Here is a 53,323-nt window from a genome sequence, read left to right as displayed (position 1 = left end):
TGAAAAACCGATGTTAACGTGACTACGTTAGCATTAGTTTTTAAAAATATCGATGTTAATGAACTCGCGTTATTTACAATTATGTCACTGCATTTTTTTTACCTCAATTTTATCGAAAATCGATGTTAATCTAACGATGTTAAATCTACATTTTATAGTAGTGGGAGGAGTGTTTATGTTCTGAAATTTTTCATGCACATGCTGAATTTTCTGATGTGTATTTATTTTGTGCATATTGCAGTAGTTAATGTATTTTCATATTAAAGTACAAGTATTAGATTTGATATTTAAGAGATGTAGATGAGCGCTTAAGCTGTCAGGTAGAAGTAACTTCAGTTATGGCTTATGTAAGCTTTCTATATTTGTATAAAAATAGTTGCATCCTCTGTATGTATGAATGAATATCAGATTTCAGTTATTTTTTCTTCAGAGAACTTTGTGGATTTTCTGATTTAGTGAGTAGCTTGTGCCAACAATTTCTATAAAGTTCACAAAATTTATTTTTTGTTTCATTCTCTAATTGAATATTGCAGATTTATCTGTTTAAACCAATTCCAATTCCTTCTTAGGTTTCATGGTACTATTGAATGTTTAATTGCTTTATTCGGGATTCCAGATAAGTCAAAGACAAAAGAAAGCATTGAAAGACAACTAGAAGATGTGGATGTGCCTTTGTTCAATCTGCTAACCATCACCATTGCCACTAACAATTTCTTATTGAAAAATAAGATTGGACAAGGTGGCTTTGGACCTGTATATAAGGTAATTCAATATTTTAGCACTAAGTAAAAGAAATAAGCAACTAGAATCTAGGTATGAATTATTGTTATAGAAAGCCACTCCCTAAATGAATGCAATTATGCAGGGAAAATTAGAAGGTGGGCAAGAAATTGCTGTGAAGAGGCTTTCAAGTAGGTCTGGACAAGGATTAACAGAGTTCATAACAGAAGTAAAACTGATTGCAAAGCTTCAACACCGGAATCTTGTAAAGCTCCTTGGCTGTTGCATTAAAGGAAAAGAAAAATTACTAGTATATGAATACATGGTTAATGGAAGCCTGGACTCCTTCATATTTGGTAGGTAATATATGAATAATGCCTAAATTAGGTTCACTTGTGTTCTATTCTTTAAGCTAATACTCAGCAGCTTATTAATCTTGAATATCTAATATTGAACAATAATTTTTAACTCTTTCAGATAAAATAAAAAGTAAATTACTGGATTGGCCTCAACGCTTCCACATAATACTTGGAATTGTTAGGGGGCTTTTGTATCTTCATCAAGATTCTCGATTAAGGATTATTCATAGAGATCTCAAAGCAAGTAACATTTTACTCGATGAAAAGTTAAATCCAAAAATATCAGATTTTGGCTTGGCAAGAGCTTTCGGAGGAGACCAAACTGAAGGAAACACAGATAGAGTAGTTGGGACTTAGTGAGTGTTTGTCTAATTATAATGCGTCACATTTATTTAGATACCTATTCATATTTTATATTTTTGTTAATGCGAATTGTTTGCACTAATTTTTCTTGTAGTGGATACATGGCCCCGGAGTATGCTGTTGATGGGCAATTTTCAATCAAATCTGATGTTTTCAGCTTTGGAATTTTGTTGTTGGAGATTGTATGTGGAAACAAAAATAAAGCTCTTTGTCACGAAAACCAAACTCTTAATCTTGTTGGTCATGTAAGAGCTCAAATAACTTTCTTTTTATCTATGCCAAAGTTTAATTAAACGTCAATAATAGTGAAGTTTTTCCTTCTATGTTTCAGGCATGGACACTTTGGAAAGAGCAAAATGCTTTACAACTTATTGACTCGAGCATAAAGGACTCGTGTGTTATCTCAGAAGTACTGCGATGCATCCATGTTAGTCTCTTGTGTGTGCAACAATACCCGGAGGATAGGCCAACCATGACTTCAGTAATTCAAATGTTAGGGAGTGAGATGGATATGGTTGAGCCAAAAGAACCTGGTTTCTTTCCAAGGAGAATTTTGAAAGAAGGAAATCTATGCACAAATCTAAACCAAGTGACTTCAAACGATGAATTATCCATTACGTCATTAAGTGGTCGATGAAAATGCAGTAAATGATTATGTTTGGCAAGTCGCTTAGATTGTCTTGTATCTGTTTTTACTAGTTTTAAAGTAATGTTTTAAAAATACTAACTTCTAATTTTTATGTTTTTATATTTTATTCCCCTAAATTCTTTAAGAGGTCGATGAAAATGTAGTAAATGATTATGTTTGGCAAGTCACTTAGATTGTCTTGTAACTTTTTTTACTAGTTTATTTGACTGTTAGCTAAATAAACTCGTTAGCTAAATAAACTCTTCTAAGTAACTTCTATTTTTGAAACATTATTTCAACTATTTATTAAATTTATTTATTACACTTTTAAATAAAACAATGTAATATTATATATTAAATTATTTAATTCAATCATTACACTATTCATTTTATTATTTTAGCATTATATATCAAGATAAGTTATAATGATAGATAATATGGGTTTATTTTATTTTATATTTATCTTTAAATTTTATATTTTTATGTTAAATTATTTATTTTTACCATCATACTATTTATAATATTTAATTTATTATTTCAACATTATAATTCATAAAATTTGCAAAGATACATGTTAGATTTATTTTATTTTTATATTTGTTTTTAAATAATTTTATATTAGAAGATTTTATTTTAATTATTATGCTAATTAACATAATAAAAATATAATGTGTATTTAAGTGTATATTTTTATAATTTTTTTGTAAATTAATTAAAAATATTTTAAGATATAATATAAGATATATAATAGAATACACAATATGAAAATTATAATAATTGAAACTAAAAACGTAATTGAAATAATTTATCTATGAATAAAAAATAAGAAGAGATTAAAATTAATTAAAAAATTAAATTATAACAACTAAAAAATATTTTTATTCATGAAATAAAATTGGAATTTATATATCATACAAATGTCTATTTTTTTTTTCATTTTACATTTCTTAACTGCTTTAATATATGATTTTATCAAATATTTATACTAACTAACTACTTTTTAACTTCTAGTTAGTTTCGCCTAATATAGTTAATATCTTTAATAATTTTAGGAGGATAGATAAATATATTGTTGTTCCTTTCTTATTTTTCTACTTTTGTTTTCATGTTAGTTTTCATATTTAGCTTATAAAAGAGGATATGACTTTGTATTACAAGCACATTGAAAAATATTGATATTTAGTTCCCTGCATTTTGAGTTACGTTAAATTATATTTTTGTCCTTTTATTTATTTACAAAATTTAATTTGATTTTTTTTTATTTTTAAAATATTCAATTTCATCCTCTATTTTTTTTTTAAATTAATGTTACGATTTCATCTAAATTGATCTAAGGACGTACATACGGATATGTGCAATGTAAGATTTAAAATTTTTGAAGATAACATTAGCCCAATTAAAAATATAACTAATCACCTTCCACAATTTTGATTTAATTATATTTAATATATGGTGCTAAATATTCTAAAAGATGATAATATATATATATATATATATATATATATATATATATATATATATATATATATATATATTAAAAATTATAAATATAAAAATATATAATTTAAATGAATCCATACATCACATCAATTAAAAATATATAAGTTGAAATGTAAGTATGGTACTTGGAGAGACAATCAAATGATAAATAAGTGATAAAAAAGATTAGTTTAATTGATTAATCATAGTTCATGAATGTTGAAAATCTTTAATATATTATGTTGAATTTTTACAAATAAATAATAATAAATAAATGTGTAACAGTACTTGCCTGTCAGGAATAAATGTAGGCATAATTGGCATGACAATGTCACCGTCTCCAGATTTTTTTTTAACAAAGGAAGATTCTCATGCATCTATCCTTATCTCTTACTATTAGGTTGATCCCAGTGCCTTCACACCTAAATTTTATTGATTTTTAATATATATCCACTACCTATGACCACCCAAACTTTGTTAAATAGTACTACCTCGGGGAACCCAAACTTCAAATGTTTCTAACATTGTCTTTCTTTCTCAATTGTGTCAAGAGTCCACTCCGTAAGCTACACGGACATGCCACCAGAAAGTCAGAAGAAGCTGTTGAGAAGTTTACATGATTTTGCACTTGCAAGATATATTAAAATTTATGATAAAATATATTTATAAATTTTAATAAATATTTAAATTTTATATTTATTTTTTAATATTTATTTTTTCGTTTTTGTTCCTTAACAAAACCAAAATTTTCGTTTTTTGTCTGGTATTTTTTTAAATCCTTGGTAAATTAGAAATTGTGTTTTGATAATTTTTTTTATTTATTATTAGTATTTCTCAAAGGAACTAATAATTAATGAAAAAACAAACACAAAATTATTAATTTATTAGAAATTAAAAATAATATAAAAAACCAAAAATAAAATTATTTTTTTTATCAAATATTAAATATAAATAATTTTTTATTAGAAAACAAATAACAAATAAGAATATTTATTGAGCATTGAAAAGATATTTTAGCCTAAAATTTACTATTCCAATCAAACATTACTCTCCGAGAAGTCTTAGAGCTTATACGTTTTGCATTTGTAAGAGAAGTTAAGGTTTACCACTCCAATCATACATTACTCTCTGCCTTCTTCATCCAGTAGTTGTGACTATTCTCAAGCTTTGTACTCAATGAAGTTTATTCTTACTGTGACGAGTTTCATACTTTATATACTGTTTGTCTCTTCCCTTGTAGTTTCCATAGCAGCAGACACATCATCCATTTCACAATCCCAATCCCTCAGTTTTGGAAGAACCATAGTTTCTCCAAATGGAGTCTTTGAACTTGGATTCTTCAATCTTGGAAATCCAAACAAAAGTTACCTCGGGATTTGGTTCAAGAATATTCCGTCTCAAAACATTGTTTGGGTTGCAAACGGTGGCAACCCAATAAATGATTCCTTTGCCCTCTTGAGCCTAAACAGTTCTGGCCATTTGGTCCTTACACACAACAACACTGTTGTTTGGTCCACAAGTTCTCTAAGAGAAACACAGAATCCAGTGGCAAAGCTCTTGGATTCTGGGAATCTTGTGATAAGGGATGAAAATGAAGTGATTCAAGAGGCATATCTGTGGCAAAGTTTTGATTATCCTTCTAATACAGGGTTATCAGGAATGAAGATTGGATGGTACCTCAAAAGAAATCTCAGTATTCACCTTACAGCTTGGAAGAGTGATGATGATCCAACCCCAGGAGACTTCACTTGGGGTATTATTCTGCACCCTTATCCTGAAATCTATTTGATGAAGGGAACCAAAAAGTACTACAGAGTCGGACCATGGAATGGCAGTCCAGGACTTATCAATTCCATTTACTATCACGAGTTTGTCTCTGACGAGGAAGAACTTTCTTTCACGTGGAACCTGAAGAATGCAAGCTTTTTATCAAAAGTGGTAGTTAACCAAACCACACAAGAACGTCCTCGTTATGTATGGTCAGAGACTGAGTCATGGATGCTTTATTCAACAAGGCCTGAAGACTATTGTGACCATTATGGGGTTTGTGGAGCCAATGCATATTGCAGCAGTACTGCATCACCAATCTGTGAGTGTTTAAAAGGGTACACGCCTAAGTCTCCTGAAAAATGGAAATCAATGGACAGGACCCAAGGATGTGTCCTCAAACATCCATTGAGTTGCAAGTATGATGGTTTTGCCCAGGTTGATGGCTTGAAAGTGCCTGATACTAAAAGAACACATGTGGATCAGACTCTTGATATAGAGAAATGCAGAACCAAGTGCTTGAATGATTGTTCCTGCATGGCATATACCAATTATAATATAAGTGGAGCAGGAAGTGGATGTGTCATGTGGTTTGGTGATTTATTAGACATCAAATTGTATTCTGTTGCAGAAAGTGGGCGGCGTCTACATATAAGGTTGCCTCCTTCTGAATTAGGTAAATACTTAATTGACTTTTTCCAATTAATGCTTTTATTATTCTTCTCGCATAGTTCCAATCTTTGAGAATTTAATCTTGATCCTTCAATGTGGAATTTAACCATTTCTGTTTTCTTTGATCAAATTCAACCGTGAAGAATCTATCAAGAGCAAGAAGAACTCCAAAATAATTATTGGAACCTCAGTTGCTGCAGCTTTAGGAGTAGTACTTGCTATTTGTTTCATTCACAGAAGAAACATTGCCGGTAAAATTATTCTTTTCTTCTCTAACATTTCACTAAACATATGGCAGTATAGCATTGCTCTGTTATGTACTTGCTCTCTGTATTTTTTAAATAAAAATTCTGTTATTTGTTAATTTCTTTAACAAGTGCTGTTATTGGTTTTTTAGAGCATCCATTGAAATATTGGTTATGTGGCCGTATAGCATGGTTCTGTTCTGTGTCCCTTTAACAGAAATTCATATTTATACTGTTTAATAACGTGTAGGCATAAAAAGAAATTTACATTAAACTTATGTTTTCTTTTCCCTGGGAAGTCAATAAAATTAAAGTGTAAACCCACTATAGAATTGAAGTGTAAACCCACTAGGATCAAATTAGTAGTAAGAGATTAGGATAGATGCATGAGAATCATCGTTGTTACTATCGTAAAACAAAATGTCTGCGGATGGTGGCTTTTTAACAAGGCCATGAATCTCATATGGCCGGTTTAGTGACCGGAGTTTCAACTTGCCAATCAGGGCCCATAATTCACTATAAGAAGTAGTGAGAGAAAGGGGGAGTTAGTTATGCTGAGAGAAAAAGTTTTTTGTCTGTTATATAAGGAAGAGGGTAGTGTCAGGGGCATTTGAAGCTATGGAGGACAAGGTTAGGAAGAGGCACAATATAGTGGTAGATGCATATGTATTGTATTTGGGAGGAGTGAATATCATTCTAGAGGTTGAGTTGTTAGAGACCTTATGCAAGACTACAAAAATTGGAGAAAGAAGAGGACAAGTTTTCAGGATAACGGTCACAGTACTTTTACACTTAAGGGGTATTAAGTTCTAGATATCAACCAAACTGCAGCTTCGCAACGAATAATATGAGACATGGAATAGTTGGTGAGAACACCTTGTCCTTGTCAATGATAATGCAACCAGGGTTCTTCCTATAGAGGAGAAGAACTAGAGCATATCCTTCATATGCATCACTCTTTTTTTCTATAATAGCAAGGGCCAAGGGACTACCACCTTGTAGATCCAACTATCATACCATCATCGTGCAACATAATAGTAAAACAATAAGTATTAGACCGTATTGTCGTGCTTACCACCAAAAGGATGAGATTAAGAAGCAAGTAGGAAAGTTGCTGGGGCTTAGGGAGAAATCAAACACAATACAAACTCGTTTTCTATTCTAGTGATACCAGCTAAGGTGTTGAATAAGGTCACTCTATTAGATAGATGACCTATTCCTACCATAAACGAGTTGTTGGATTAGTTGCACGGGTCACATCTTTTCTCTAAGATCAATTTAAAATATGGTTTCCATCAAATAAGCGTGAGGGATGAGGATACTCACAAAACTGCTTTTTGCACACATGGGGGGCATTATAAGTACCTTGCCATAGAAGAAATCTAGGCCTAACTCAACCCTAAAAGTTAGCTCAAAGGGTGAGGGTTGTCCTCACCTTATACCAAGAAGAAATTTGGGTCTAACTCAACCCTAAAACCTAGCTCAAAGGGTGAGGGTTATCCTAACCTTATATACTATATCTTGACACTATCTCTAGTCAATGTGGGACTTGGGGACTTGGGTTTTTTTTTTTTCCAATTGCCATGCCATTTGTACCTCCAGCTTCCAATCCACCATGAATTCAATATTTAAGTCATTTTACAGAAGCATTGGTTAGTTTTCTTTGACAATATATAGGTCTATTGTCCAACTTGACTGTGCCATGTTCATCATTGATATGAAGTTTTATGCTTTTGACACAACAACAATTTGTAGCATATAAGGTACAATATTCCTTTACATATCCAACAATAGAATATGTTGGTCATATTATCTCAACACATAAGGGGTGGAAATGGTATCAAGGCCTTAATGGAAATTGATCATTCTAGAGTTCAAGCTGTCCTAGAATGTTAAAGGAGTAAGAAGCTTAGTTTGCCTTAATGGATAAAGACTATGAAAAATTGGCTCGAAGCACCTGCTCCACCAAAGAATTACCACAACTGATCGACAATATTGGTTGTCCAAGCTTTTGAGGCACTAGTTTGAAGTTGTGTATAAACCTGATCCTGAAAAACAAGATCTCAGGAGACCTTTCAAGAATGGATGATAAATGATAACTCTGAATTGGGAAACATATGTAAGAGTTTGAGTTGGAGAGAATGGTCGCTTTTCTCTGAGGGAAGGTTGTTACTCTCGAAAAATTCATCCTAGATCCCTATCTTACTACAAGAGTTTCAGTGGTCTACTCCCACAAGGAGACATTCTGAATTCACAAAAACATGCAAGAGGCTAGTTGGAAGTTTCTTTAGGAAAGGGGTGCAGAAGAGAATTATGGATTTCATTTGGGGTTGTGATGTGTCAGTGATATAAATACCAAAAATTGTCCTCTGCTTGTTTGTTACAACCAAATCCTCACTACAACAAATATAATCTTTAACAATAGTTTTTTACCTAACGCTTATTAAAAATGTTACTAAAAGATTTTAACAACATTTAAAAAATATTGTCAAATATTAATAAATGGTACTAATATCTTTAAGTGATTTTTTTTATCAAATGTTATGTATATCCCATGTTGCTAAAGGTTCACAAGGATTTTAGTGACATGGACTACACACTATATTTGATAAAATGTCGTGAAAATATATTAGTAACATTTATTTATATTTAATAATATTTTTTAAATGCTGCCAAAATTTTTTAACATGTGTTGTAGTGCCTATTCTGGAACAAATATGAATTTTCATGGATTTTATATATATATATATATATATATATATATATATATATATATATATATATGATTTTAATCATAAATTTTAACCGTTGTTATCGTAAAAAATTTAGGGATTAGACGCTTCATACATCTTTGGTTCCAAAACAAAACCTTAGGGGTTTTGGCTATCTTTGTTGGGTTTTGGTATAATACATTATACCACTCAACAACAGTATATGCAGAAAAAAGTAGACTCCCATTGAAGGCATGTAGCTTATGCAGTTGGAGATTGGGTTTACATTAGATTAAGGCCACATAGACAACATTGTTGTTCAAAAGATCAATCCAAAGTTGTCACTTTGCAATTTTTGTCATTCCAAATTATGGTGCGCATAGGAGATGTGGAAAATAAGGTGGACTATCATATAGTTCTAGAATCTTCCGATATTCCATGCTTCTCAACTCAAGCATGCTCTCAAAGATAAATCTGCTGAAACAACCATGCCTCCTAAGATGGAAGTTAAAGGTACTAAACCAGTTGTTCTACACGAAGTTTTGGCTTGTAAAGAAGGCAAACATAATGATAAGATTGTAATTGAATAGCTATTCTTTGGAAGACTCAAACAAAGGTAAATGCTACTTGGGAGAAAGCAACTATGATGTCATGTTATCACTTAACTGACAATAAAGACTTTTTGTTTTGATATATCATGGACTCCAAACAACGAAAAAATTATTAGGAACCCAAAACAAAAATCGATAATTTATCAGGACCTTAAACATATTTAAGTCAATTTCTATGAAGTTCACTCGATTTGTTTGTTTCCTTCTCTAATTGAATATTGCAGATTTATCTATTTAAACCAATTCTGATCCCCCCTTATGTTTCATGATACTATTGAATGTTTCATTCCTTTATTCTGATTCCAGATAAGTCAAAGACAAAAAAAAGCAATGACAGACAACTACAGGACGTGGATGTGCCATTGTTTGATCTGCTAACAATCACTGCTGCCACTGACAATTTTTTATTGAACAATAAGATTGGAGAAGGTGGCTTTGGACCTGTTTATAAGGTAATTCATGTTTTAGAACTAAATAAAAAAAGAACAACTTGAATCCAGAGATGCATCATTGTCATAGAAAGCCACTCCTTAAATGAATGCAATTATGCAGGGAAAATTAGAAGGTGGGCAAGAAATTGCTGTGAAGAGGCTTTCAAGTAGGTCTGGACAAGGAATAACCGAATTCATAACAGAAGTAAAACTGATTGCAAAGCTTCAACACAGAAATCTTGTAAAGCTTCTTGGCTGTTGCATTAAAGGACAAGAAGAATTACTAGTATATGAATACGTGGTTAATGGCAGCCTTAACTCCTTCATATTTGGTATGCAATAAATGAAGAATGCTTAAATTAGGTTCACTTGTGTTCTTTCTTTTCTTTGAGTTATACTTAGCAGCTTATTAATCTTGAATATCTAATATTGAACAATACTTTTTAACTCCTTCAGATCAAATAAAAAGTAAATTATTGGATTGGCCACGACGCTTCAACATAATACTTGGAATTGCAAGGGGACTATTGTATCTTCATCAAGATTCTCGATTAAGGATTATTCATAGAGATCTCAAAGCAAGTAATGTTCTACTAGATGAAAAGTTAAATCCAAAAATATCAGATTTTGGAATGGCAAGAGCTTTTGGAGGAGACCAAACCGAGGGAAACACAAATAGAGTAGTTGGGACTTAGTGAGTGTCTGTCTAATTATAATATACACCACATTTACTTATTTATCTATTCATTTATATTTGTGTTAATGTGAATTGTTTGCTCTAATGTTTCTTGTAGTGGATACATGGCCCCGGAGTATGCATTTGATGGAAATTTTTCAATCAAGTCTGATGTTTTCAGCTTTGGTATATTGTTGTTGGAGATTGTATGTGGAATAAAAAATAAATCTCTTTGTCACGAAAACCAAACTCTTAACCTTGTTGGTTACGTAAGTACTCAAATAACTTTTTGTCTATCTATGAGAAAGTTTAAACATCAATATAACTAACTTTTTGCTTATTTTATGTTTCAGGCATGGGCACTTTGGAAAGAGCAAAATGCTTTACAGCTGATTGACTCAGGCATAAAGGACTCATGTGTTATCCCAGAAGTACTGCGATGCATCCATGTTAGTCTCTTGTGTGTGCAACAATATCCGGAGGATAGGCCAACCATGACTTCAGTAATTCAAATGTTAGGGAGTGAAATGGATATGGTTGAGCCAAAAGAGCCTGGTTTCTTCCCAAGAAGGATTTTGAAAGAAGGAAATCTAAAGGAAATGACTTCCAATGATGAATTAACCATTAGCTTATTTAGTGGTCGGTGAAAATGTAGAAAATATCTTTAATAGCATTATATATATATATATATATATATATATATATATATATATATATATATATATATATATATATATATATATAAATGAGTTTTTCCCAATGGATGTTCTGTTTAACCCACTCTTTTTGGCAAGGAGGATCGGGGTTTTCAACCCACCAACCTATTTTGGCTAACCAAAAAAAGAGCTCATGATAGGTTGAGGCAAGCCAACAATTTTTTATTTTTTAATTATATTAAAAAATTAGTGTTATGTTTTAGATTTTTTTGTATTATTTTGATATGAAAGTATTGTTTTATTTAAGATATAATATTTAAAGTTTAGAGATATAAATAAAAGTATATGTATCTCGAGCCAATAATATTGTTGTTATTGCTAGTATTGAAGACAAACAAATTAGCAGAATAAGATGAAATAATATATTAAGAAATTAGCTATGAGAGTGAAAACGATAATAATTATTAATAAATTAAATCTATTTTCTTTAGAAATATTTTTAGTTTTACAAATTTTCACTTGTTCTCGGTCCTGCCAACCAGCATATAAATGGGATCAGTAATAATGCTAGGTGTACCTACCAACACTTGCTACATTTTAACTCTTTGTGTTGAGCAGACCAGCTCACTATGACCTGTATTTTACAGGTGGAAAGTGGAGTGCACCTAAATTGGTTCAAAAACCCATTTTTTTGATTCCTACATTTCACACACTATCATGCAACAAGCGAAAATGTCACTAACTCAACGACCTCTTTCTACCTTAATTTTTTTACATACTTTACTTTTCTCTATCTCTGTTTATTTGTTATATTACATCATTAATTTTATCAATCACTTATTGTTTTTCCTTCTCTTTTTATTTCTTTCCTGGTGTCCACACCTCTTGTGTCAATAAATGTACAACTAGAAAAATTTAATTTAGTGATAACCTTTAGTGACAGAATATAATTCATCCCGAGTAGAGACCCATATTGTCAAGGTCGCAAATCATGTGACGAACAATAACTTACATTGTCTAGTTACGGGTTTTGTTATGGAATAATTCCTTCTCAAAACATATTGCCACAAAATGTGTCAGAAAACAAAAGATTATACCTTAGCCAGGGAATTAGTGATAAATTATTATCCTCTTTAATTACTCTTGTCACAAAACCCATCAAAGAGTAAACATAATTACTTTTGTGACAGATATAGTGACAATAGTTATCCCTCTTTATAATATCAATCACAAATTCCATAGCCATGTGAAAAATAAATTTTGTAAAGAATGATTCCCTCTCTAAATTTTTCCATGACATAATCCAATGAAATTGCAATAAATTATTAGAGATGAATATATCACTAATAAATTTTGGGGAAAATATTCTTCCAAATATATTTCTAAAAAAAGGTAAATATTTTTAGACATTTAAACTATATAAGAATTATTACTTTCATTATTAATTAGAGTATATAAAATTGAGATATATTTATATATCGTTTAGAAAAATAATATTAATTATTAGCAATAAATTATTATAAGAAAATACACAGTATTGATTTCAAAATTGAAGATGAAAAAAGATAAAGGAAAATTAAGGACCTATATATTCGGTTTGAAGAAAAAACCTTATTAAGAATATATCTATAATGAAATAATAACGAGTAAATAAATTTATTATATATGGATTGTATTTGCCTAACTTAGTGGAGATTGCATACAAGGTCGATGAAACAAATTATGGCGTGAAAACATTAGTTTAAAGTTATTATCAAAATAGTTACAGGAAATCTTTCGACTAAAATTAATCATTAGTAAAGCTGGTAATACTCTACGTCAATATTAAGATAGTGTTAATTTTTAAGAGCATATTGAGATGTTTTAAATTTTGGGACTCAAAGTTAATTTCGGTAAAAGTAGTTTTGGGGCCTTAATTAGCTAGGTGTGGAGGGTGATGTGAGTTTAAGGTATGCCCGACTCTTAATCGTAGACGGCTTTCTTTGTCATTCACATATCTTGGTATGAAGACTTAGAAGCCAATGATCGATAAATTCAAGAGGAAGTTGTCATGTTGGAAGCACAAAGTGTTATCTTTTGCGCAGGAAATTGTGCTTGATTAACTTAATTTCGTCCTCTATGCCTTTGTTCTTCCTTTCTTTTTTCAAAACTCCTCAAATGGTGATTGATAAATTGATTTTCTTACAAAGAAACTTTTTATGGGGTAGTGGGGAGGGGAGAAAGTCTATAAAGTGGTGAGTTGAGATAAAGTGTGTAGTCCTAAAATTCAAGAAGGCTTAGGGGTGTAGAATATAGGAATGTTCAATGTGGCTTTGTTGGGTAAATAGAGATGAGAATTGTTTCATAATAAAAATTATTTGTGCAGAAAGGTGTTAGAGTCAAAATATGGGTTGTGGAGGGGATTGTTGAGTGAACATGTTTACGAGAGGTTCGTGTGTGATATGGGGAAGTGGGAGGATGGTGGTCTTGGGATCTTAGATGGGGTCGTGAGAAGTTTTTTTGGGAAGAAACCATGGCAAGAGATCTTCTGCAACTAGTATCACGAGTGAAAAATCAAAGGGAATCCCTTGATGGCTGGGTCTGGAAAGAAAAATAATGATGGTTCCTACATGGTTCAAGTGGCATACAAAGAGCTTCTCTTGGAGGCTTTGGGTAGACAAGATATCCAACTTTTTAATACCTTGTGGAAGTAGGATATTCCTCCAAAAGTACGTAGCTTTTATATATATATATATGTTATGGAAATTGTTCATGGAAAGATCAGTTTAGCATTAATATTTGTAAAAGGCAAATTACTAGGGATTTGTATTTCTAAAATTCTAAATTGTGAGAAACATATGTATTCTAAAAACAAAATCTATTCGATGCGTCAAGTCCTTTCCTTTGCTACATACTCTAATGCAACAATGAATTTTCCTGCTCTGGTTGCTCAAAATATTGTTTAATGGCTTCCAAACTAACCTTAACGGAAGAAAATGTAGGGTAGAGATGGATCAATTCGATATTTCTAGGTCGATTGCTCGGAATTTTAGGACAAAATATGATGGCGACGAGTTCCTGTTAGTTTTATACCGCAATCCATGATTAACATCAGAAGCTATTGTTTCCCCTGGTGGCAGAGTAAAATTGACAGGAGTGATGGAATTAACAGTATCTTTCAGTCAATACTTGCTGAATGTCCCTCCAGTATTCCTGATTATTGAGAAATGGAAAAAGAGAAAGAAGAATACCAGTTTGAAAACTCAATCAGCAGAAGCATTATACAACAATGCTTTTGTGGGTAACAGGAAGAGCTAATAAGTCTTTTTTCAGAGCAGGCCTGCGTTTGCGTTCCTTTGTCTTCAGTTGATTACAAAGAAATCAAATTAATGTTTCAAAGGAATGCATTAAAATAACTATTTGGTTTAAGAAAAAAAAATAAAATAAAAGAGTAATGAATACTATTAAGTATAACCGTTGAAATTGAGCCATGAATTACAATAAAAAATAGTGATGAATATTAAACTGAAGATTTAATTTGAAATTGAATAGTAAACATTAATGATTATGGAAAGAAAACAATGAGTAAAAAAAGCAGTAGAAGAATTGGCATGTAAGCAATTGTGCATGTGACAAGATTAACAAAGTGACATAACAGCCTATGGTTGTGTGCCTCAAAATTTATAAATAGATAGATAGGTTGTGATGGTTCAATTATTATGGACACAATCACTGCCGGCGAACGTCGTTTCCACGATATCAGTACAACGTTGGTGCTTTGGTGAATGTCATTGAATCTATAGCGGTGACATTTTTGTAAATACCACAACATTAACGATGACGTTTTTGGCCAAACCCGAGGTCGTATTTGAGCGCCTCACAAAACAACGATGTTTCAGTGAAAAAGTCTTCGTATTTGACTACAGCCAATGAATACAACGATGTTTTTTAAGAAATCACCGTCGTTGTTGCAATTTTGCAAATTAAATTTCATTTTTAGAAAAATTGTACCACCATTACCTTTTAATTTGTTGTGCCCTTCCTGCCTGTCATGCGCACACCCTAGCAACCTCCTTCGTAGCCTCGTAACCATTTGCCCTTCATCTCCTACGTTGTGCCCTCCCTTGTGGGCTTCCGCGTTTCGTCGGTGCCGGTAACTTGTCCGGGGTAGGTTGTGTCCAACTTTTGTGAGGTAAGTATACTTTGTTAATTACTTGTCAGTTTTGCTCATTTACCAGTTCCTTATACTCTGGCATTAGGCTTGGTATTTAGAGTTGAGCTCGAACTCTAGGGTCTGTTGGACTAAGTTGTGCATAAGCAACACGAAAATATAAAAACAGTACAGTTAACCAAGCTTGTCCTTAATTTATTGGGTGCTATGGTAAGTACTGTGTTCAAAAGTGAAAATAGTTTTTTTAATTGGTATTGTACACTTTGAGGTAACAACGTATGTATGATAAAACTATATAGGTGAGTCATGGTTTTGAGGGACAAAGAGAACACTTCTTGAGGCGGGAATGGTAAATAATGATGATGATGGTTTGTGGGGTTTGCTTAAAATTAATATGAATATGAGGGTATACAAAGAGAGACAATGAAAGAAATATATTTTGGGATTGTGTTTTTTTGGATGAGTACATAGCTGTTTAACAAATTGCACTACTCCTTTTTTGTTTTATTTTTGGTTTAAGATAGATAGACCAAAATTAAGGAAATTATTAGACAGTTTGAGTTATTAAAAATTATATATTTGACCCTTGATTTATTGCTACCTATACAGTGATTTTAATGCTTTGGCATAATTGTTCCATGCTTGTGAAAAAATGTTTCTTAATTTTCAAATTGTTTTTTATAGTGTGTAACTTACAGTGTTTGCATGAGCTCCATTAGGGGGCCTAACCACTTATAGTGTGTAACTTACATTTTTTGCATGAGTTCCATTAGGGGGCCTAACCTGAAAATTTAATTGAACACTACAACCCAGGAACAAACAAATAAAAACACTTTACCTCTCCCTGCATTGATACACAGATGGTAGATGCTAATTGAATCCCAACTCCAATTCCAATAACATCAAAGAGAGTTGAAAATGCCTCTCCTTTAGCAAATAGGTCACTGAAATTTCCTTCTTTGGCAAATGAAGAATATATAGGCAACCTTGTTGCTCTTGCTACAACAACTGCCATCCCCTGATAACTCCATAATAACAAAAAGAGATGTTGATAGTCTAAAATAAATGTTACTTTTATTGGAAATGTACTATATATAGGATGCTAAGAAAGATGACAAACAAATGGTTGAATGAACTATGAGCACTGAATCAAAATGTGTAATTATTAAAAAAAATAATAAACATATAAACCTTTGAAAAATTTCCTAAGCCTGCCATTTCAAGAAAAAAATGTGGGCATAATGGAGAAAGCACTTCCAAGCCAGTGCCTATATCATAGAGCGCATCAGCTGCAACAAATGTAAAGCTAATCATAGTTCCACAACTTGAGAACTTAGCAACTAAGACCTAAAATAACAAGAAGAGAAGGCAGTGAAGAAAAGCACCAGCCCAAATGCAAACCTAATAGTCTCCATCGTTTAGGTTCAGAATCCATTGTACCTCCCAAATTGCTACATATTAGCTTCCCTACATCGCGAGAAGCGCTAAGCGAGAGAGGAAGCACAGGCGCTAAGCGAGGCGTTAAGCACAAAGATGCAGGATTCGTTACGCGCGTTAAGCGCGAGGCACACGCCAAGCGCGCGATCCAACAGAAGCATACGCTATGCCTGCAGCACGTGCTAAGCGCACGATCTGAACACGCTAAGCGCGGGGTGTCGCGCTAAGCACGCCTATGAAGGCCCAAAGCCCATTTCTACACCTATAAATAGAGATCCAAGCCAAGGGAGAATGTACACCTCGCCTCAGAGCACTTCCCTAAGCATTCCAAGCCTGAGCTCTCCCTTTTCTCTCTATATTCTTTATTTTCCTATCCATTCTTTCTTTCACCCCAGTTGTAAAGCCCCTCAATGGCCATGAGTGGCTAATCCCCTAGCTAGGGCCTGGCAGACCTAAAAAGCCAACGATGTATGGTGTACTTCAAGAGTTATCAATGCAAAGAGAATTTCTTCCAGGTTTTATGTTCTAATTCTTTTCTTTTCTATCTTGCATTTATGTCTTAAATTTATTTTGGGTTTTATTCGCTCGGGAGAGTGTATTTCCTAACAAGGGTTTAAGAAGCAATGCATGCATCAGTTTTAGGGGTTATACGCTTGGGAAAGGGTAACACCTAATAGAACAAATAAAGAAAAAGGATCGTCGGGCTAGCATTGCTAGGCATAGAATGATGGCCCAATGCCCATGCGTTTAGCAACATCTAGAATTTAACTTAATGCATTTTAATTATTGAATCTTCACAAAGACATTTGGGAGATAGGTAGTTAAAATACGCTTGTCATCATGAGGCATCAGGGACAAGTAAAATTAATAGATGTGGGTAGAACTAATTCAACTACATTGGTAATGAACATCATAACTTCATGCATCGTAGGCCAATTAGGTTTGTCCGGTCTTGGCATTTTCATTAATTATCTTTCTAAACTATTTGATATAGCAGTAGTAATTTACTCTTACACTTATTCTTGTTTTTACTATTTATTTCTTACTTACAAATTGAAGAGTATTCAATAAAGTGCAATAAAATCCCTGTGGAAATGATACTCGGACTTCCGAGAATTACTACTTAGAGCGATTTGGTACACTTGCTAAACACCTCAACAAGTTTTTGGCGCCGTTGCCGGGGATTTTGTTCTCGCACTTAATTGCCATACTATATCAGTTTGTAAGCTTAATTCTTCTAGTATTCTTTACTTTCTCTTCTATTCTTTCTTTCTTCTCCCATAAATTGCACGGGTAGTGCCTTTTTGTTTTTATGTGAGGTAGAACTGCATCTGGAGACGTTGTTCCTATTAACTTAGAAATTGAAGCTACTTTTCGGCGTAACAACTCTGCAAGAAGAAGAAGGGAGCAGGACACAGAAGGAAGCAGTTACACCTCACCTCCTCTTTCTCCAAATCACACTCAGATATATGGACGGGGAACCGGCACGAAGAGTCACACTAGAGGATTTCTCTAATATCGCCACTCCTCAGTTCTTCACAAGTATTGCAAGACCGGAGGTCCAAGTAGCCAACATCTCCTACCCGCACTCTCTTATTCAGTTAATTTAGGGGAACCTCTTCCATGGTCTCCCAAATGAAGATCCATATGCGCATCTAGCCTCATACATAGAGATATGCAACACCGTTAAAATCGTCGGAGTTCCAGAAGATGCGATACGCCTTAACCTCTTCTCCTTTTCCCTAGCAGGAGAGGCAAAAAGATGGTTGCACTCCTTTAAAGGCAACAACTTAAGAACATGGAAAGAAGTAGTGGAAAAGTTCTTAAAGAAGTACTTCCCAGAGTCAAAGACCGCCGAAGGAAAGATGTAGATTTCTTCTTTGCATCAATTTCCGGATGAATCTCTCAGCGAAGCACTAGACCGTTTCCACGAATTGTTAAGAAAAACACCGACACACGGATACATCGAGCCAGTATAGCTAAACATATTCATAGATGGCTTGCGACCTCAATCGAAACAGTTGCTAGATGCATCCGCAGGAGGGAAGATCAAGCGATGGAGCTCATCGAGAACATGACGGCTAGCGATCAAGCAATCCTTCACGATCGCACTTATGTTCCCATAAAAAGAAGCCTCTTAGAGCTCAGCACGCAGGACGCGACTTTGGCACAAAACAAGCTGTTGACTAGGCAAATAGAAGCCCTTACTGAAACCCTCAGCAAGCTGCCTCAACAATTACAAGCGGTAAGTTCTTCCTACTCTTCTGTTTAGTAGGTAGAAGGATGCCCCACATGAGGAGGGACACATGAGCCTGGACAATGTACAAGCCAACAAGACCCCTCTCGAGAAGTAAATTATATTGGCATACCAAATCGCCATGGATTCCAGGGCTACAACCCGGGAAATCCATCCGGATTCAATTAAGGGGCAACAGGATTTAATCACGGGCCACCGAGATTCAATCAAGGAAGAAACTTCATGCAAGGCTCAGGTTGGAGAAATCAAGGAAATCAATATAAGGAGCAAGGGAACCAGCCACCATACCAGCACCCTAGCCAAGGTTCGAATCAACAAGAGAAGCCCACCAACATAGAGGAACTGCTGCTGCAATTCATCCAGAAGACAAGATCACATCAAAAGAGCAAAGATGCAGCTATTCAGAATCTGGAAGTTCAAATGGGCCAACTGGCGCATGACAAAGCCGAATGACCCACTAGAACTTTCAAGGCTAACACAGAGAAGAACTCGAAGGAAGAATGCAAAGTAGTGCTGACTCGAGGGCAGAAGAGAGCGCAGGAGGAGGGTAAGATTAAAGGAGAAGACCGGACATAAGAAGAAAGGACAGAAGAAGAAGAGAAGGTGGAATCACCACCTAAGACCAAGAGCCAGAGAGCACGAGAAGCCAAGAAGGAAGAACCACTAGGCCTTCCACAGGATCTCCTATATCCTATGGCACCCACCAAGAAGAACAAGGAGTGTTACTTCAAACGTTTCTTGGAAATCTTCATAGGGCTAGAAATCACCATGCCATTCGGGGAAGCCTTACTTCCAAATTTATGAAGGAAATCCTCACCAAGAAGGGGAAGTATATTGACAATGAGAATATTGTGGTAGGGGGCAACTACAGTGCAATAATACAGAGGAAGCTACCCAAGAAGTTTAAGGACCCCGAAAGTGTTACCATCCCGTGCACCATAGGGAAGGAAGCGGTAAACAAGGCCCTCATTGATCTAGGAGCAAGTATCAATCTGATGCCCTTATTAATGTGCAGAAGAATTGGGAATTTGAAGATAGATCCCACCAAGATGATGCTTTAATTGGCAGACAGCTCAATCACAAGACCATACGGGGTGGTAGAAGATGTCCTAGTCAAGGTACGCCACTTCACCTTTCTGGTGGACATTGTTATCATGGATATTGAAGAAGACGCGGATATTCCCCTTATCTTAGGCATACTCTTCATGCTGACTGCCAATTGTGTGGTGGATATAGGGAATGGGAACTTAGAGTTGAGTATTGACAATCAGAAGATCACCTTTGACCTTTTCAAGGCAATGAAGTACCCACATGAGGGTTAGAAGTGCTTTAGAATGGAGGAGATTGATAAGGAAGACATCAGTATTCTCGAGACACCACAGACTTCGTTGGAAAAAGCTATGGTAAATGTGCTAGATTGCCTAACCAGTGAAGAGGAAAAAGATCTGAAGGCTTGCTTAGAAGACTAGGATCGACAAGACAGTATTCCTGAGGGAGAAGCCAATTTCGAGATGCTAGAGAAGGAAGTTCCGTCCGAGAAGAAGAAGATAGAGTTGAAGATATTGCCCAATCATCTGAAGTATGTGTTCTTGGAGGAAGGTAAGCCTGTAGTGATCAGTAATGCACTCACAATAGAAGAAGAAAATAGGTTGGTAGACGTCCTGAAGAAACACAGGGAAGCAATTGGATGACACATATCCGATCTCAAAGGAATCAGCCCTGCTTACTACATGCACAGGATAATGATGGAAGAGGACTACAAGCCAGTCCGACAACCCCTGAGGCGGCTAAATCCAACAATGAAGGAAGAGGTAAGAAAGGAAGTGCTCAAGCTTTTGGAGGCTGGGCTCATATACCCCATCTCTGATAGTGCTTGGGTAAGCCCAGTACAGGTAGTTCCTAAGAAAGGAAGAATGACAGTCTTACGAAATGAGAGGAATGACTTGATACCTACACGAACTGTCACGGGCTGGCGGATGTGTATCGACTACCGCAAGTTGAATGAAGCCACACAGAAGGACCATTTCCCATTACCTTTCATGGATTAGATGCTGGGGAGGCTTGCAGGGCAGGCATATTACTGTTTCTTGGATGGATACTCAAGATACAACCAGATCACGGTGGACCCCAGGGATCAAGAGAAGACAGCCTTTACATGCCCCTTTGGCGTCTTTGCTTATAGAAGAATGTCATTCAGGTTATGTAACGCACCAGCCACATTTCAGAGGTACATGCTGGCCATTTTTTCAGACATGGTGGAGAAGAGCATCGAGGTATTTATGGACAACTTCTCGGTTTTTGGACCCTCATTTGACAGTTGCTAAAGGAACCTAGAGATGGTACTATAGAGGTGCATAGAGACTAACTTGGTACTAAACTGGGAAAAGTGTCATTTCACGGTTCGAGAGGGCATAGTCCTGGGCCACAAGATCTCAGCTAGAGGGATTGAGGTTGATCGGGCAAAGACAGACGTCATTGAGAAGTTGCCGCCACCACTGAATGTTAAAGGCGTCAGAAGTTTTTTTAGGGCATGCAGGTTTCTACAGGAGGTTCATCAAGGACTTCTCGAAGATTGTCAAGCCCCTAAGCAATCTGCTGAATAAGGACGTGGTTTTTAAGTTTGATGAAGAATGTTTAGCAACATTTCAAACACTGAAGAATAAGTTCACCACTGCACCAGTAATGATTGCACCAGATTGGAGCAAAGATTTTGAATTAATGTGTGATGCTAGCGATTATGTAATAGGAGTAGTTCTGGGACAGAGGCACGACAAGGTATTCCATGCTATCTATTATGCTAGCAAGGTCCTTAACAAAGCACAGTTGAACTATGCTACCATAGAGAAGGAGATGTTGGCCATTGTCTTTGCCTTGGAGAAATTCAGGTCTTACTTGATAGGGTCAAGGGTCACCATTTTCATGGATCATGCTGCCATCAAGCATCTGCTCACCAAAACAGACTCAAGGCCGAGGTTGATTAGATGGGTCCTGCTGATACAAGAATTTGACATCACCATTAAGGACAAGAAAGGATCCGAGAATGTAGTAGCTGACCACCTGCCCCGGTTAAAGAATGAAGAAATCACCAAGGAGGAACCAGAGGTAAAAGGAGAATTTCCTAATGAGTTTCTTTTGTAGGTTGCCACCAGATCTTGGTTTGCAGACATGGCCAACTACAAAGCCACAAGACTCATTCCAGAAAAGCTTAATTAGAGTCAGAGGAAGAAATTCTTGCATGATGCACGCTTCTATGTGTGGGATGATCCTCATTTGTTCAGGGCAGGAGCTGATAATCTATTAAGGAGATGCGTCACAAAGGAGGAAGCACGGATCATTCTTTGGCACTGCCACAGTTCACCCTATGGAAGACACCACAGTGGGGACAGAACAACAGCAAAAGTATTACAATCAAGTTTTTTCTGGCCCTCTATTTTTAAAGATGCTTACGAGTTTATGCGTTGTTGTGATAAATGCCAGAGAACAGGGGGGATCTCTCGAAGGAATGAGATGCCTTTGCAGAATATCATGGAAGTAGAGATCTTTGACTGTTGGGGCATAGACTTCATGGGACCTCTTCGATCTTCATACGGGAATGTCTATATCCTGGTAGCTATGGATTACATCTCCAAATGGGTGGAAGCCATAGCCACTCCAAAAGACGACGCCAGGGTGGTGATAAAATTTCTGAAGAACAACATCTTTTCCCGTTTTGGAGTTCCTCGAGCCTTGATTAGTGACGGGGGAACACATTTCTGCAACAATCAGTTGAAGAAAGTCCTGGAACAATACAATGTACAACATAAGGTGGCCACCCCTTATCATCCTCAGACAAATGGCCAAGCAGAAATTTCCAACAGAGAGCTCAAGCAAATCCTAGAGAAGACAATTGCATCATCAAGAAAGGATTAGGCCTTGAAGCTCGATGATACTCTCTGGGCATACAGGACAACATTCAAGACTCCCATCGGCTTATCACCATTTCAGCTAGTGTATGGGAAGGCATGTCCTTTACTAGTGGAGTTGGAGCACAAAGCATATTGGGCTCTCAAATTGCTCAACTTTGATAACAACGCATGCGGAGAAAAGAGGAAACTACAGTTGCTGGAATTAGAAGAGATGAGACTGAATGCCTACGAGTCATCCAAAATTTACAAGCAAAAGTTGAAGGCGTATCATGACAAGAAGCTACAAAGGAAAAAAATTCCACCTAGGGCAGCAGGTATTACTCTTTAACTTAAGGCTAAGGCTGTTCCCAGGTAAGCTGAAGTCCAAGTGGTCATGGCCGTTCATAATCAAAGAAGTCAGACGTCACAGAGCAGTAGAATTTGTGGACCCTAGAGAAGAGAATTTTGAAAAGAAATGGATCATCAATGGACAACGCTTAAAGCTTTATAATGGAGGACAATTAGAGTGATTGACGACCATCATCTACTTGAATGACCCGTGAAGAAGGCCTGGTGTCTAGCTAAAGACAATAAACTAAGTGCTGGTTGCGAGGCAACCCAACATATTTTGTAAAAATGTAGTCATTTTTCTTTATCCCTTCCAAAAAAAAGGGGCCCAACAGGTGCAAATAGAAAACAGGAGGTGCAGAAAGTAAAGGCCCAACAGGTGAATTCAGCAATAGAAGGGGTGCCAATAGCAGAAGAGAAGTGGGCTGCACGAAGCCATGCGCTTAGCGCGCATCCAGGCGCTAAGCGCCCAGGTATGTTTTCAATTTTTGAATTTTAAAAATTCTGAGGGAAAACCAAGGGACGCTTCCCTTGGTGCGCTTAGCAGCCACCTACGCGCTAAGCGCGCGAACCATAAATTGTTGGACAGTTTTCGAAACTATCCAACCCCTCAGCTGCCTCTTTTGTAGTTTAAATTTTTGCCACCTCACTTTTCCCTTCTTTTCTTCTGTGCACTCCCACTCCTTATACCCTCTTTCTCTGCATTTCTTCTGAACTTACTCGCCTCCCTGTGCCTCATCACGCAGTTTTCAGGAAATAGGTGAGATTTGGAATCTGGACTATTGCTGTAATGATTTCCAGGTACCATCACGCTAAGCCCTACACAGAGGCTTAGCGAGAATAGGCAACATGGAAAGGAAGAAAGAAGAGCGCACTAAGCCTACGCCAGGCAGGACACGAAAATGCAGCACGCGCTTAGCCGGCACCTCGTGCTAAGCGCGCTCATGCATCTCAGCGAACGCACTAAGCGCATCCCCGTGGCGCTAAGCGCGTGCCAGCACCCACTAGGAAGAAGGCGCTAAGCGCGGGGCTGGGCCTTAGGGCCCATCAGCCTTCACGCCTTACTTTTTACACCTTTTTTTCACTAACTGCACCCCTTTCTAAATTTCTTTTTGCACCCCCCTGATTGCTAACTACAACCTATTTTCTCCTGTTTTTTTTGTTTGTTTTTCAGATGACTTCCCGCAAACGCCGAGCCGTGCCCACACCCGGGGAAGCGTCCAACTGGGACTCTTCCCGTTTCACATCCGAGATCACTTGGCACAAATACTAGGACAACATTCAGCTTTGGAACATTCTTCCGGAGAGGAATATAGAGCTTGCACCTGGGATGTTTGACGAGTTCCTTCAGGAGCTCCAAAGGCGCAGATGGGACTAGGTTTTGACCCGACTTCCAGAGAAGAGGATTGATGTCGCTCTGGTGAAGGAGTTTTACTCCAACTTATATGATCCAGAGGACCATAGTCTGAAGTTTTGCAGGGTTCGAGGACAGGTCGTGCAGTTTGATGCAGAGTCGATTAACGACTTCCGTGACACCCCGGTCATCCTGGAAGATGGAGAGGAGTACCCAGCCTACTCTCAGTACCTCCGCACTCCTCCCGATCATGACGCCATCCTCTCCAGTTTGTGTACTCCAGGGGGACGGTTTGTTCTGATTGTTGATGGTGCCCCCTGGAAGCTACTGCGGAAGGACCTGACGACACTCGCTCAGACATGGAGTGTCCTTTCTTATTTTAACCTTGCTCCTACTTCTCACACTTCTAATATTAATGTTGACAGGGCGCGTCTCATATATGGCTTGGTGATGAAGATGGACCTGGACGTGGGTAGTTTCATTTCCCAGCAGATCAGTCAGATCGCCTAGTCCAGCACATCCAGGCTTGGGTTCCCAGCGTTGATCATAGCGCTGTGTGACATTCAGGGGGTTGTTTCTGATACCCTGATTTTTGAGTCACTCAATCCTGTGATTAACCTTGCGTACATTAAGAAGAATTGCTGGAACCCAACCGATCCATCTATCACATTTCCAGGGGCCCGCCGCACACGCACTAGAGCTTCAGCACCAACATTAGAAGAGCCTCTTCCTTCTCAGCCTTCTGAGGCGCCTTTTCCTCCACCAGCATCTATATCAGTATCTATTGATCTCCATGGTCAGATGCTGTGGTCCATTCATATGGGACAACAACTCATTATGGAGAACATGCACAGGCTATCCCTGCACCTGCAGATGGACCCACTGCTCATCACTCCAGAGGCTTATCGTCAGCAGGTCGCCTGGCCAGGAGACCAGCCTTCCACTGACAGGGGGGAAGAGTCTTCTGGAGCCGCTACTGAGGATCCTACAGTTGATGAAGACCTCATTGCTGACTTGGCTAGGGCTGATTGGGGCCCATGGGTAGACTTGGGTGGAGGCAGCGCATGATCTTAGTTTATGTTTGATGTTTTTATGTTTTTGACGATTTATGTCTTTATGTTTTTTTTTATGTCTTTATGTTTTTATGTCTTTATTTTTAATGTAGTCTATGTGGAACTTAAAAAGTAGTAGTAATAATATTAGAATTCAGTATGTGTTTTCTGAGTAATAATTGCATGATAACTTAAGAAGTCATAATTCTTTAGCTTGTTCTGAAAGGTCTAACACTTGAGATGCTACTGATCATTGGAGAAACACTGGTTCTGGAAGCACAAGTCAGGTCAAGAAATGGAACATGAATAGCACAGAATGGAAAAGGTTAGCTTGATGGAACAAGGTCATAACTGGTATGCCGAATACTTACTTAATCCCGGTGAGAGTGTGAACTTAATTGTGAGAGAAAACGCTTGTTCTTAAGTTCCTAATTTTGCATCATTCTTAGACTGTTAGATTAGTTTCTTGAGGTGGATATGATCAAGGCCATGTTTGTTTTATTTACCTACTTAGCCAAAAAGCCAACCTAGCATAATTTTGTCCCTTGGACCCATGTTGAGCCAACAAATTATTTTGAATTGACCCTTGAGCCAAAAAAATGATAGTCCTAACCTTTTTAGGATATTAAGAGAGCAAAAAGGGGTTATAAAGGTCTTAATTTGGGGGATTTTGGGATAGCTAAGATAATAGAACAACATACAGTAAGACACCTTTTACAAAGTGTAGGCCCAATATTAAAAAAAAAGAATTTTAAATAAAGGGCAGAAAGAAAAAAAACAAGAGACGTGTCAAAGGAAAAGTGGTGTGGAGAAATAAAAGGAGCTAAGTAAAAGGCCGAGGCAGAATTGAAATTTTGCTCTCTTATAATCTTAAGTTTGAATTTCCAAGAAAAACCATGATTTTTTTTGTATAGCCAGGCCCCAATACAAGCCAATAAAGTCCTTAGTGATCCACCAAAGGTAACTAAAGATAACTTTAACTGAGATGAAATGCAATACTCTGGAATCTTACTTGCAGGTTGTTATTAGATTGCAAACACTAAACCAGACACTTATGAGCAGAGGGAAACACCAGCCTTGTGAGGAAAGTAAGGCAAGCCAAACTTGGTTGAATTCCAGATGACTAACCAATTCAACTCTTGTGTTTTTTATGCTTTCATTTTGAGATGTTGACAAATGCAGAAGGGACCAGTCAAAGAATAGAGGAACTGAAGCCATTGATAGTGTTGGAACATTTGGAACTTGCCTGAGAATTTATTTGCTTTTATTTTTTATTTGCTTGGGGACAAGCAAAGTTTAATTTGGGGGATTTTGATAACTGCTAAAAAATTGTGAATTAATAGTAGGGAATCAGTCAAATTTTGGCTTAAAATTAATTATTTAGCAATTATTTGTGATTAAAAGTTAGAAAATTAATTAAGTTTGAATTTTTGGCCACAGATATGAAAACTGAAGGTGCAACAAGCAAAAAGGTAGCAGAAATTGAAGAAAAAGAAGAAAATCTGAAGCAGGCCCAGCCCAACACGTGCGCTTAGCGCGCGAGAAGCGCTAAGCGAGAGAGGAAGCACAGGCGCTAAGCGAGGCGTTAAGCATGAAGATGCAGGATTCGTTACGCGCGCCAAGCGCGAGGCACACGCCAAGCACGTGATCCAATAGAAGCACAGGCTAAGCGCACGATCTGAACGCGCTAAGCGTGGGGTGTCGTGCTAAGCGCGCCTACGAAGTTCCAAAGCCCATTTTTGCATCTATAAATATAGATCCAAGCCAAGGGAGAATGTACACCTCACCTCAGAGCACTTCCTTCAGCATTCCAAGCCTGAGCTCTCCCTTTTCTCTCTATATTCTTTATTTTCCTATCCATTCTTTTTTTCACCCCAGTTGTAAAGCCCCTCAATGACCATGAGTGGCTAATCCCCTAGCTAGGGCCTGACAGGCCTAAAAAGCCAACGATGTATGGTGTACTTCAAGAGTTATCAATGCAAAGAAAATTTCTTCCAGGTTTTATGTTCTAATTCTTTTCTTTTCTATCTTGCATTTATGTCTTAAATTTCTTTTGGGTTTTATTCGCTCGGGAGAGGGTATTTCCTAACAAGGGTTTAAGATGCAATGCATGTATCAGTTTTAGGGGTTATACGCTTGGGAAAGGGTAACACCTAATAGAACAAATAAAGAAAAAGGATCGTCGGGCTAGCATTGCTAGGCATAGAATGATGGCCCAATGCCCATGCGTTTAGCAACATCTAGAATTTAACTTAATGTATTTTAATTATTGAATCTTCACAAAGACATTTGGGAGATAGGTTGTTAAAATAGGCTTGTCATCGTGAGGCATCAGGGGCAAGTAAAATTAATAGATGTGGGTAGAACTAATTCAACTGCATTGGTAATGAACATCATAACTTCATGCATCGTAGGCCAATTAGGTTTGTCCGGTCTTGGCATTTTCATTAATTATCTTTCTAAACTATTTGATATAGTAGTAGCAATTTAGTCTTACACTTATTCTTGTTTTTACTATTTATTTCTTACTTACAAATTGAAGAGTATTCAATAAAGTGCAATAAAATCCCTATGGAAACGATACTCGGACTTCCAAGAATTACTACTTAGAGCGATTTGGTACACTTGCCAAACACCTCAACACTTTTCACTCCTGATTATGCTCTTTATTAACTGTTGTACCTGAACATAGGAAACAAATAATCCTAAATAATGGAATGTATACAATGAACTTTTTTTAATTAAACTAAAACCTTATATAGTATGTCTATTCAAATAGATAACCATAGGAGCAACCTACTAAGTCAAAATATAAGGCAGAGAGTATTTACTAATGTAGCATCTTACATATTTAGTGTATGATAGAATTCATTATAAAATAATAATAAATAAACAAATATAACTACAAAACGAAAAAAACCCATGGTATTTAGCATGCACTACGAAAATATCCCAACAGGGACTTGTCTGTAACAAACAATAACAGAGCCCTAAAGAAATAAATTTTATTTATCAGCATATGATTGAATGATACGGTTACAGTTTTGACCCTCTGGCCATTTTGAGGCAATTTATTAATTACACCATGGCTTCAACGAACTTATTATAGGGTTTAGCCTAAATCTCAGGTACATTGTTTTCAGCTTATGCCAACAACTATTGTGACTGAGTCCTATTATCCTAATCTTGAGACATCCTTTTACAATACTCATGAAAGATGTAAATGTCAATGAGATAGCCAGGAATATATCTGTTTTTTTTTCCTAATTTCTTTGTCAAACTTTCAAATGGCATCGACTAGATTGATTGTTGTAAACTAAACTATAATAAGCCATTAAAACTCCATACATCTCTGATGGAGCCACTATCTCCAGAACCAACAATATGAAATATAGTAAAATAAACAGGAATTACCTTTCTCTCAATCACCTGAAGTTGTTGCGCTGCCTGCTTAAGGGCTGGACTTTGTAAGAAGAATGAATTTTATGTTATACATGATGGCATATTCAAAATCGTATTTCACCATTTACCACTTTTGTAAGAGGCATGAAACGATTATGGCAATCTTTGTCTTCCTTAATTACAGCCTTCAGATCACCCTGCATGATCTCAGCACACTACAGGAGAGCCACAATGGCCCATGCCTCATAGCCACCCACCGGTATACTTCTCCGGGCATGTTGAATGGCGGTTTTGACCTACAAGAACCTTGAATCAGCAACTAGGTAGGAAAGAAAACAGAAACATGAAAACTATTTTTCATAGCACAATATCCCAGTCCCTGGTGCTATCTAATAAAGAAAACTATATGTTCCTAGTCGAAAGGACCACTTCCTCAAACACATTTGTTTAATTCATTCTGCAGCAATTTACACCTAAACTTGTTTTGTTTTTGGCAGAGATCATAGTGCATATACCCTTTAAAGGAACTCACTATGGGGTTTTCCACAGTGTTTGAACCAAAAGAATTGTAATTGAACATCCTTTACTGCCAATATGTTTGAATCAGTGAACATTTGTTTTTTGTTTGTAGGTAGTAGCTTCTGACAAAAATGTTGAAAGCAATAAATTGTCCCACCTAGTGAGGAGTTGAATCTACACTGTTGTGTTTGCTTTGCCATTACTGTGATCCCAGTCATAGCTATTATTTACCATATTTTTGAGGTATGTATATCTTTGACTCATTACAATGATAATTGAATGCTTCTTTATATATGATGTTAACTGAATTATATAACTAAATTATAAGCATTATGAGTGAACCTTAGTTTCCCGTTTGAGATTCTATACATCGATTAATACGGATAGTTTGTATTAATTGGTGTATTCAATCTTGAATTGTCTGTTTGGACAGTTTGGGAAGATTCATTTTTTATAGTAGATTATTACGTATAGGTTAATTTTCTTTTCTTATATTTGTCAACATTTCGGTATACTTCATTTCCCTTTATTCTCTGAGTGCATACTTGAATGTGGTGGATGACAATACATCACCACTTTCATCTCGTGTACTTTGGGACTTAGGCGAAATGTCGCCGAAATTTTGACTAATTTAGAAAAGACAATTAACTTGTAGTATTCAATCTACTATAAAAAAATTCTTCCTGAATGGGATAGGGCCACACCTTTACTTAGAAATGTGAGGTTTACGTGCATGTTACATAACTTCATCAAGTGGTGCAGCAAACGGAAAACATGGATCAAAGTTGGATGAGAGCATCATGCATCACTGATGAGTATGGGATTTGTAACAATTGTGCCTTTTTAGTTTTCTCATAAATAAATAAATAAATAATTTAATAAATAAATAAAATCAGTTAGGTCATAATTTCCCCACTATATATACCTAATTTTATGTGTGTGTGTGTGTGTATATATATATATATATATATATATATATATATATATATATATTAAAAATTATAAATATAAAAATATATAATTTAAATGAATCCATACATCACATGGATTTTAAATATATAAGTTGAAATGTAAGTATAGTAGTTGGAGAGACAATCAAATGATAAATAAGTGATAAAAAAGATTAGTTTAATTGATTAAGCATAGTGCATGAATATTAAAAATCTTTAATATATTATGTTAATTCTTACAAATAAGTAATAATAAATAAATGTGCAACAATTAAAATGTACTTGTGAATAAATGTAGGCATAATCGGCATGACAATGCCACCATCTCCAGATTTTTTTATAGTAAATAGGCATTTTGGTCCCTGACTTTTGACCCATTTTGCAAATTAGTTTCTATCTTTTTGAAATGTAAAAAATAGTCCCTATCTTTGCATAAATTTTGCAAAATAGTCATTGCCGTTAAATTTAAAAGTAACATCGTTAGTAAGGTGCATTGTTGGAAATTTTAGTGCTACATAGACTATCCAACATGGCAAATTGTCACAGATTGTGACATGTAAACTGGACTTTGATGTAAAATTTAAAAAGTTGTCAAATATTTTATTCTTCACTTGCTTCTTCTTCCTCAAATTAGGGTTTCTAAAGATTCTCTCCTCTCAATTCCAACATGGTGGAGTCTTAAGTGTGTGTGTTTCTCCCTGGTCTTATTTGTTTGTTCCCCTCGCTCCATCTTTTTCCTCCGCACACTCCATCTTCTTCCTTGTGGACTTTGATTTCTCCATGTCTGCAAGTGACAATTCTTATGTGTTTTTTGGTAGAACCATTCGCCAATGCCACCATGGAAGACGTGCAACTATTCGAACTGCAAGAACAAGGAAGAATATAGGAAGGTTATTCTATACTTGTGCATTGCCCCAAAGAGATTCAAATAACTGCCAATTTTTTCAATAGGTTGAAGAAGAAAACCAAGTTTCTAATCCTTCTTCTATCACAAGAGAATCAATGATAGTGACTAATTTGAACCTACAAATTGAAGCATTGTAGAAGAAAATGAGAAATTTAACAAACATTGTGTTGTTAGGTTTTTCAATTTTAATTATAATGTTAGTTTTAGGGGGAATATATTTTAGGAAAAATTTGTAGTAGCATTTTCTGATATTATAAGTGTTGCTTTGCTGAAGAAATATTGTGAATGAAGTTCCTCAAGTTTTTGTTGTTGCTGTCATTTACTTTGCAGTTCCTTAAGTATTTCATTTGAAATTTGATTTGGGTCTATCTACTGTCAATTACTTTGCAGAACAATAGAATGATGCTCAACTTGATCAAATATCATATAATTGGTTATACTTTTCTGATGTTGATTGCATTGATGTTTGCTAATTAAAGGGGGAAAATGTAGTTTAATCAATTCACCTAAACCCACTTCAATTAAATATAATTTTATTTTTATTTATTTATCACTATCTAAACATATTCATTTATGTGTTATAAGCGCAACTTCTATTGCTTCTGGCTTTCTGTCACCTCTTCACCTTGCCTCTGCTCTTATGTGTTATGGGCGTGTTAATCAGTTGTGTGCGCCTCATTGGCCGACTATGCATTGACAGAAAAATATAAAGATTAAGTTAGGATTAAGACCAGTTATATTCTATTAAACTATTAATTGTTGGTGTCTACTACTGTCAGATGTGGTACAACAGAGTAATTGGCATATTTTCTACTTATAATGCTTCTTGGCATTTTTTATTGACAGCCAGTAGAAATTTGAGTTAATTTGGCTTCATCAACATTTTTCTTGTTGCTAGTCCCTAGTCCTTTGGCTTCATGAAAAATATGATATGTCTCACTCATCTGCCTACCTTCTCCCACTGCTATGATTATGAGTACTTTATAGGCGTTTGATTTAGTATCCAATGCACAAGTACCTCTGGCTTTGTGCATCTCAATTAGAGAATTTTAGTGATACCACTACTACAAAAGCAAGAATTAACATCGTCAAATCTACATCGGTTATTAAAAAGCCGATGTAGTAAATTTTGTGGTGGCATTTTCAAAATTTATACAAACTTTTTGACATGTTAACGACGGTTATTGTGAAACCGACCTCGATATGCATATTACAAAGGTGGTTTTAGAAAAACTGCATTTGTTTGTAAGCAAACCACGACGGTTTTCTATAGCACGTCTTTGTATAGACTGACTTTTCATTTTTTTTCTCTCTTTGTATAGACACGTCTTTACACACTCGCCCTTCATTTTCTCTCTCTCTCTCTCTTATCTTATCTTCTCCGCTGACCCTTCATTTTCCCTCTCTCATTGTTGCCTTGTGTAAGTCTTTGTCGCTTTCTCTCTCTGGCAGAGAACGTCTATGTATGCCTTGCTCTGCCGCAACCTAAAATGCTTCGTTACTTTCTTTAATAGCAGCAACTGCTGGCGCATTCTGTGCTCTTTCAGCTCCGTGTCATTGCCGTCCTTGCTTCGATCCTTTCGTGGACTGCCCCCGCGAACGCCGCACCGCGAGCTCTGCGGTTTTGTTTGCTTCTCCTGTTGGCGGTGGAAATGACGGCGCTGGAACCGGCGATGATGGCGGTTCTAGCAGTGAGTCTGGAGATGCTAATCTCAAACTGGTAGGAGACAAGGCTCAAGAGCTTTTTGGACTTTCGCCTGATGTTATCATTCTCGATGTTTCAGTGTGAACTCTTCTTCACTCTGAGTAGATTTTTTTTTGTTATTATTTTTATTTTAAGTAAAATAATAATTTAGTTTTGTTTATGTGTGTGATAGGGAATGATATGTGGGGGATGTGCTACACTGACCTGAGGCCCACGGAGTGCTACACGTGCTTCATGCAAGCGGTATCTGCCTGGACGGATGCTTCACCCCACATGTGACATCAGCATTTGTCGCCAGTCGTCCCCGAGGCTTCGAAAAGATGGGGAAGGACGGGTGGCAGCGGCGGTGGTGAACGTGACGAAGGGCACGGCGGAGCGTGGCTTCACAATGGTCGGAGTAAAGGGGGTTTTTGCGGAGCGCGGGTTCTTGGTACCTTTATTTCTACATTTGAAGTTACTTTTAACTTCTTCCAATGGTTTTTTTAGAAGGGCATGGTACTGTTTGGTTGATCTTTTCATGTGTATTATTAGTGATTGTAGGGCTTTTGCTCATTGTCATGGCTGCATTTATAAGCCGGAAAAGAATAGCATCATCGCGTAGAAATAAAAGTAATGATTACTCATCTGAAGCCATATTAAAGCTTTTGGGGTGCAGCATTGATTGTTTGGAAACAATAATGAAGTGGCATGGGTGGTTTTTTACTCACGCATGCGAAACAGTTTTGTGTAATTATTATTTGTTCTCATCCCCTCTCACTAATTACTTCTCAGTCCAAGTTCGTCACTCCTTTCTCGCTACCACGCTAATTTCTTTCTTCTATTCCATTTCCATGCCTTGATTAAACTTACTAATTCTTGCTTATTATTAATGAGTTTCTTCGAGATAGTTTTCAGTTTCACCAATTGTATTAACTATTTTTGCTATTATTTTCATTGTAACTTTAGTTTTGAAGCTTGGTTGATTCAATTGATCGATTTGCAATAAGAGGAATCTGGTTTGAGACATGCTTTGGATGGTCCTGATAGCATGGGATTCGGTCCTCTTATTCCCACAGAGAATGAGAGGTCCCTCATGGAACGTGTATGACATGAAGTAAAGCACGAATTGAAACAGGTAAGGGATTAAATGTTAATTGCTTTTAAAAGTCTGCATTCGAGTCCCATCATTTTGAATCTCTTCCCCCGTGATTGACCTCAATGTCTGTTTTTTTAAAAATTATTATGTAGGGTTATAAAGAGAAAATTGTGGACATAAGAGAGAAAATTTTAAGCAAGAGATGAGTTGGGAAACTTCCTGGTGACACGACCTCTGTCCTTAAAGCTTGATGGCTTTACTATATATTTTTTTCTTTCAGTAAACCCTGTTCAAACATATTTGAACGAATTTAAATTATGATTTTGGATGTTGGTGTGTTTGGGTGGCCCTGGTCAAAAGATGTTTTATTAAGTGTTTATGTAATGCAAGGTTGGTCAGTTTGGTTTTGCACTAATGTATGATTACTTTGTGGAATATACTTAAAGTTGAAGATTTTTTAAAAATCTCTGTTTTTTTTTCTTGTATGTGTGTAATCAGAAGAGCCAGAGAGGGGTGTTGTATTGTAAGTAACTGGCCATGCTAAGTTTTTTAATAAATTGTGTTAACCACTTGTTGCAGTAATCAAGAGTTAGATCATTCATTTCAATATTCTTAGATTTTGTTTGCTGTTAACCACAATAATGAACATTGAAGATAATGGTGGCTTACGTGTACTTGCCATTAATATCCTGGGAAGATTCTTGTCAAACCGTGACAACAATATCAGGTTTATTTCTGCTCATTGCTTCTCTTTCATAAGTAACTGAAAGTTTTGATTAAGACCTACTAACACCAGCACATTGAGTGTTCACATTGCAAAGTTCCTTACTTTATATGTTTTCACTTTAAAGGCATGTTCTTGCTTCAACAATTTATAAACTCGACCTTTTTCTATTGTTATAATTATAATAATATTTTCATAGATCGTTGGGCACTCGCTTGGTGGTGGTACTGTTGTGCTGTTGACATATATGCTTAGAGAAATAAAGCAGCTCAACTTGTGTCATGTTTGGCCCAGGCATGTGGTTATACTAATTAGTATTTCTTAAATTTACATCTAAACTTTTAATTTTTTTCGAGATTATTTGGTAACTGATTTAATTGGTTTTTATTATAATTGATCATCAAATGATTTTTGCTATTAAGCAGATGTAGAATTAATAGCGCGTTATGAAGATGTAATTGTAGTCTGACAAACTCAAAATTTTGGGTAGCTAGGATGCATAAATGGTTCTGTATATATAGACGAATGAAAAATGCATGTACAAGAGTTCAGCTACATGAAACACATTTGTTTTGAAATAATTGTGTACATAAGTTCTGCATATCTTATTTAAATTTTTTATTGGGAATGAATAAGTGATAGATATAAAAATTCATATTGCTAAGTCCTTGTTTGACAATTGTAATTTTTAGCAAATATATTGATTTATGTTTATTAATTGCTTAATTTCTGAAGATTTTTTATTTTCTGTTTTGGGTTTAGGGAATGTTTCGGTAACCCGTGGCACCCAGGTAGCTTTTATATATATATATATATATATATATATATATATATATATAACATTATTTGTATGTTAATTTGAAACTTGGAAGAGGGTAAACAGCATCAAGAGGAAAGAAAAGTAAAGATAATTATATATATTTTTTTCATTGGTTGAAAAGAAAATAAAAATTCAAACTTTTTTTTGTTTACTTTCCTCATTTCAAATTTTAAATCTTTATTTTCTTCATTATTTTCTCTCCATCATTCTAAACACAACATATATATTTGGATAAAAAGAAAAATAGAAAATATATATGAAAAAGTATGCATTTCTATTATTTAATTAATTAAATAAAAAATTGAACTTAATTTTTTGTATTTTCCTTTCCCTGAAAATTTTAAAAGTCTCTACTCCCATGGAAGATATTAATAGTAGTACTCAACACTCCACAGGGATATATAGTGTCCTATTAGGTATTGACTAAACATATAGTTGGGGCATGCCTGCAGCTTAATTTATATGTTCTGTCAATGTAAAAAATTTACACTATCAATTTTGTTACCAGTTCAATTTTGAGTACTGTTACTAGTTCAATTTTGTTATCTGAGCTGGGTGCAATGTTATGGACATCATTTCAATTGGCTCTGTACTTGTTGAAAATATTGCTATACTTGTATTATGTTTGTTTGAGCTTGTATTGTTGTTCCTTTCTTCAGTGGCCTTGTATCAGGTGAATCTTAACCTTGCATACTTTATGCAGGTGGAGTTCTAAATCTGGCCATGGTTGAGAGTGTGGACAATCAGAAGGTAGACATGTAGAATCAATGTTACTTGTGAATAACTTGTTAAAATTTCCAATTGTAATTTCGTTACAGCTAATTTTCTAACGAATACCATTAGCTATTTGACAAACCTTAAAGTGTTCTTGTACCTCTGGAACTGCAGGTAGCAAATCATCTTGACCGTATGGTATCAACCCTTGGAAGAAATCCTCTCAAGGTTTTGGTGCAAGTAAATACAAGTGGAGAAGAATGTAAGTTCAGCTTAAAATTATAATGAGTTACTCTAACTCCTTGTTATACTTTTTGGATCTTATGAGGTTTCCTCACTCCCTTTGGGTGTGAGGCAAATTCTTTCTTGAGGCATTAAAAATCCTTCTTGTGTACATTGTAACTTGTAAATTTGTGTTCCTGACTTGTCTTCATGTACTGAGACTTCTTAATTTGACATCAGGGAATTGTTATTCGTATTTAGTTCTTTAATGCTTTGCATGGAATTCCATCAATTAGAATATATATTTTCCCCCTTATCCCAGCCCCCAGGGTTATTGTACTGCATTCAAACTTCTATTTATTCATTTTAGATAATGACACAGTAATGTTACTTAATTAGTCACTGATTGCAGCTATTTCACTATTGTTTGTTAACATAGTGTATCATATTCTTCTATTATGTCTTGGCATTTCAAGTACTTTGTTGGCATGCATTATTTGTCAGTATATTATAATGCTCTCATTTCATACATATTTTACATAAATGAACTTTGTTTATGGATTCTTATATTGTTGCAGCCAAATCTGGCATTGATCCTTCCAAATGTGAAGAGCATTATTTTTATATATTATAATTTTAGCTGCTTAATACTCCCATAACATATGGGAACTGGGAAGAGCAAAGGATATCTAGTTATTTGATTACACTAAATATTCAAGACTGAAATTTAGATAATTGTACTGTGAGTTACGGGTGAGTTTGTAACTGCAACTTCATTATGTGAACTTCCACACAGCTGCTAGGAAACTTGTCAACAGTGTGTATGTCTTCTAAATCTATTCTTATATTGTACTCTTCAGGTAGAGGAGGTTTACAACTTTTCCCAAGATGATTTGTTAATAGAGGATATCCTGATCCTTGACACACACAGAAGTGTTTGTATGGATTGGTCAGTGTGTGTGGACCCAAAAGAAAAGCAAAATGCTTATGAAATTTCCCAGGTAAACATGCTCAACAAATTAGAGCCTTCATTTCCCTTATTTCCTTTTACTTGATGTACAATAGAAATTTTCTCTCAGAAATACATATATTAGGCTGCATCTCTGGAGGGACTATCTCCTCATGTACCACTATACAAAGTAACAGAAGGGAATGAATGTTGCTTTTTCACAACATACTTTTCTTGGGATCATACAAAAGGTATGGTACGTGTCAAAACCTTAAGGAACTCCATTTTTTTTTCCTGTTTTCTAAATTCAAGCTTTGCATGATATACATGAAGTATAATGTAAAAAATGCTAAAAATAATACGAATTCTGTGTTACATATCAATCATGTGTCATAAAGTATAATAAAATTTAAATCATTAATTATTATTTTCCAATATAAATAACTGAAAAAAATATTTGATACTTATTATATTTAAAATAAAAGATGAGGAAAAATAAAAATAAGAATTGAAACTATTACTAACATTTCATATTTATAATATATATAGTAGCGTTAGTTTTTTCTTCTATAATTAAGTATAATAATAGGTAAGGTATGAGTAGCATAGTGTAGTACCTATTCCCAAACTTATACTTAAAAAAAATTGCATACCCAAATTCATTCATGCGTGAAAGTTAACTTTAATTTCAATCACTTTGTTAAATTATTAAAACAAAAAATAAAAAATAATTAAATTACAAATAAACTATACAAGTCAAGTTCAATTTTTTGTTTTCTTAAACAATACAAGTCCTACTTTTAATTAATATCATTTAAAGAAATGAGTTAAGCTTAACTCACTAATTTTTTTTCACGGGTTAAACTTAAATTTATAGTAGTCAATTTGATTCATTTATACCTCTAACATGTTTTCTAAGATATTAATTACCAATAACCCTCTAAAAAAAAGATATTACTCGTAGGGTCTTCGATACAAATCGCAAAAAATTACACATCAAAATATAATATTGATATTTTATTTAGTATAACATTTAATTAAAAACTAAAATATTGCTTGTAACATAAAAAAAAATTCAGATCTCCCTTCACGGATGCTTCGGATTATGGTGTCTTTGGAGGTTTAAGGAGTTCTCTGACTTGTCTTTTGATGGCTCCAAAAGGGTTCGGGTTCCTCATATAGTTAATACCAAGGTAAGCTAAAAGAAATAACAGATCATGTTTTTGAATAATTTGGTGCGATTTTGTTCTACTTAGGAAACAAAAAGTTGAAAGCATGTTGATTGGCGAGTATTCATATTGATTGTCAGCAACCTTCTAAGTTGCAGCAGTGCCATAAGTTCATGACTAATTCTTGTTGTTGATAATTGGTGGTTATAACAAGAACCCACAACTTGACCTGCAAGCTCAACATCGTGCTCATAGGATTAGTCAAAAGAAAGAAGTTCAAGTTTTCCGATTTTGCATTGAGGTTTACAATTTTGTACCTTATTATTTGTTATTCTGTTCATCGTAGTTATGTTTCTGGCTTTGCTAAATTTGGTTTGATTGATGATGTTAAAAATCTATTTTGTTGTTTAAATTTCTGTATACCCAAAAGTTTTATGTGTTGCTCTGCACCTTTGAGTCATAGTGGAGGAGCCTTGTTGGGCCATCCTTTTGATATCCTATGATGGAAGAATGAACTAGTTAATATGTCCTTATCCTTGTGTTCATCCTTGTGTACCTTCTTTGTGTCAATGATATTTAATTATAAGTTATGGAAATTTACTGTTAGACAAATCATAATTTTAATGATACGTACTTATTCATTAACATGGTTGATTGTTGAAATTTCACTAGGATTTATAAATTAAGTCGCATATGAGACATGTTTTGGTATTTTCATATTTGTTATTGGCTGAATTCCATGAAACAAAAAAAAAAAAAGACACACATTCTACATCGATTGTCAAACAACCGATGTAGATGACTCAACATACTAAGATGGTCAACCGATGTAGAATTAACCCATTATGGGTAACATTCTACATCGCTTGGGCTGAAAACTGATCTAGGTACCTCAATATACTAAGACGGTCGTCCCAAACAACCAATGTAGAATTAAGTCATTATTGGCATCATTCTACATCGGTTGATAGAAAATCGATGTAAAATTGCCACCATTATACATCGGTTTTGTCTTTAGAACCGACTTAGAATGTTCATCATTCTAAGACAGCTCTGACTCGAGGCCCGCCTTTGTATCATGTCTTTCTACATCGGTCCACCAATCGTCGTTGTAGGGTGTGGGCTTTCAACGACTCCCGCTACAACATCGGTTCATAACCGATGTAGAAAGGGCCAAATAACCGGTGTAGAAAGCCTAATTTCTAGTAGTGTACATCTAACAGTGAGAGCAGGCCTAACTAAACCCTATGTTTAAGTTTGTTATTTCTAGTAACTACCATATTGGGAGTGAACAATAAGAGCATTTTTAAATAATTTCCTATGTTAGATTAGTTGTGAATTGTGATGAGATTAAAATGAATTTGACATTATTTTTATTTCAAATTGGAAAATTTCTCTTCAGAATTTACATCATTATTTCTAATTCTGTTTTCAGTCATAGCAGATTTCGCATAAAGTCACTAGTCATATCATATTTATTTTTCTGTAAATAGTAAATACTGTTATTGAAGGCGTGGTATATGGTGTTGCATGTGATATGGGTCCTTCACCCGCATATCATAAATCACATCAATAACAATAAAGAAAGAAGGGAAAATATAATTTCATTTCACAGACCATATGCGCACATGCACCATTGCATGCTAGTTACAAGCAATCCTTTAGCAGGGCAAGCGTTCACACCATATAAAGCTTTCACATCATAAACCAAAATAGATAACTCAAGCTTTCATAGATAAGTACCATAATGTTTACATCGTTCAAGCTTTCCTATTTAAAGTACCAAAATACACAACATAAACTAGTACCTACTGAATATAAATTAGTCATATCCAACTACACATCCAAATAAAAAAATAAAACAAGGAATGGGTATTCATTTTTCTTCATTTAAAGTAAGGGTGTTGTTGGCGGGTCATCCACAACAGGTGTGTTTACTGTTGAAGTGCCTGAAATGTTCTTTTGTTTGGGTCTTCTTATGTTTAGCTTATACCTTGCTACGGGTGGAACATCAACAATAGGTGCAGGGACCTACATGCAAATGCCAAACATAAATAACACTTGTAATATATAAAAACAAATTGGTTAGTCTTAGGAGAACAAAATATTTACCATGAACTCCATGTCACTATCTTGCAACAAATTAGGCTGAGATAAATTAATCTCCACCAAAACTCCTATGTCCTATGACATTGTCTTCATTTGCATCTCTCCTTCTATTTTTCTTAGGCCTTCCTCTTTGAACCTTTTTATGTGGTAGAACAGGTTGTCCATACTGTGCATGGGCCCAATATTTTGGTCCTTGGACTAACTGAATAAAATGGTGATATGTCTTATTATAAGCCTCTATGGACAGCCAGTCATGACACAAGTCCCCAGGTTTGCCTCCTTTGTGACTTATTGCTACAATGGCATGTCTGCATGACATCCCTACATCAAAGTTGTAAAATCAGTACACATGTAGGTTACGAATGAAAAAAAGAAAAACTGTACAAAACACATTTGCATCAATGGTGACCAAGTACAAATAAATTATATTAATCAATTATAAACATTAAATTCCAAAATTATTCAAAATTATGCTAACCATGTTGGACCAAGTAGAGATCAATTAAAATTTACCTTCCTCATGGCCAGCAACAAGTACATCATCTAAATCATCCTTATTACTAGCTTATGGAATTGGATGACATTTCAAGTCCAACATCAGTGGGACTTCTTCTGGAATTGGATCTACTTCATGATGAAAATAAACATTTATCTCATTCTCATTTTCCAAAGCAGCCTTCACTAAGTATAATATATCCCTATATGTTGTATAGCTCCTTAACCCGTGATTAAAATCTAAGTCCTTATCAGTCAACCAAAAACAATCTCCTATCCTGCTATACTTCTTACATGCTTGCACCAGATCACATAGGATAAATGTGTTCATCTAATCTGTAGATATATCCTCCCAAACATCAAATTCTCCGCCTATATATTCAACATTTCCATCACTAGCACGTGGAGTGAATCTTTCTCCATGGTACAATATTAAAGTTATCTTGGCATCCATTCTACACAATTAGAAACCAAAAATGCCATATATTAGGAAATAAAAAACCTAACTCAAACATAGGCACATCACACAACAAAATGCAATGTCATGTATAAAAATAAAGCATCATAAATCAAAATAATAAAGGACCATAAAATAGAGTAACAATGGATCCATGCTATATCAAAATCCTTCAACATATAAAAGCCCAAAAATACAAGATAATATAAATCGTTCTTCATCAAACCTTAATCAACACATCACAATGATTTATATGAATGATGAGCAAAATGACAAACTGGTTCACCAAAACAGAGACGAAAACAAAAAATAAAAATGTGAAAACACAAAACAACCACGAAAAAAAACCCTTCGCACAACAGGGCGATGAACACGAAAACAAAAATGACAACATAAACGACTACAAATGAAAATGATAACGTACATTATGCGAACCTGGAGCAACAATGAAAATGAACACACAAAAATTTCAAATGATAACGTACATGACGCGAACCTGAGTGAAGAGCGAAGAGCAAAGAGTGGCAATGACCAACGAAAACTGACAAACGTTCGCTACTGGCGGAGGGAGGGGTTGATGATGATAACGAGGGAGATCACCACTGAAAAATGGAGGGAATAGAAAGAGACATTCTTGGATCACAGTGAAAAAACCCAATGCAACGTAGTCTAAGGCAGTGAAACCGTTTTGGGGAAAATGAGTTTACTTAATTTTTGAATGGTTTTTCAAAGACTTGCCACATGGGTTTGCTTACATGGAAAAAGACTTGCCACATAGACATATGACTAACAATGGAAATTAGATTTTAACGGTAGGGACTTATTTGCATAACGAATGTAAATATAGAGACTATTTTTTACATTTATAAAAGATAGGGACTAATTTACAAAAAGGACCAAAAGTTAAGGACCAAAATGCATATTTACACGATTTTTTTTAACAATATTAACAAGAAAGATTCTCATGCATCTATCCTTATCTCTTACTACTAAGTTATCTCTTACTACTGCGTTGATCCCAGTGCCTTTACACATAATACTTGGAATTGTTAGGGGGCTTGTGTATCTTCATCAAGATTCTCGATTAAGGATTATTCATAGAGATCTCAAAGCAAGTAACATTTTACTCGATGAAAAGTTAAATCCAAAAATATCAGATTTTGACTTGGCAAGAGCTTTCGGAGGAGACCAAACTAAAGGAAACATAGATAGAATAGTTGGGACTTAGTGAGTGTTTGTCTAATAATAATGCGTCACATTTATTTAGATACCTATTCATATTTTATATTTTTGTTAATGTGAATTGTTTGCACTAATTTTTCTTGTAGTGGATACATGGCTCCGGAGTATGCTGTTGATGGGCAATTTTCAATCAAATCTGATGTTTTCAGCTTTGGCATTTTGTTGTTGGAGATTGTATGTGGAAACCAAAATAAAGCTCTTAGTCACGAAAACCAAGCTCTTAATATTGTTGGTTATGTAAGAGCTCAAATAACTTTCTTTTTATCTATGCCAAAGTTTAATTAAACGTCAATAATAGTGAACTTTTTCCTTCTATGTTTCAGGCATGGACACTTTGGAAAGAGCAAAATGCTTTACAACTTATTGACTCGAGCATAAAGGACTCATGTGTTATCTCAGAAGTACTGCTATGCATCCATGTTAGTCTCTTGTGTGTGCAACAATACCCGGAGGATAGGCCAACCATGACTTCAGTAATTCAAATGTTAGGGAGTGAGATGGATATGGTTGAGCCAAAAGAACCTGGTTTCTTTCCAAGGAGAATTTTGAAAGAAGGAAATCTATGCACAAATCTAAACCAAGTGACTTCAAACGATGAATTATCCATTACCTCATTAAGTGGTCGATGAAAATGTAGTAAATGATTATGTTTGGCAAGTCACTTAGATTGTTTTATTACTTTTTTTTACTAGCTTTTAAGTTTATTTGACTGTTTGCTAAATAAAGTCTTCTAAGTAAATTTTATCATTTTTGAAACATTATTTGAAGTAAGTAATATTTTTTAAAACATTAATTTTTAATTTTTTATGTTTTTATATTTTATTCCCTTAAATTCTTTAAAAATTCATTAAATTTATTTATTACACTTTTTAAATAAAACAATGTAATATTATATATTAAATTGTTTAACTCAATCATTACAGTATTTATTTTATTATTTTAGCATTATATATCAAGATAGTTATAATGATAGATAATATGGGTTTATTTTATTTTATGTTTGTCTTTATATTTTACATTTTTATGTTAAATTATTTATTTTTTTCATCATACTATTTATAATATTTAATTTACTATTTCAACATTATACTTCACAAAATTAACAAAGATACATGTTATATTTATTTTATTTCTTAATTTTTTAAATAATTTTATATTAGATGATTTTATTTTAATTATTATGCTAATTAACATAATAAAAGTATAATGTGTATTTAAGTGTATGTTTTTATAATTTTTTTGTAAATTAATTAAAAAAATTTATGATATAATATAAGATATATAATAGAATACACTTATGAAAATGATAATAATTGAAACGTAATTGAAATAATTTATCTATGAATAAAAAATTAGAAGAGATTAAAATTAATTAAAGAATTAAATTATAACAACTAAAAAATATTTTTATTCATGAAATAAAATTGGAATTTATATATCATATACATGTCTATTTCTTTTTCATTTTACATTTCTTAACTGTTTTAATATATAATTTTATCAAATACTTATAATTTAATAAATTAGCTTAATAACTTTCAACTAAGAGATACTAGCTAACTACTTTTTAACCTCGAGCTAGTTTTATCAAATATAACTGAAATCTTTAATAATATTTGGAGGATCGATAAATATATTGTTGTTCCTTTCTTATTTTTCTACTTTTGTTTTCATGTTAGTTTTCTTATTTAGCTTATAAAAGAGGATAAGACTTTGTATTACAAGCACTTTGAACAATAGATATTCAGTTTCCTCTTTGAGTTAGGTTAAATTATATTTTTATCCTTTTATTTATTTACAAAATTTAACTTGGTTTTTCTATTTTTAAAATGTTTAATTTCATCTTCTATTTTAAAAAAAAAACAAGATTAATGTTACGATTTCATCTAAATTAGACTAAGGACGTACATACGGATATGTGCAATGTAAGGTTTAAAATTTTTGAAGATAACATTAGCCCAATTAAAAATATAACTAATCGCCTTCCACAATTTTGATTTAATTATATTTAATATATAATGCTAAATTTCTAAAAGATGATAATTTATATATATATATATATATTAAAAATTATAAATATAAAAATATATAATTTAAATGAATCCATACATCACATGAATTTAAAATATATAAGTTGAGATGTAAGTACGGTACTTGGAGAGACAATCAAATGATAAATAAGTGATAAAAAAGATTAGTTTAATTGATTAATCATAGTGCATGAATGTTGAAAATCTTTAATATATTATGTTGAGTTCTTACAAATAAATAATAATAAGTAAATGTGCAACAGTTAAATTGTACTTGCTTGTCAGAATAAATGTAGGCATAATCGGCATGACAATGTCACCGTCTCCAGATTTTTTTTTTTTTCAACAATATTAACAAGGAAGAGCATCTATCCTTATCTCTTACTATTAGGTTGATCCCAGTGCCTTTACACCACAATTTTATTGATTTTTAATATATATCCACTACCTATGACCACCCAAACTTTGTTAATAAATAGTACTACCTAGTGGGAACCCAAACTTCAAATGTTTCTAACATTGTCTTTCTTTCTCAAATGTGTCAAAAGTCCACTGCCGTAGGCTACACGGACATGCCACGAGAGAGTCAGAAGCTGTTGAGAAGTTTCACTACTTCATGATTTGCGCTTGCAAGATATATTAAAATTTATGATAAAATATATTTATAATTTTTAATAAATATTTAAATTTTATATTTATTTTTTAATATACTTTTTTCCTTAATAAAAAACCAAAATTTTCGTTTTTTGTCTTTGGTATTTTTTTAAAATCCTTGGTAAATTAGAAATTGTGTTTACTTTTTCATAAATTTTTTAATTATTTATTATTAGTCTTTCTTAAAGGAACTAATAACTAATGAAATCAATTTATAAAAAACAAACACAAAATTATTAATTTACTAGAAATTAAAAAAATATCAAAAACTAAAAATAAAATTATTATTTTTATTAAAAATTAAATATAAATAAGTTTTTATTAGAAAACAAATAACATATAAGAATATTTGCTAAGGATTGAAAAGATATTTTAGCCTAAAATTTAGTATTGCAATCAAACATTACTCTGCGAGAAGTTTTAGCTTACACGATTTGCATTTATAAGAGAAGTAAAGGTTTACCACTCCAATCATACATTGTGACTCGTCTTTATTCATTCTCAAGCATAGTACTCAATGAAGTTTATTCTTACTCTGACGAGTTTCATACTTTATATACTGTTTGTCTCTTCTCTTGTAGTTTCCATAGCAGCAGACACATCATCCATTTCACAATCCCAATCCCTCAGTTTTGGAAGAACCATAGTTTCTCCAAATGGAGTCTTTGAACTTGGATTCTTCAATCTTGGAAATCCAAACAAAAGCTACCTCGGGATTTGGTTCAAGAATATTCCGTCTCAAAACATTGTTTGGGTTGCAAACGGTGGCAACCCAATTAATGATTCCTTTGCCATCTTGAGCCTAAACAGTTCTGGCCATTTGGTCCTTACACACAACAACACTGTTGTTTGGTCCACAAGTTCTCTAAGAGAAACACAGAATCCAGTGGCAAAGCTCTTGGATTCTGGGAATCTTGTGATAAGGGATGAAAATGAAGTGATTCAAGAGGCATATCTGTGGCAAAGTTTTGATTATCCTTCTAATACAGGGTTATCAGGAATGAAGATTGGATGGTACCTCAAAAGAAATCTCAGTATTCACCTTACAGCTTGGAAGAGTGATGATGATCCAACCCCGGGAGACTTCACTTGGGGTATTGTTCTGCACCCTTATCCTGAAATCTATTTGATGAAGGGAACCAAAAAGTACTACAGAGTCGGACCATGGAATGGTTTGAGTTTCGGTAATGGCAGTCCAGAACTTAACAATTCAATTTACTATCACGAGTTTGTCTCTGACGAGGAAGAAGTTTCTTACACGTGGAACCTGAAGAATGCAAGCTTTTTATCCAAAGTGGTAGTTAACCAAACCACAGAAGAACGTCCTCGTTATGTATGGTCAGAGACAGAGTCATGGATGCTTTATTCAACTAGGCCTGAAGACTATTGTGACCATTATGGGGTTTGTGGAGCCAATGCATATTGCAGCACTACTGCATCACCAATCTGTGAGTGTTTAAAAGGGTACACGCCTAAGTCTCCTGAAAAATGGAAATCAATGGACAGGACCCAAGGATGTGTCCTCAAACATCCATTGAGTTGCAAGTATGATGGTTTTGCCCAGGTTGATGACTTGAAAGTGCCTGATACTAAAAGAACACATGTGGATCAGACTCTTGATATAGAGCAATGCAGAACCAAGTGCTTGAATGATTGTTCCTGTATGGCATATACCAATTCTAATATAAGTGGAGCTGGAAGTGGCTGTGTCATGTGGTTTGGTGATTTATTAGACATCAAATTGTATTCTGTTGCAGAAAGTGGGCGGCGTCTACATATAAGGTTGCCTCCTTCTGAATTAGGTAAATACTTAATTGACTTTTTCCAATTAATGCTTTTATTATTCTTCTCACATAGTTCCAATCTTTGAGAATTTAATCTTGATCCTTCAATGTGGACTTTAACCATTTCTGTTTTCTTTGATCAAATTCAACCGTGAAGAATCTATCAAGAGCAAGAAGAGCTCCAAAATAATTATTGGAACCTCCGTTGCTGCACCTTTAGGAGTTGTACTTGCTATTTGTTTCATCTACAGAAGGAACATTGCCGGTAAAATTATTCTTTTCTTCTATAACATTTCACTAAACATATGGCAGTATAGCATGGCTCTGTTCTGTACTTGCTCTCTGTATTTTTTAAATAAAAATTCTAGTATTTGTTAATTCCCTTAACAAGTGCTGTTATTGGTTTTTTAGAGCATCCATTGAAATCTTGGTTATGTGGCTGTATAGCATGGTTCTGTTCTGTGTCCCTTTAACAGAAATTCATATTTATACTGTTTGATAACGTGTAGGCATAAAAAGAAATTTACATTAAACTTATGTTTTCGATCTTTTCCCAGGGAAGTCACTAAAATTAAAGTGTAAATCCACTAGGATCAACTTAGTAGTAAGAGATTAGGATAGATGCATGAGAATCATCATTGTTACTATGGTAAAAAAAAAATGTCTGTGGATGGTGGCTTTTTAACAAGGCCATGAATCTCATATGGCCGGTTTAGTGACTGGAGTTTCAACTTGCTAATCAGGGCCATAATTTACTATAAGAAGTACTGAGAGAAGGGGGGGGGGGTTAGTTACTTAGTTATGCAGAGAGAATAAGGAAGAGGGTAGTGTCAGGGGTATTTGAAGCTATTGAGGACAAGGTTAGGAGAGAGGCACAATATAGTGGTAGATGCATATGTATTGTATTTGGGAGGTGTGAATATCATTCTAGAGGTTAAGTTGTTGGAGACTTTATGCAAGACTACAAAAATTGGAGAAAGAAGAGGACAAGTTTTCAGGATAATGGTTGCAGTACTGTTACACTTAAGGGGTATTAAGTTCTAGATATAAACCAAACTGCAGCTTCGCAACGAGTAATATGAGACACGGAATGGTTGGTGAGAACACCTTGTCATTGTCAATGATATTTCAACCAGGGTTCTTCCTATAGAGGAGAAGAACTAGAGCATATCCTTCATAAGCATCACTCTTTTTCTATAATAGCAAGGGCCAAGGGACTATCACCTTGTAGATCCAACTATCATGCCATCATCGTGCAACATAATAGTAAACCAATAAGTATTAGACCCTATTGTTGTGCTTACCACCAAAAGGATGGGATTAAGAAGCAAGTAGGAAAGTTGCTGGGGCTCAGGGAGAAATCAGACACAATACAAACTCGTTTTCTATTCTAGTGATACCAGCTAAGGTGTTGAATAAGGTCACTCTATTAGACAAATGACCTATTCCTACCATAAACGAGTTGTTGGATTAGTTGCACGGGTCATCTTTTCTCTAAGATCAATTTAAAATCTGGTTTCCATCAAATAAGCGCGAGAGATGAGGATACTCACAGAACTGCTTTTTGCACACATGGGGGGCATTATAAGTACATTGCCATGCCATTTGGACCTCCAGCTTCTAATCCGCCATGAATTCAATATTTAGGCCATTTTACAGATGCATTGGTTAGTTTTCTTTGACAATATATAGGTCTATTGTCCAACTTGACAGTGCCATGTTCATCATTGATATGAAGTTTTATGCTTTTGACACAACATCAATTTGTAGCATATAAGGTACAATATTCCTTTACATATCCAACAATAGAATATGTTGGTCATATTATCTCAACACATAAGGAGTGGAAATGGTACCAAGGGGATTTAACTCAGTTGATTGAGTCAGATGTGTGAGTTATTATAAATCTCCTAGTTTGTTTTTGATTCCTACGAATAAAAATAAGTGGAAATTAATCATTCTAGAGTTCAAGCTTTCCTAGAATGGTCGATTTCTTAGGATGTTAAAGGAGTAAGAAGCTTCCTTTGCTTTAATGGATAAAGACTATGGAAAATTGGCTGGAAGCACCTGCTCCACCAAAGAATTACCACAACTAAACGACAATATTGGTTGTCCAAGCTTTTGAGGCACTAGGTCGAAGTCGTGTATAAACCTGGTCCTGAAAAACAAGATCTCGGGAGTCCTTTCAAGAATGGATTATAAATGATAACTCTGAGGGAAGGTTACTCATTAAAAATTCATCCTAGATCCCTATCTTACTACAAGAGTTTCAGTGGTCTACTCCCACAAGGAGATATTCTGAATTCACAAAAACATGCAAGAGGTTAGTTGGAAGTTACTTTTGGAAGGGGATGCAGAAGAGAATTATGGATTTCATTTGGGGTTGTGATGTGTCAAGGACATAAATACCAAAAATTGTCCTCTGCTTGTTTGTTACAGCCAAATCCTCACTACAACAAATATAATCTTTAATAATATTTTTTTTGTCTAACACTGGTTAAAAATGTTATTAAAAGATTTTGACAACATTTAAAAAATATTGTCAAATATTAATAAATGTTACTATCTTTTTGTAACTTTTTTTTTATCAAATGTTGTGTATAGTCCACGTCACTAAAGATTTACAAGGATTTTAGCGACATGAACTACACACTACATTTGATAAAATGTCATGAAAATATGTCAGTAACATTTTTTAAATGCTGCTAAAAAATTTTAACAACATTTTTAATAAGTGTTGGGAAAAAACATGTTACTAAAGGTTACATGTGTTTTAGTGTCTATTCTGGAACAAATATAAATTTTCATGGATTTCATCTAAGATATATATATATATATATATATATATATATGATTTTAATCATAAATTTTAACCATTGTTATCATAAAAAATTTAGGGATTAGACGCTTCATACATCTTTGGTTCCAAAACAAAACGTTAGGGGTTTTGGCTATCTTTGTTGAGTTTTGGTATAATACATTATACCACTCAACAACAGTATATGCAGAAAAAAGTAGATTCCCATTGAAGGCATGTAGCTTATGTAGTTGGAGTTTGGGTTTACATTAGATTAAGGCCAGATAGACAACACTGTTGTTCAAAAGATCAATCCAAAGTTGTCACTTTGCAATTTTTGTCTTTCCAAATTATGGTGCCAATAGGAGATGTGGAAAATAAGGTGGACTATCATATAGTTCTAGAATCATCCGATATTCCATGCTTCTCAACTCAAGCATGCTCTCCAAGATAAATCTGCTGAAACAACCATGCCTCCTAAGATGGAAGTTAAAGGTACTAAACCAGTTGTTCTAGGCGAAGTTTTGGCTTGTAAAGAAGGCAAGCATAATGATAAGATAGTAATTGAATAGCTATCCTTTGGAAGACTCAAACAATGGTAGATTCTATTTGGGAGAAAGCAACTTGTGATGTCATCTCATCACTTAACTGACAACAAAGACTTTTTGTTTTGATATATCATAGATTCCAAATAATAAAAAAATTATTAGGGATCAAAAACAAAAATCGATAATTTATCAGAGACCTTAAACATATTTAAGCTAATTTCTATGAAGTTCACTCGATTTTTTTGTTTGTTTCCTTCTCTAATTGAATATTGCAGATTTATCTATTTAAACCAATTCTGATCCTCCCTTATGTTTCATGATATTATTGAATGTTTCATTCCTTTATTCTGGTTCCAGATAAGTCAAAGACAAAAAAGAGCATTGACAGACAACTACAAGACGTGGATGTGCCATTGTTTGATATGCTAACAATCACTGCTGCCACTGACAATTTTTTATTGAACAATAAAATTGGAGAAGGTGGCTTTGGACCTGTTTATAAGGTAATTCATGTTTTAGAACTAAATAAAAAAAGAACAACTTGAATCCAGAGATGCATCAATGTTATAGAAAGCCACTCCTTAAATGAATGCAATTATGCAGGGAAAATTAGTGGGTGGGCAAGAAATTGCTGTGAAGAGGCTTTCAAGTTTGTCTGGACAAGGAATAACCGAATTCATAACAGAAGTAAAACTGATTGCAAAGCTTCAACACAGAAATCTTGTAAAGCTCCTTGGCTGTTGCATAAAAGGACAAGAAAAATTACTAGTATATGAATACGTGGTTAATGGCAGCCTAAACTCCTTCATATTTGGTATGCAATAAATGAAGAATGCTTAAATTAGGTTCACTTGTGTTCTTTCTTTTCTTTGAGTTATACTTAGCAGCTTATTAATCTTGAATATCTAATATTGAACAATACTTTTTAACTCCTTCAGATCAAATAAAAAGTAAATTATTGGATTGGCCACGACGCTTCAACATAATACTTGGAATTGCAAGGGGGCTATTGTATCTTCATCAAGATTCTCGATTAAGGATTATTCATAGAGATCTCAAAGCAAGTAATGTTCTACTAGATGAAAAGTTAAATCCAAAAATATCAGATTTTGGAATGGCAAGAGCTTTTGGAGGAGACCAAACTGAAGGAAACACAAATAGAGTAGTTGGGACTTAGTGAGTGTCTGTCTAATTATAATATACACCACATTTAGTTATTTATCTATTCATTTATATTTGTGTTAATGTGAATTGTTTGCTCTAATGTTTCTTGTAGTGGATACATGGCCCCGGAGTATGCATTTGATGGGAATTTTTCAATCAAGTCTGATGTTTTCAGCTTTGGTATATTGTTGTTGGAGATTGTATGTGGAATAAAAAATAAATCTTTTTGTCACGAAAACCTAACTCTTAACCTTGTTGGTTACGTAAGTACTCAAATAACTTTTTGTCTATCTATGAGAAAGTTTAAACATCAATAACTAACTTTTTGCTTATTTTATGTTTCAGGCATGGGCACTTTGGAAAGAGCAAAATGCTTTACAGCTGATTGACTCAGGCATAAAGGACTCATGTGTTATCCCAGAAGTACTGCGATGCATCCATGTTAGTCTCTTGTGTGTGCAACAATACCCGGAGGATAGGCCAACCATGACTTCAGTAATTCAAATGTTAGGGAGTGAAATGGATATGGTTGAGCCAAAAGAGCCTGGTTTCTTTCCAAGGAGGATTTTGAAAGAAGGAAATCTAAAGGAAATGACTTCCAATGATGAATTAACCATTAGCTTATTTAGTGGTCGGTGAAAATGTAGAAAATATCTTTAATGGAATTATTAGGATATATATATATATATATATATTTCGTTGAGGGTGAAAAACGAGTTTTGCCTAATGGGATGTTCTGTTTAACCGACTCTTTTTGGCAAGGAGGATCGGGATTTTCAACCCACCGACCTATTTTGGCTAACCAAAAAACGAGCTCATGATAGGTTGAGGCAAGCCAACAATTTTTTGTTTTTCAAATTATATTAAAAAAATAGTGTTATGTTTTAGATTTTTTTGTATTATTTTTAATATGGAAGTAGTGTTTTATTTAAGATATAATATTTAAAGTTTAGAGATATAAATAAAAGTATATCTATCTCGAGCAATTTATGTTGTTATTGCTAGTATTGAAGACAAATAAATTAGCAGAATCAGATGAAATAATATATTAAGAAATTAGCTATGATAGTGAAAAGGATAATAATTA

At 34.6% G+C, this 53,323-nt stretch overlaps 4 protein-coding genes and 1 pseudogene across 4 annotated transcripts in view; all 5 read left to right on the top strand.

The window, feature by feature from the left end:
* LOC100812022 (uncharacterized) overlaps positions 1 to 11,580 on the top strand; it is a 21,059-nt gene extending 9,479 nt beyond the window's left edge. Inside the window, exons 3-14 of the mRNA XM_041016173.1 lie at positions 617 to 762; positions 866 to 1,076; positions 1,198 to 1,435; positions 1,537 to 1,687; positions 1,774 to 2,076; positions 4,642 to 5,992; positions 6,132 to 6,239; positions 9,862 to 10,007; positions 10,108 to 10,318; positions 10,443 to 10,680; positions 10,781 to 10,931; positions 11,016 to 11,580. Coding sequence (XP_040872107.1) covers positions 617 to 762; positions 866 to 1,076; positions 1,198 to 1,435; positions 1,537 to 1,687; positions 1,774 to 2,076; positions 4,642 to 5,992; positions 6,132 to 6,239; positions 9,862 to 10,007; positions 10,108 to 10,318; positions 10,443 to 10,680; positions 10,781 to 10,931; positions 11,016 to 11,309 — 3,548 coding nt within the window. The 3' untranslated portion in view covers positions 11,310 to 11,580. The remainder of the gene's footprint in view (positions 1 to 616; positions 763 to 865; positions 1,077 to 1,197; positions 1,436 to 1,536; positions 1,688 to 1,773; positions 2,077 to 4,641; positions 5,993 to 6,131; positions 6,240 to 9,861; positions 10,008 to 10,107; positions 10,319 to 10,442; positions 10,681 to 10,780; positions 10,932 to 11,015) is intronic.
* An 8,382-nt stretch (positions 11,581 to 19,962) lies between these two features.
* Positions 19,963 to 20,484, top strand: LOC102669891 (uncharacterized). Its single transcript, XM_014777072.1, has 2 exons — positions 19,963 to 20,146; positions 20,231 to 20,484. The coding sequence occupies exons 1-2, from the start codon at positions 19,963 to 19,965 to the stop codon at positions 20,482 to 20,484; spliced, it is 438 nt and encodes a 145-aa protein (XP_014632558.1).
* A 12,555-nt stretch (positions 20,485 to 33,039) lies between these two features.
* Positions 33,040 to 33,491, top strand: LOC102669623 (copper-transporting ATPase PAA1, chloroplastic-like; annotated as a pseudogene).
* A 1,508-nt stretch (positions 33,492 to 34,999) lies between these two features.
* LOC113001893 (G-type lectin S-receptor-like serine/threonine-protein kinase SD1-1) lies at positions 35,000 to 43,888 on the top strand. The gene is made up of 7 exons (XM_026128762.2): positions 35,000 to 35,117; positions 36,606 to 36,652; positions 36,791 to 36,856; positions 37,699 to 37,787; positions 43,071 to 43,244; positions 43,346 to 43,496; positions 43,583 to 43,888. Exons 1-7 carry the CDS (start codon positions 35,000 to 35,002, stop codon positions 43,886 to 43,888), a joined length of 951 nt encoding a protein of 316 aa, XP_025984547.2.
* A 2,469-nt stretch (positions 43,889 to 46,357) lies between these two features.
* On the top strand, positions 46,358 to 52,949 carry LOC100810955 (G-type lectin S-receptor-like serine/threonine-protein kinase At4g27290). The gene is made up of 7 exons (XM_003526117.5): positions 46,358 to 47,745; positions 47,885 to 47,992; positions 51,430 to 51,575; positions 51,676 to 51,886; positions 52,011 to 52,248; positions 52,349 to 52,499; positions 52,582 to 52,949. Exons 1-7 carry the CDS (start codon positions 46,461 to 46,463, stop codon positions 52,873 to 52,875), a joined length of 2,433 nt encoding a protein of 810 aa, XP_003526165.1. The 5' UTR covers positions 46,358 to 46,460; the 3' UTR covers positions 52,876 to 52,949.
* Positions 52,950 to 53,323: the final 374 nt, after the last annotated feature.

Source organism: Glycine max, chromosome 6, assembly GCF_000004515.6.
Source record: "Glycine max cultivar Williams 82 chromosome 6, Glycine_max_v4.0, whole genome shotgun sequence".
NCBI lineage: Eukaryota > Viridiplantae > Streptophyta > Magnoliopsida > Fabales > Fabaceae > Glycine > Glycine max.
This window is presented reverse-complemented; position numbering and strand designations above follow the sequence as displayed.

Excerpts from the sequence above, each read along its gene's own strand:
- LOC102669891 (XM_014777072.1), top strand. The coding sequence starts at position 19,963 with ATGAAGGAAATCCTCACCAAGAAGGGGAAGTATATTGACAATGAGAAT. Across the intron at positions 20,147-20,230 it reads CCTCATTGATCTAGGAGCAA|ACAGCTCAATCACAAGACCA; the intron begins GTATCAATCTGA and ends TTTAATTGGCAG.
- LOC113001893 (XM_026128762.2), top strand. The coding sequence starts at position 35,000 with ATGAACATTGAAGATAATGGTGGCTTACGTGTACTTGCCATTAATATC. Across the intron at positions 36,857-37,698 it reads CTCTCAAGGTTTTGGTGCAA|GTAGAGGAGGTTTACAACTT; the intron begins GTAAATACAAGT and ends TGTACTCTTCAG. Across the intron at positions 43,497-43,582 it reads CTCTTAATATTGTTGGTTAT|GCATGGACACTTTGGAAAGA; the intron begins GTAAGAGCTCAA and ends TCTATGTTTCAG.
- LOC100810955 (XM_003526117.5), top strand. The coding sequence starts at position 46,461 with ATGAAGTTTATTCTTACTCTGACGAGTTTCATACTTTATATACTGTTT. Across the intron at positions 47,993-51,429 it reads CTACAGAAGGAACATTGCCG|ATAAGTCAAAGACAAAAAAG; the intron begins GTAAAATTATTC and ends TTCTGGTTCCAG. Across the intron at positions 51,887-52,010 it reads CCTAAACTCCTTCATATTTG|ATCAAATAAAAAGTAAATTA; the intron begins GTATGCAATAAA and ends TAACTCCTTCAG.